At 40.4% G+C, this 72089-nt stretch overlaps 1 protein-coding gene across 1 annotated transcript; it reads right to left on the reverse strand.

The window, feature by feature from the left end:
• Positions 1–4013: 4013 nt before the first annotated feature.
• Positions 4014–47804, reverse strand: Btc (betacellulin). The gene is made up of 6 exons (XM_059275227.1): positions 47520–47804; positions 23539–23637; positions 13404–13521; positions 9443–9589; positions 7344–7451; positions 4014–5982 (listed from the first exon to the last, which is right to left on the reverse strand). The coding sequence occupies exons 1-5, from the start codon at positions 47581–47583 to the stop codon at positions 7346–7348; spliced, it is 534 nt and encodes a 177-aa protein (XP_059131210.1). The 5' UTR covers positions 47584–47804; the 3' UTR covers positions 4014–5982; positions 7344–7345.
• Positions 47805–72089: the final 24285 nt, after the last annotated feature.

Genomic DNA, 72089 nt, shown 5'->3' on the forward strand with positions numbered 1-72089 from the left:
CAGTTGGTCAACTTTCCTTGTAGAAGATAGGTACTGACTATAATGTTGACCAACCGTACCTCAAGACCCACATCTTGAAACGTCCAGCAACAACCTCAGTTATCACTAGACATAATTAATGATACAGTTTTCAGAGTTATATAACTTCATAGTTTCCTAATAAAGAATTCCAGACTCCATAAATGTCAGTAGCTGACGAGGTCTTGGGAAGAATGGACTTGCTTGCAGATGTGCCAACTAGATGTTATGATAAGACACACATTCCTGGGTCCAGTAACGTTAGCAAAGAGGCAAGAGTGGACTAATTGCACCTTACGTTCTGGCATTAACGCTTGGCTGCCAAAGAGAGTCACGTGGGAACTGGTTCTTTTGAGGGAAAAAAAATGTATTGACGCATTAGCGACTCTGACGAACAGCAAGTGCCCAAGTGCAGCACCAGGGTTCCTCAAGCGCAACAAACTGAAGGATGAAAAGCCAGTTTTAGACCAAGGAACTACAGTTATCATGGGTGCTCTTGGCAGTCATTAGGAAATATGTCAGTTAATGAGAGTCAGGGAAATCCCCCAACCGCCCTATATGCTGGGCTCGTCCGTGAATATTCACCCTGCCTTTAAGATTCTTAAAATGTTTTTTTTTTCTTCTTTTCTTTCTTTGTTTCTTTGTTTCTTTGTTTCTTTGTTTCTTTGTTTCTTTCTTTCCTTCTTCCTTCCTTCCTTCCTTTTATTTCTTTCATTCTTCCCTTCTTTCTTACTTTCTCTCTTTATTACTAGAACACTTGGAAATAACTAAAAATACCAGGTTTAAAGTCTGATAACAATATGGCTCCTGGTAACATAGTATTTTGGATAAGTCTCACTTAAATTCTACACTGTGAAAGACCCCAAATCACTAAAAAAAAAGCCATGGGGTCAAAGATTTTGTTGTTGTTGTTGTTGTTTTGTTTTGTTTTGTATTAATATTTTAATTGTTTTATGTAATGGGTATAAATATAGCAGTGGCAGTATTTGGCACCTACTGGATACTTAAAAAATACTTTTAGATGGATAAAGAAATGATTGGGCCACTGAAACAGTTATGTGCAAATTACTGTAAAATAAGGGTTTCTTTAAGGAAATGTCCTGGTCTCAAAACCATGGACACTAAGTATGTCCTTAATTTCCTTCATGAAATTTTGCTCAAACTGGCTCTTTTTGTCATAAGTATTTTATATGTTTTTTAAAATTCTTCCATATAATATATTTTGGTTATGTTGTTCCCCTTCCCTAACTCCTCCCGGTTCCTCCCCACCTCCTATCCAGTCAACTTCATGTTCTCTCTCGCTTTCTTTCTCTCTCTCTCCCTCCCTCTCCCTCTCAAAGTCAAACAAAAGCAAACAAACAAAACCAAAAAGATGCCAAAAAAAAGAGTTAACATAAGGCCCATAAAAACATGGGGTTTGTTTTGTGTTGGCCAACTATTCCTGGGCATGGGGCCTGGCCTGAAGTGTAGTTGATATAACCAGTGACACTCCACTGGAGAAAAATGATTTTCTCTTTGCCAGTAAGTATCAGTTGCAAATAGCTTCTTGGTAGCAGGTGGGACCCTATATCTACTTTCTCCTCTCAATGCTGAGACCTCCGTCTGGCTTAAACTTCTGAAGATCCTAAGCATGCTGCTACAGTCTCTGAGAGCTCATCAGGCCTGATGTGTCTGGGAGACACTTTCCTTGGAGTCCTCCACTACCTCTGGCTCTTACACTCTTTCTTCCTCCTCTTCTGAATAGCTCCCTGAGCCATGAGGGCTTTGATGGAAACATCCTATTTAGGACTCAGTGCTTCAAAGCCTCTCATATTGTCCAGTTGTGAGTCTTTGTGTCTTCTTATCTAAATATATCTCAGTGGCATAGCACTTGACTAGCATGTGCAAGACTCTGGGCTTAGTTTCAAGTACTGCCAATAAATGAATGAATGTATGCTACAACTACTAAAGTATACAAATAATAAATAGTATGTAAACAGTAATATTATTTCTGGGAGTGCTGGTATGGGTTTCCAATGCCAAGAACTGAGGCAGAAAGAGAGTGTTTTAGGCTTGTCTTGCCTGCATAGACAGATCCTGTAAAACCAAACAAAATAGAGAACAATTACAGGTTATGTGACTCAAAACTTCTTTGTGCATGCTAGAGAAGTGCCCTGCCATCCACCTTCTTCAGACCTTGGCCCAGAACATTTCATTGTAATTTTCATACAACTTGCTCACGCCAGGGGTAATGATATGAGTGGAAACTATAAAGGGCCCACATATTTCACTGCAGAGAGAAAATAAATTCTCTCCTCAAGCAGAGGAACATCTCACCTTCCAAAGTGTGTGCCGCATATGTGACCTGAAAATGCCCAGAGCAGTGTAGGATGAGGCATGAAACCTTTGGTTTCTTCTCTTCTCTTGTTCTCTCCTAGCAAGACCCACTGGTGCTGTAACTCACAAAGCTTTCTGGGGACATCTGTAGAACTTGAAAAGGGCTCAAGAAATAACTGAGCTTGTCCAGGATTTGAGACAGAGACTTTTATTTTCGAAAAACATATTATCAACTAGGTGTAACTTCCTCTAGAACCATTGCTGGGCTCTCTAAGCTATCAAGTCACCCCCTTTTAGAAGGCATGCCTTATGACTCTTAGAGCACCTGTCTTTAGGCACTCTAGAGCCAGAACCAATAGAATATGCCTACAGTTGTATGAGTGGGAAGATTAAGGTAACCGGTTCATGTGATTACGGTGGCTGATGAGTTACACAACAGTTTTTTTAACAATCTGGAGACCCTGAAATAGCAGCAATGTAGCTCAGTTCAAACCCAAGTCTCTTGATACAGAAAAGTCAGTGCTGCAAGTTTTGGTGGGAGGCTAAGAGTCTGAGAGCCCAGGAGGATGCTGGTCTAAGATTCAGAGTCCCATGGCTGAACAGCATTGAGTTCTAATGTCCAAGGCAGCAGAAAATTGTCCATCTCATGTCTCAAAGCAGAGCTCAGCTCCACATTTGTTCTCTCCGGGCACCTGACTGAGTGGGTATATCCACCTATACTGAGGATGGAGCTTTCCCACCAAGTCCTTTCAGAATCACATGCTAATTTCCTCTGGGAACATGCTCAGAGCCAAGTCCAAAGTAATGCTTTACCAAGTTTTTAGGTATTCCATTATCCAGTGAAGTTGACACTTATATTAACAGCATCAAATTACACTGACATTATCAGTGCACAGCTCAATCCCCTACTCGGCGGTGTGTTTCTAATGAGACCATGCCTTGGGGTTTTCACCAGGGTTGGCACAGTACCTGCAGTTCAGTGGCGCTCGGTCAATGTTCTCTGAGTGCACTGTTCCCTCTCTGTACCGCCTTGAATAGCTGGATAGTAAAGACAGTGACTCTCCTCTTGCATATTAACACATACTATTTGGAAATGACATTTTAACGAAAGACACCTTTGGTTTTCTCATTGTGAAACTCTTGTCTGTAATCTCAGAATGCACCTGAGTCACTCAGGCCCTTAGCTCCAGGTTAAAGAGACTCCAAAAGAACTATCTTAAGCCAAATGAGGAATTTGTTATGGAGATACTAACGAATCTCATGGAACTCACAGACAGGAATGAACCTAAGTGGTGACAGTGAATGCAGCCAGGCCTACAATGGTGCTCACTGACCACTTGCTAGAAGCATCTCTCTGTCTCTCTGTCTCTCTGTCTCTCTCTCTGTGTGTGTGTGTGTGTGTGTGTGTGTGTGTGTGTGTGTGTGTGTCCGAGACCTGGACAGATGGTCCCAGAGGTGTCCCCATGCTTCCAAATGCTTCCATTTATAAAAGAAAACACATGAGTCAAGTAGAATATTTCTCATGCTTCAATGAATGGTTTCTATAAAGATAAACTTTGAAAAGCAAATGTTTGAATTTATTTCTACTAATAACTCATGGTACCAGTAGAAAGTTCTCAAGAAAAAATATGGCTGCTTTGTTTAAAAATAAATTTATTTTATTCCATTATAACCTCAACAGTCTATATAAACAAAAACATAGTATATGCAAAAACAATTACAAAATACACTCTGAAAAGACATGAAAATTCTTGAAATTCTTTCTAGATATCAGAATTTCAACAGACACCATTAAAAGTTTCAGATACAAATGAGTTTCCCAGCACTGACTTCTTTAAAGAGATTGCATTGGTCAGCCAACCAGGGACCAGGAGAGCAGAGACACTTAACAGGATTGGTGGTATTTTTAAATGTTCTAATGGCCATTTATTTCAGGCCTGTTTAGCGGCAAAGAAGACCAGAAAGAGAAGGCACACTTGAGCCCATGGAAACATTAGAAAATAAAGCACAAATCTGAGTCCAGTTGGGTAGTCTTGTTTCAAGGATGGCCATTCAGTCACAAGGAAGAAAATCCATTTTGAGACATGACAGTACTTTCGCTTAGCTATTATTGGCAGGTGAGCTATTCCTTCATGAGTGAAACCCCAGCCTACTTCCAAACACTGTGCTAAAAGAACATATGGAACCCAGGCTTTTGTTTAAATCTATGGAATCTCTTTTGTAAAGTAAAATTTACAAGGATCCTGATAGGCAGGAAGTGCCCCTGTCTGAGGACATCTTCCCATTGGCTTTTGTAAGTGATCCAGCTAGTCAATATGGAAAATTCCATGTTCTGTAGAATACTGACTAAATATAAATTTCATTTTTTATGCTTAATATATTTTCTACTAGATAGATCACATAGTCAAAGGAACATGTGGCAAAATAGTTCAAATAATAGATGCTATGGTCAGCATGCCATGGCACCAAAAGTCACCTGAAAGCAATCGTACATGCATTGGAATTGAGGCTGTGGTCACATATGGCCACATATGGTCAGCCGCACCATCACTGATACTAACAGTTTATACTTTTATTGCTGTTTATACTTTACTGAGCATAAATACCTATCAGGGGTTTAAAGAACACCAGTCACTTACTTTTTTGTTGTTTTGTTTGTTTGTTTTGAGACAGGGTTTCTCTGTGTAGTTTTGGTGCCTGTCCTAAATTTCGCTCTGTAGACCTGGCTGGCCTTGAACTCACAGAGATCCTCCTGGCTCTGCCTCCCGGGTGATGGGATTAAAGACGTGCACCACCACCACCACCGCCTGGCCAGTCATTTACTTTTTCATCTATATTTATTACTATAAGTATGGGACAAATCTGTTTGTTTTGAAAATATAAGAATTTACTCATGCCACTGAGACTTTATGGAAAAGCAAAATAATAATAATAATAATAATAATAATAATAATAATAATAATAGTCAACTTTGCAAAAATCATGATGATGACATCAGCACTGGCCATGATTCTACTTTCTGTGTTAATGTGGGAAAACTGCCCTACCGCCTTAGAATCACACAGCAAAGCACAGTCCAGAAAGAAATCGTGGGTTACATTATTACAGGAGCCCAAATTAACAATGATAAGAACGCCAGCTCTGAATCTGGGTCCATCTCAGTTCTGACTCCGTCAATTCCTCCATCTCTAAGTCTAAGTGAGATTATTTAACTTTTGCATATATGTGAATGAGAACAGAAATATGCTCTCTCACAGACTGTTGGAGGATAAAAGTAAATAATATATTCCAAGTTCAGCATACTATAAGTGTGTAAAGCTGGTGAGCCTTATTATTGACTCAGTTCTTAAAAATCTAACCTCTTTCCCCCTTCTCTTTTATTTGACTAATAATCCTGGCAACAAGGCTTATTTTGAAATGTCCCTCCTTTTTAATGCTACCTAGCCAGGTCCTCAATTATTAGACTGTAATAAAAAAATATTACTAAAAACAATAACAAACAACACAAAGTTACAAATAAAAATAAAAAGGTAAATACAATATTTAAACATTCATTTCTGCTAGCTGTTTTCCTGAGACACCTCCTGTCCATCTGCAAATGAGCAAGGTGTTTTGTAGCTCACCACCAGCTCGCGGTAACTTTGTAACCTATGAGAATGAAGAAAATAAGAGCAATGACTTTAAAATAAAGTACTATACAATAATTACAATAAAATAGCTAATCTAGACTCGGCATTTGTGCTTGGAGTCATTAGTGTTATCTTTGTAATAAATGAGAAGAACACTGTAATTCCTCATCGAGTGTTACTGTTCGCCATTGGCGACTATGACATTTGTGGAAAGGAGTATCACTGTCACAGAGTGTTATGGAAGGTGACTGCTTTCCTATGCTGAGAGTGAACAAGGGAACACCAGGCCTGTTTGCTCCCAACCCCTCCTCTAACCTAGAGGAACTGGCCAGGAATTTAGCCAGCCCTGTGAACAGTTTAGCAGAAAGGGAGAAATTGTATTTCCTAGAGGTGCCACCAACTATGGAGCTACCATTCATGTGGGTCAACACACTACTTTCGTTTTAAAATAGTCTTGGTTGGATTTCCTGCCATCATAACCCAAATCACCCTCACTTGCTTCTGCTGGCTGTGCTCTCTGAGCCCCTACAGGGCTAGGGCTCCACCTCACTGTCGATTTGTTTTGGGTGCCAGGCTTGGGCTGAAGATTTGAAGCAGGGACACTTTGGGGTATTTGTTTATTTTTTCCCATTGTTTAGGTTTCAGCAGTGGCTCTTTCTGCCACAGCAACTGCTCCCACCTTGAGGGATGCCAGCTAATTCTCGCCATGGCTCCACCACGTATAGGGCATTCATGTGACTTCTTGCTGCAACCAGAGTCGAGTGTCATGGTGGTCTTCCTAGACTCTTAGGAGAGTGACCTGGTAGTACTCTTATTAGAGTATCTGCTTGAATAAGCCGAGAGGACCTGTGACTACGGTTGGGATCCTGACTCACAAACACTTCAAGAGTTGAGAACTATGCTTCATGTATACTAAATTCTCCATCACCATCATCATCTTCTTCACATTGCTGTTGTTGTTGTTGTATTTCCTCTCTTGATAATGATATGTCTAAATTAAAATACTTGTTCTTTTACTCAAAAGTGTGGAAGAAAAAAATATACAAAAGAAGCATGGCAACTGTGTAGCACTGGAATGCCTATTTCTGTGGTAACACACTCAAGAGAAGGGAAAGAATGGGATTGTCCTTTGAGAATAAAACTGGAATTAATTATTTTAGTCTGATTTAACAAAGCCTAGCTATTTGCTTCTATTTTCCTGTGTTATTATGTCATGATACAGTTATGACAAAACCTTTAGGTTTCATAAAGAAAATGAATTTATCTTTAGATGTTTGTATACATAATCCAATTCCAACCAATGATTATTAGACATAAATAAACCTCAATGTACCATTTACAGTCACCGGGCTTCCCATCTACTATGCTCAGCATACTTACCATTAAGCAATATTGGTCTCTTGAATATCTTCACTTATGGGAGTTTTATCTTTACCCAGAGTTTCCATGTTCTCTTCCTTCCTTTTTTTACGGTGTTTCCGAAGGGGACTTCAAAAATAATATGTTAGAAATTAGTCCAAATATGTGAGTCCATGTCAATATATAAATATTCAGTAAGAGAGCCTGTGACCTTCTTTCTATACTATTCAGGATGTGTAAGTTCCTTTTTATCTTACATCCACTGGCTTCTCTTTTGTTATATATCTTTTTGTAAGTTCAAGTGCTAGCTACCACAGACCATATACATATTGATGTTAAGTAGGAAGAATCTCCTACCTGATTATTGAGAGAGCTTAGTAGGCAAAAGAAAATTTTCCATGCCAAGTTATTTCACAGGGTACAACAATTAGCTCTACTCAATGTAAAGAAGCAATGGGGGCTGGAACAGGCATAAGAAACTGGGGGAGTGATAGTAGCCCCCAGAAACATTACTAAAGTTCTAGGCACAATAATGAAGAAATTGATTTAATATTCTAGGCTGTACTCTAGTTTCCTGAACGTGTGGTTCAAAATTAATATAAAAGGATCATTTCTCAGCTGTGCTCAACTCATCCTCTGCCCTAAATGTGACATTAAAAACATTCCGGGAGGTGGTGGCACATGCCTTTAACCCCAGCACTTGGGAGGCAGAGGCAGGCAGATCTCTGTGAGTTCGAGGCCAGCCTGGACTGCAGAGGGAGTTCCAGGAAAGGTGCGAAGCTACACAGAGAACCCTGTCTTGAAAAACCAAAAAAAAAAAAAAAAAAAATTCCTTTCTACCATAAAGTACAAAAACTCAAAACAATCTCTCAATTTAATAGCTAGGATTCCTGTAAATCATCTTGTTTAATACTTGTATTTTATAGAAAATGCAATCCAGTTCAGAGACATTAAAAAATTTGTCCAAAGTCTCAAAACTACATAATGGTGGAGCTGGTTAAATTTAGTTTTTGTAATTTGTTTGGGAGTTTTGTGTTTTTGTTTGGTTGGTTTTTTTTCTTTGTTTTATCTCAAGAACAGGAATTGTGAGGCATCTCTTTTTGGCATAGTCCATAGCACAGAAGTGGATGCAATGTTTTAGGAAGGGACACTCCTCAAGATGAGAAAATATGAAACTTAATGATAGGTCTCCAAGAGAAGCTGCCCATGGTTAATAATTGTCCCAACCCATTTTCTTTCAAAGAAAAAGAACGGTATCTCTGATTCCAAATGCATAATGAAAACTCATGATAATGAAAACAGAGAAATTGCCCATGCACGTAAAAGTCGATATTTTAACATGGTCACACATAAATGTTTTAGTTTGTTTCTTTTCTTAAATGTCACTAAGTAATTAGGCAGTTTTGGAAAATGAAAATTTTATTTAACTTCCTAACAAGCACAAAATACATCTGCCCTCAGGGCTAAATGACTGGAACTTTTAGCCCAAAGATATCTGTAGCCAGAAGGTTTCTCCAGTCTTAACCAGCCCCAAGGTCCCACAGCCACTCATAAAATAATCATTCACAGGCTTAATATAAATTACCAATTTTCTGGCCTATGGCAGGCTTCTCACTAGCTAGCTCTTACAAGTTAACCCATTTCTATTTATCTATAAGTTGCCACGTGGCTTCGTGGCTGACTGGTACTTTTACATCTTGCTTCTCCTGCGACTGGTGTTTCTCTCCCCTCTGCCTTTCTTCTTCCTGTCTCTCTCTTGGATTTCCTGCCTGGCTATAATCTGACTCACCATAGGCCAGAGCAGCTTCTTTATTAAACAATCATTGCAACACATATTCAAAGGATACAGAAAGACATCCCATAGCAGATATCTACAAATTTTGTTTCAACTTATAATAATTATTCCCAGTAAACTGATAAAAATTATCTACAATGTGTTTCACTACTAATATAAACTTTATATCAAAAAGCATGTGCCTCAAAAAGTTTACTTCTTTAAAACAAAGCAAAGGGGAAGATATGGTGGGAAAAAAGAAGAGAAAGAAGAAAGGGGAAGAGAAGAAAAGCAAAATGTAATTTCTCGGGTTTACTTAAAGTTGAGTGCAAACAAATACACTTACTGACAGCAGGTGCAGACACAGATGACCAGAATGATGAATACCACCATGACCACAATCAAGCAGATCACCAGGATCTGCCCTCGGTCTTGCTGGAGGTAAAACAAATCCACTCTCTCACACCGTGCCCCGAAGTAGCCTTTCTCACAGCTGTACAAGAAAAACACTTTTATGAGTCTCTGCTTCTTTTCGGAAGAAATTAGCACTGTTTTCATTGCTTAATGAAGAACATGGTTCCTTAAGAAGGAGAAAATAAAAGAAGGCAAGGTCTCCTCCACCGTGTTCACAAGCAACAGCACCTTGCTCCGCTGAAACCTACCACCGGCAGAACGTTACTAACTTGTCTCATAGGAGCAGACCATGTGGCAACCTATTGAGATGCTTTGCAATTTTAATCTTTCAGTTTGTGCATAAGGGGATGCTAAAATTCCCTCCACAACATTCCCAGATCATTAAAACTTCAGGACCAGGATGACAAAGCTGTACAAAGTCTTATTTCATCGTAGGGTAAGATATACATTTCACTGCATCAAAGCACCACCTTAAAATAACATGATTTCATATTGTCAAACCGAGTGGTGATGGCACATGCCTTTAATACCCAGCAAAGGCAGGCAGATCTCTGTGAGTTCAAAGCCAGCCTGGTCTACAGAGCAAGTTCCAGTCAAGGCTACACAGAGAAACCCTGTCTCAATAAAACAAACAAACAAAAAGTTACATAATTTCATATAGTTAAACATGGTATTGTGTATGAAATACCATGACTCCATGTCCAAAATCAGAAAGTTCTATAAAGATTATTTCCACAGATTCTCCCAACACACACACACACACACACACACACACACACACACACACACACACACACACTGGGTTCTAATTCTATCACTAGGGAGACCACAGGTCAGGAAACAGTCTTTTATTGCTCTTGCATCCACATCTCACAGCTGTATAATAAGTCCTGTCCCAGGCTGCTCTGTTAGATGAGTAAGGGTACATTTACAGGTGTGTTCATCACTGCCTCCACTTCCCTCTAGGCAGTGACCTTTGATGCCATGGCCCTCTTGAAGAAAATCAACCAGAATTAGTCAGGAATCTCAATGGGACTATGTCTTCCCCCAGTCTCTCACATGTCTATCAGTATAATTTCTTTTTTGTTTTTGTTTTTCAAGACAGGGTTTCTCTATATAACAGTAGTGGCTGTCCTGGAACTCACTCTGTAGACCAAGCTGGCTTCTGAGATCTGCCTGCCTCTGCTTCCCAAGCGCTGGGATTAAAGGCATGTGCCACCACGGCCCTGCTCAATATAATCTCAAGATAAACTTCAACTCAGCAGATTCCCTAAGTCTGTGATTATAGTTAGGGAAACTTTTGACCAAACTGGGAATTATTCCTGCAAGTCTCCCTGAGCTAATGGCTCCATGATATAGGGACTCTGCATAGAATTCTGAGTTGTAGAACCTTAAAGGAAACAAAAATCAAGTACATTTTAACCCAATTTATCTCTTGCAACACTAGCATCTTTGCATATTTCCCTTTATTCTTCACAGATAAACCCAAACACAAAGAAATACTGGCCACATGCACAGTTATTTAAATATTAAAATGATCAAATTCTGCACCTTGAAAAGATTTCTGTGTGACGTCATTTCTTTACAAACCTCAGGATTTATTGCCAGGCTGTTCCACAGCTGATGCTCAACAAGAACCAAGGCAGATAATTCCCACAAAGCCAGTTATTTCTCCAGTAAGGAGATCTCAGCTGCCAACATTGTAGCTGACAAAATGCTTCAAAAGCCAACAGAAACAAACTCAGAAACAGTCTCAGTGGAAAGGTGAACCGTTATATAGAGAAAGGAGAAGCACACCTAAGGGTACCACAAGAGGATGGGTCTCAGGATAAGTGAGGAAGAACTGCTTCATTCAAGAACACTGCGTATCTTCATTCTACGGTCAAAATGGGCTAAAGAGCTGGAGCCATGGCTCACTGGTTAAGAGCATTTGCTACTCTTCCACAGGACCCAGGTTCAATTCCCAGCACCCACATGGAAGCTCACAGCCATTTGTATTTTCATTTCCATGTGATTCAATGCCCTCTTCTGGCCGCTATGGGCTCCTATGTACATGTGATGCATGAATATACATTCAGGTGCGCACTCGCACACACATAAAATAAAATAAGTAAATATTTAATTTGTTAAAAACCACAGGCTGAGAACCTAGAAATGCATTAAAATATCAAAATGCTCTTAAAATTAGGATTGAAAAATATCACCTTTAATTGGACATGACAGGGAATGTTTTTAAGAGTCTGTAAAGAATGTAATTAAATCTTACAAACATGCACACTCTCTTTTAATTAGCTTAACTATTTCTTTAACAAGCCCAACACACTTTTTTTTAAACAACTGTTTTGCCTATAAATGGCCAGCCATTACATGCTGCTCTTTAGGAATTTTTTCTAACTACAAACTCTGGGTTCAGTAGCTTTAACTGAGTGTCTCAGCAAGCAGAACTTCCTGTAGGTTGTCACCCAATGAAGTCATGCTAGAAGGTCAAATTTCAACATGGCTAGAGCACCTCTCCTGTCATTTTGCCCTCAACATACCAATTACACATCAGCTGATGATTATTTTCACTAAGGGTCTCCCACATGGAAAGTAAGAGGAGTGGGGAGAGATGCTTAAGCTGCCTTACATCACCAGCAGGAGTAAGCTCTCTAGGCTAAGAGAAGGATTTGTATACCAAACCCTGAGAAGGAATGTGGGATCGCGGGATCATGCAGGACATTTGCAAACGCACTGAAAACTAAGACAAGGAAGTTAAGCCAGGATCTAAGGACTTTTGGAGGCTGAGGAAGCGAGTATTAACCTCACGGTGAATGGGATCGCCGTGACTTGATCTCAGGCAGGGAGATTCTACAATCTGGGTTTCATCTCAGAAGACAGCACAGTTAAAGAACAATAAATCTGCAGACATGGGAACCAGTTAGAAGAAAATGTACCGGGTCAAGGGGCACTCATCATTTTAAAATTTAGTATATGTCTCCAAGCCAGTAAAAAACTAAGTAAAAAATAAAAACTCAGGTCTACACACACACACACACACACACACACACATCTTGTTTTTTACACTACCAATTCTTATCCTACCTCTAAGTATTATCTATGTATATTTCTTTGTAGAATTGAACTGAGTTAAATTTTTAGGAAATCCATAACCCTTAATATTCAAGCAAAATACACTTGAGAGATACTTATGAGAAATTATATATATTAGGCAAGCTGTACAGATCGTACATATTCTGTGAACTTGAGGTCAGAATTATGCTTAAGGAATCACTTGATCCCTCTATGAAGTAAAATCCTAGAATTCTCCTTAAAGGGACATCCCTTTAGAAGAAAATTAATATTAAAAATACACACAAAAAAATGAAACTTGGACTCTTGATCTGAAGTCTGCCCCTCTCCCCACTCCCCAGTGGGCTAAGTAGGCCTTGATCATCTCTACTTACAAATACTCTGATTTCCTCACACTTTACTGACACCTGCAGAAGGACGGCATCTAGTTTGGCAGGAATTCCTTCGCATTGACATCAACTACGGAACCGCCTCACACATGCCAAAGAATCTGTTTTCATTTGAACCACCCAGGAGATGATTGGGACTGACGAGATCCTAACACAGACAGAATCAGCTTTTCTTGCACAAGGGAGCAGAGGACAGACACCAGCGGTGCAAATTGGTTCTGGGTTCTCACACTCGTATTTCAGGAGGAAAGTCTGCGTCAGTTTCTCCACAAGTAGATGCTGAGCCGGGCCCTAAAAAAAGTGGCTGAAGGCAGGACACGACGGAACTGGGTCCGGACAGATGGCAGGCTTAGCTCAGACTTTCCAAAGCTGTCAAGCCCCAGGCTGGGAGCATGCTGCACCCCTTTGCTCATGGGCATAGAGCCTTCTACTTACATGCAGGAGGGAGTTTGCTCGTCCGCCACGAAGCGGCATCTCCCATGGATGCAGTAATGCTTGTACTGCTTGGGGCACCGGGAGAAGTGGGTTTTCAGTTTCTGTCTAGGGGTTGTGCCTGGAAAAGAAGAAAACAGTATTAAAATACTAACTCCCCATTTTATTCGTTGATTCACAACTAATATATGCCAGCTACATGAGAAAAAAAAAAGCCACAAGCCAGCTCTCATCTAGAGCTAAACTTCTATGTACATGGTATAGCCAACAGTTTGCAGGATTGAGAAACAGGGAGAGGAGAGGCAAAAGAAAGACATACAGCACTCACTGCATGGACTGTTTCCCATGTGCCAATGATATTAAGTTATGACTTTGTTGTCAGCGATAACCATTAAACACCTTGATAGAAACTGAACACAGAACAACTCTGTGGGGCAGACAGAAGAATCTTGAAGACTTTTGGATAATTAATACACTGCAGATTTCTGTGATGCTAAGATGTAATGCAGATCTCTTGAGATCCATGGGAGATGGTTTCCAGGACCTTTACAGATGCCTTAACCCCAAGAAATCTGAATTTCTTATATAATATTGTATAATGTTATATGTAATGTGCATACATCCTCTATAAAGTCTAAATTACTTATGGTACCTAACAGAACATGGAAATCAAATAAGTTGTTATGCTGTACTGTTAGTAAATAATAGCTCGCCTCTCTCTACTATGGACTTGAGCCACCACTGAATGAGATGCAGATCTCATGGGCTCTGGGGGCTACTCTACAATCTCCGAGGATGCCAGATTGCTTGCTGCTCAGGAGCTGGCTGACCTGGTTTTCGTTGAATCACTGGACTCCCAGGCTGAATGCCTGTGCATGCCAGATACATTGCTCTCATGCACATCAGTTAGTGGGACTCTTCAAAGGGACTGAAATTCTCCTAAAAATAACTACACCTCCTATAAAAGCAAGAACGTGAATTTTGCCAAACCACTTGATAAGTCAGCTCCCACCAACAGTGTTTTCTAACCCTTTAAGTATAGGTACTGAAGCATCAACGAATAAAGTCCCCTTGTTGTGTTTTAACTGGCACAATAGCACAAATTAAAAATAATAACAGACAGACAGGAAAACAGCTATAGTAACCATAGAAACAATTGCAGTGTGCTGGAAGCAGTGGACGGGACATGGAATTAGGGGAAAAGAGCAGTGTGTGGTTTTGAAGTCATCACTAGATGAGTCCAGATATGCTAATTAAGCTGTCTGAGCCTCAGTTTCCACATCTATAAAGTGAATATGATAAGGTCTATCTTAACTGGCTGTTGAGAAGTATAAGAAAAGATGTGAAAGTGCCCAGCAGAGTGCCAAAAAAAAAAGTTAAATTCCCAGCTAATAAGCCAATGTTCGATCCTTGAAGACCTTAGCCATTTCAAAGGAAATCTTGTGTAAGTGTAGAAAAGGCTTCCTTAATAAGTAAGGATTTTAAAAATAAATAAATAAATAAATAAATAAATAAATAAATAAATAAATAAATAAGGATTTTTGGAGAATGTAGCTTTTAGGTGTCAGTCAGTAAACAATTTAACACTGGGGAACCCTGAGAGCAGAAGCACTCAGAGCTAACAGGAGGGGGAACATGGGAGGCAGATGTAAGGAAGTGGGAGAATCTTGTCAAGAGCAGCTAATGATGCAGGGGATAGCATTAGGGAATGTGAGCCTATGGTGGTATTTTATTTGTACTGAAATGTGATTTTAATTGTATGTTAATAAATAAAGTTGCCCGGGGGTCAGAGCTATTAGAGCCATAGCAAGAGCGTGGCGGTGGTGGCACACACCTTTAATCCCAGCACTTGGTAGACAGAGCTAGGTAGATCTCTGTGTGTTCAAGGATACAGCCAGCATTGGAGACACACGCCTTTAATCTCAATACCAACCATAGAAGACCTGGAGGTCTCTACAGACAGGCAGTGACGAGGCAGTCATGTGTTTGGGTTTACAACCAATGAGAAGGCAGAAAAGAAAGACTATATAAAGACAAAGACACAGGAAGTAGGTCTCTTTTGGAGAGGTCTCTTGGCTTAAGAGGCTAGCTGCAGGGTAAGGCTCTTAACTCTGATCTCTTGGCTTTCTTCTTTGCATTGGTTCTGTGTTTCTTATTTAATAAGACGGTTGGTTACATCTACATGAGCCTCAGCAGACTGCAGTGACATGTAGACCAAGAGAGTAAAGGGCTGTTTGTACAATGAGGTTACATGGTATCTGTAAGGAAAACACTCTGCACAGGGAAGCAGTCTTCCAACCATCAGGTAAGGTAGTGCAGACTACCTTAGCACAGGGAGATGCTAGGTGCTAGGAGAAAGCCAAGGAATACAGGGGCATGCCAACAAGTGTGATGTGGGCTTGGACTAGGGAATGAAAAGCAAAGAGATACATTCAAGAGATAGCAAGGCAGAGATTTTCTATGCTCCAGAAGAGTTTTCTTGACTTGCAAAGCATCCTAGCCTTTAAGTCTAAGCCATGGGGTTTTGTATCTGAAACTTTACTAATTCCTCTCTTTGCTGGGTTCCTTTATATGCATCCAGACTTCCAATAAACACCACGTAGAATATCATTCCAAAATACAAATTAACTAGCAGCTGCTGGATGCAGCAATTTAAGCAGCCTCTGTCCATCCAAGCAGCACAAATCCATGCCAGCCAAGCAGTTGCCAGGCCCTGTTTTGATCACTCAGCTTGGCTCACCAAAGAAGCATGCTTTTAAATATTCCCAGAGTTATTTGGATTTAAACCCCTTTTCTTGCCAGCAGGCAGAAAAACGCCTGGTGATTTCTCTATGGAACTTTCAGAGCTGAAACAGAAATAAATCACACATTTGATATTTAACACCAACCAAACAAAACCAAACAAAAACCTGTCTTGCATTGTCTTTGAAATGACAACGTTTGTCAGCATTCTCTCTGCAAATGGCAGAGTAATGTTTACTCCTCATCCAGCATCCCCCTGAGTCACATTGTCCGAAATTGAACTGGGAAGCCGTGTTCTGACTATCATGAGACCTGACAGTAGAGGTGGGTGAGTGGAGCCAGGGGGGAGCTCATTCCACTCTTCTGGTGCCCAGATGTTTATCAAGAAGGAGTTAAAGGAGTTAATCTTATGACAAAAGTATCACCAGCCCCAACTATTATGTTTCTTTCTTGAAAATTGAACAGCATCTTCCTAAAAGTGGAACAACAAGACAACCTCCATGATGTTAGAGGTAAGTGAGCTTCGTTGGTCTTCTCCCTCTCATCTGAACCTGGGTCAATGAGTGCATGCAAACAGGTATTTTTCAGTAAGATGCATTTCAGAATTTCACAGAGCAACTGCACCTGCCTGTTGGCCAGGCTGCAAGCATAACCTCAGACTTGGAGGGCTGCCACAGATACTGTCTCAATCTGTTGTGGGACACTGGCTTCTCAAGATTCTGATGGTCAACTGAGTCAGAAACCGTGAGAGCTATGGCAGATGACTGTGCGCAACAACAACAAAAAATAGTTTAAAGACTTTGCAGTAGGGCTCGGAAACAAAGACGCCTTGCTTGGCTCCTATGGACCGTTCGATGAGAAGCACTTGCTCTTATTGGTCATAAGGCTAGTTAGATTAGATGTGACAGATTCCTGTGGGCTAAGCCAATGGAGAGAAATCTGAAAAGCAACCAAATAATTTAGTTCTTATATGGAATTTTCCTGATTCTGACATATTTACAATATTAATACATAATTAATACATAACAGAGTTTTGTAATACAAAGAGTTTTTCTAACAGTTGTGACTGAAGCTCTTCAGAATGGACACTGTCTTAGTTAGGGTTTCTATTGCTGCAATGAAACACCATGACCAAAAAGCAAGTAGGGGAGGAAAGGGTTTCTTTGGCTTACACTTCTACATTGCTGTTCATCACTGAAGGAAGTCAGGACAGGAAACTCAAATAGAACAGAATCTCGGTTGCAGGAGCTGATGCAGATGCCATGGAGAGGAGTTGCTTACTGGCTTGCTCTCCATGGCTTGCTCAGCCCCTCTTCTTATAGAACCCAGGACCAACAGCCCAGGGATGGCACCACCCACAGTGGTCTGGGCCCTTCCCCATTGATCACTAAATGAGAAAATGCCTTACAGCTGGATCTCATGAAGGCATTTCCTCAACTGAGGGTTCTTCCTCTCTAATGACTCTAGCTTGTGTCAAGTTGACACACAAAACCAGCAAGTACAGATACATTAGGTCTGCTTTTCATAAAATCTCCACTGACTATTCCAATAGTGCATGTTATGAATGTATTTAGTAATTCTGTAAATGGCATGCTACCCATAACTCACCTCAGCAGGCTGCTTACTCTAAGGGTCACTTATACTATAATTATCCTGACATTTAAACATTGTGTTACGTTAATTATTTAACTAACTTGTGTGTGTACATAGGTGGGTGCATGCATGACAGTGTGGGTGACTAAATGCACAGCATGGCAGGACATGGCAGGACATGGCATGACAACATGAAGAAGTTGGTTATCTCCTTCTACCATGTGGGTTCCAGGAATCAAACCCGGGTCCTCAGGTTTGGGCAGCAAGTGTCTTTACCTACTGAGCCATCCCATTGGCCCAATAACGCTTTTTGTAATACTTACTGCAGTGATTATTAGTTCACGTTATTTCTAGCACCTTAATTACACATGTAATGGAACTAACTACAGGAGGATCCTAAGCATTGAAATAGAAACCTCTCGGGGATAAAGAAAGAGAGGGGGGGGAGGGCAAATGACTACATATTCATCCTCCCACGCATATCTGACCTCTAAAATGAAGAAGCATGCTCAGAAAAGGATACACAGGGCCCCAGAGAACTTAGGGATGGGTTTCCTTCTAGCCTGTGAAGTGTTGTCAAAGGCTTTCATAACCCACTTCTGAGCTGCTGGGGGAAGAAACCTCTTCCCAGCAGAGGTTTCCTCAGTTTAAAATCTTCTTGTGCCAAAATTTTATATTTTAAAGCTGTCTTATCTTACCTTCTTATGTTACCAGCTGTCTTCTTGAATCAAAAGCAGGGATAATTCACAATGTCCTTGAAGCAATGAAAAAGTTGGAATTTGGGGAATACCCATATGTCTTACAGCTAAACGGCATTTCCCATAGAAAAGGAGAAGGGGAAGGTGCCCCATTCTGAGCAACTGGGATCTATGGTTGAAACTGGGGAGAGGTGGGAATCATGGGATGGTGTTAAAGCTGGATTAGACTGTATTTTGACCAAGGTAGCCAGGCTGGCCATTACAGAACTGAAGTCTATGCAGAAAGCTGACCTGCTTTAGTCTACCAAAGGAAAAAAAAAATGACCAAAAGCTTATGTGTTAAAGGCTTGGTCACCTGCCCACGACCTTTGGGGACTGTGGAACCTTTAGAAAGACAGGTATAGTGGGAGTGCATGGCTCACTCAAGGTGTGCCTGAACAGGTGACTGTAGAACGTTGGTTTCTTTCTCTCCTGGCTTCCCAAGTGTCATGAAGTGATTGCCTCTGACACACATACCCACCATGAAGTGTTGCCTCACCACAGGCACCAAAGCAACAAGGTCTGGTGTCCATACAGTGGAACTATTAAAACTGAGAACAAAATTAAATATTTTTTCCATAATTACTTGATTTTCTTGTGTATTCATTGCTAAATACCAGGAATGTTGAAGTGTGCTATGTTTATATACATTCAAAGTTCTTCATGGCTGGAGCAAATGACCAATGGTCAAGAAGAAAATGTGTTTTATTTTGGTTTTAAAGCAAACATACTATAAAATTCTGAATGAAATCATAGTTTCTATGTTCAGCCTCCTGGCCTTGTATGCAGGGTCTTTCTCATCTCCCTTAGCTTCTAAAGCTTATCAACCTCTCAGAGCCCAGGATGGCCTCCTTTCTCTATACTCAGTCTAGGAGTGAGTCCACGAGGTCCTATTTTCATGGCAACAATTCCCAGGTTGATGTCCCATCTAAGATGTCTTCACATTATAGGAATTGTCCAACTAACCATGCAGTTGGATATCTAAACCGGCATTTTAACTTTTCCTTACTTCAGTAAACTGTATTCATTCTGACTGTTTATTTAGACCAAATATCTCAGCATTACTTGGACTTCTTTGACTCTTATTCTACATCTAATTGATCAGCAAATCCTATTGGCTGTCTTCAAAATACATGCAAAATCACCACATCACACCCTCCACTGGGCTTCAGTCCCACATCAGCTCTAGGCTGGAGGCTGTCTCCTTCCTCGTGACACCTCAAATTCTTCTGCTTTTCTATGTGACATCTCAGCTATCTAATTGGCAACACAGATGCCAGAGAGATGCTCACAAAAATGGACTAATTAACCTGAGTAGTTCTACAAGTCACTCCCACTACTTTCTTGACCTTATCTTTTCCCCTTTTGCTCATTGTTTATTCCTGTCATCATAGAAGGCCCATTGTATCCTAGATGCTTGTAAGGATGAGTGAATGCACTCCTTACTCATCAGAAAATGACAAACTGAAAATGAAATTCTTAGACACTGAGTTTAATAAAAGTGAAAATAAAAGAATCATTTAGACACAGAAAATCTGTCTCAATATCATCTAATCTGCTTCTTGGTGCTGCTGGCTCCAGACTCAGGTTCTGAACGCTTAAGTGACTTGCCAATGTGAGAGTCAGTCATTAAAGTTCTGCTCTTGATATCAGCTATTCTTCCAGAGCCATCTGGACCCCACCTGGTCTTTGCTTTCAGGCAATTTGCCTTGTAAGTAGTTCCCTCACATCATCCTCATTTTGACATCCTCATATGACTTTCAGGTGGTTAATAATAAGCCTCTTATAGATGGGATGGAGGAAGAGTATAAGAACCAGAGGATCAGGAAGTTTGCTGTATGATTGTGTCTGCCAGAAATGTCAGAGGCTACATCCGTGAAGTATCACCAAAATGTGAGGTCAAGTCTGACTAAACATGACCTGACCAAGGATAACATCAATAAACATGCTAACATGGAAGGGGGAAAGTTCAAGAGACTTCAACTCTAAGACAAAGACCTACAAGTAACTAGGAAATTCTGAGAGAGGGGTATAGTCTTTCCAGGGAAGAACACAATGATTAGTTATCCAGTACCAAATGGTCAGCCCTGAAATACACATACAAGTAACTTTGTACAGAGTGAGCAGGTCATACTTTAGTATTTAGTAACACACATATATAGAGAGAACACATATGTTCTCTTTATGTATGTGTTATATACATATGCATGTAACAGCAATTAAAGAAAAAAGAAGCCATGAATTTTAAAGAGATGGGGGCTGTGGATACATGGGAAGGGTCAGAGAAAGAAGAGGAAAGGGGGAAATGATGTAATTGTATTCTAATCTTAAATAACAAAATAAATAAAGTTTGAAAATGAGTATCATACAGAAAAGAATGAGATTTGATTCCTTTCTTACACTATTCACAATAGTATGTTCAAAATGGATTTGAGATTTAAATGTAAGACATGAAGCTTTAACACTTGTATGAGATATCACATGGGAAAACTTTCTGATGGATATGGCACCAAAAGTACAGGCACCAAAAACCAGAATGAAAGCACAGCACAGAAAGGAATGATCAGAGTCAAGGCACCTATAGGATAGGAGTAAACATTTTCAAATTATACGTGAAATAAGTTATTGAGATCTAAAATAAGAAACTCTTAAACTAGATAGTTAATAATCTAATCTTTGAAATGGGACTGTGGAATTAAACAGGTATTTTTCCAGAGAAGACTTACAAATGGTCAAAACACACACACACACACACACAAACACACACCTGCTTAATACCATGTGTCATTCAGAGAAATGTGAATCAAATCCAGGATAAAAGATTGCCTCATTCTCACCAGAATTAGAGGAAGAGAGAGATTTTGTGGTGAATTTGGAACCTTATAACATGTTGGTGAGCATTTAATCTTCCAGGCTGGCTGTGAAAAAGGGTGGATGTTCCTCAAATAAAATTAAAATAGAGCAACCACATGATGCAGAATACCTCACTTCTGGGTATTAATCCTAAAGAGCTGAAATTAGGAAATCAAAGAGATATTTTCATTCCATGTCCATTGTAGCATCCCTCACAAGATTCAATTGTTGATATAACCCAAGTGTCTATTGACAAATGAATGGATAAAGAAAATATAGCACATACAATGAGGCAATAGTCAGCCATGTAAAAGAAGAAAACCCTGGAATACATGGTAACTTGAATTCACCTGGAGAACATCATACTAAACTAAACAGGATAGTCACTATGGATTAATCCTGTATGACCCCACTTCTCTGAGCTATCTAAATCAGCAACATTCACAGAAGCAGACAATAGAATCATGGTTACCAGCATCTTGAGGAAGAAAGATATGGGAATTGCTATATAGTAGGCATAAAGTTATTTAAACATGAATAAATTCAAAATATCTGTTATATAACATCATACTTTTAATAACAACTATATAACACACTTCAAAATTCGCTTTAAAAGTAGAGGTGTTAAATGTACTTACTTTGACAGAAATAAAATCAGAAAAAATCTTTAGGATTATGTCAGGGAAGATTTTTGAATATTGTCAATCATAAGATTATGGAATAATTTTTCAGAGTGATTATGTTGAAAATGTCATCATTTAATGATATTTGAAACTAAACTGAAGAAAAACAATCAACCATATAAAGTTGACCTTGTTATCTTAACAAGAGTAACAAAACCAGGCCCCCATAAGCATGAACTAAGACACCAGTGGATTCCATGGCCTATGCACATCCTGCAGCCCACCCGCTGCTCTGGAGGATAAAATAGGAAGATCAGGCCAGAACTGATGACTCAGCTGAGGAAGACTTACTCAGCATGTTCCTGGCCTGTGCACTGTTCCCAGGGTACTAGTCAAAGCGTACTCACATCCAGTGACCATGATCCTAGCTCAATAAATCTCCCAGGGAATGCACCAGGCACTTCCCCAACTATACCCAAATATTTAAAGTGGCCTGTAGCTTTTAAATTTTTTTTTCTAAAATTAGAAATAATCCTTGTAGAGGACCAGACCACAAAAATCTATGTAGAACCAAAAGCAACTTGGATCAGCCAACAATAGCAAGTGGTGGGTCTAAGGACCAAATGTGTGCAGCATAAAACCTCTGAGAATATTAATTCAAGCATCTGCAAGATAAAGTGTGCAAAAGTCCTTTCCTTCTTCCCTTTTTTAGGGTATGGAATAGAGAAAGCAGAAAAGTGTGGAATACACCAAGAATTCATGAATCCAAGCCAATACATCACATAATGGAGTCTGGAGCACCATGAATTGGTGACACAGGGTGAAATGGTTAATCTTGATTGTTGACTTGACAGAACTCAGAATCACCTAGGAGACACACCTCTGGGCATGTCTAAGAGGATGCTTTCACAGAGAGTTAACTAAGGTGGGAAGACCCATCTTGAATGTTCACGGCGGCTTTGGTTGAGCTACTGTATCTGCACAAATATGAAGGAGAAACATAGAGGGCTCCAGTGTTCACCTCTCAATACTTCTTGACTGTGTATATGATGTGACCAGCTGCCTCAGGCTCCCAGGACCACAGCCATAGCCATGCTAAATTGTACCCTCAAACTGGGAGCCAAAATAAATCCTTCCTTCCTGGAGCTATTTTTAATCAAGGATTTTGTCAAAGCAATCGGAAAAAGTAACTAAGACCCTAAGTATATGGTGGCTAAGCATGGAGGCACTAAAATCAGGGAGACTGGAGTTCAAACCACAGAATTGCAATTTACGGGCTTGTGACCTTCAGTGGGGTAACCTTAAGGGAGCTTTTTAAACTGAAAATTTCCCATCTTTTCTCTTTAAAACTATATCAAATCATTCTTACAGTATTATTTAAATGCATAAAATACAGTGTATTGTTTTTAAAATTTTATCTCACTTAGAAAACTCTTCAAGTAATGAATAAATTACTGCATACAAACTACTTAATATAGTACCTAGTATACTACTATATGCCCAAAGAATCACCTAGTATAATGAATATTTTTTTTAAATTAAGTCTAGGGGTGTAGCTTTCCAGGATTAATTCTGAAGCATAAGCATTACCTGTGCAGTTTTCTCCAGGAGCTCCACAGAGAGAGCCATTGGTTTCAGGTGTTCTGGTTGTGTTCCCATCTGCCACCACACAGTGGAGAATTGCAAGACCTTCAAATTAAAAGACAGAATCAGAAAATAAATTTGAAACTTTACTCAATGTAAAATATCCTTTAAATGTCATGACCCGCTATGGAAAACAGCAACCCTGTGGCTTCTGTTGCATGCTACCCTCTCCCAATCCAGGAGACCAGGGATCAGCATGCCTTAACGTGTTCAGCTCAGTGTAAAGACAGAATTTTCAAGCCAGTACCACTTCCTGTAACTACACATCTTTAGGGAGGAGACTTGGCTATAACCTACAGTAGAAGCTCATCACAAAAACAAAAGTAATGGGATGGGGTCCCAGTAACCAGATAAATATATGAATGAAGATGCAGAGAGAGTAAGTGATGAGCCCCATGGCAAAGGAACTATTTCATCCACAGCCACAAGCTCTGCTGTTTCTCAGAGGTTAACTTCCAAGTGTACTTACATTGGTGAAGCAGTCAAATAGATACTCAGTCCATGGGGAATTTTTTTTATTGTTGGTATTAAACCCAGGCTTCATGTATATACTAAGCAAGCCCTCTGCCATCAACCCACACCTCCCATGATGATTCTTTCAGAATTTTACATTCTTCAACTTAATAAGCTCTAAGAGGGACCTTATATTTTTCCCAGGAAAAAGAAATGTGTTGTTGTTGGAATAGCTGAGAAAACGATAAGTGGTACTTGTATTAATCCTGATTCAAGTATGAGAAGTCATATATTAGACCACCAAGGAAATTAGTACTGACTGGATATTAGATCCCACTAGAGAATTGCTGTAAACATTTCAAATTGCCGTAATGACATTGTGCTTTATATTAAGAATGTGTATATCATAAATATTTTTAAATAGTCATTAGTTAAAGAAGGTACCTAAAATTCACTTTATTATTATCATAATCGTTATTATTTTGTGATACTGACAATCATACCCATGTTCTTTGAATTGCTGGTCAAGTGCTATACTACTGAGCCACACCTGCCTTGAGTCTTATTTTAAGATAACATTATGGGAATGTGGTACAAGATGGAAAAGAAAGGCAAAGATGAAGCTGAATGTTGGATAGGTCAAGGTTTATTATTCCAGTCTTTCTAGTTCACACATGTGAAAAATGTCTGTGATGAAAAGGGGAGAGAATAGGAAATGGTAGCAGAGATAAGAAGAGGAAGAAAAAGATGGCTTGGGAATTGGCTGCTCCTTAGTTCAAGACCTTGTTGACAGTGTTGAGTATGTGAAGTATGTGTTAAGGATACAGATCACTAAACACATCCTGACATATAATCAGTGCTCAGTAAATTGCCTCATTGCTATGCAGCTGACAGAAATAACAAGCATTCCTATTGGTTGTTGGAAATTATACATCTGGCCAGCAGTTGCTAGGCAACATGTTCTCCAATTCCATTTAATTCAACAAACAATCATGAGCCTTTGGAAACACCCAGGTGATTAGGATACACTTGACCCTCAAGAAGCTCTGAAGCCACGAGGCAGATAAGGAGCCAGCCAATTAACTACGATACAAAATGATAGCAGTGTGCCAGGAAACAATGGCTAGCAAATTATAAGGTCAAGACTTCCCAAAAACTGTCTTTATAATGTCAGCTTTACTGGTTATCGGATTGTAAAACACTGTTTTAAAGAAAGAGAAAGTACCAAAGGTTGGAGAAACTGAACAGAAATGGAAACTTAAAACACTGGTGATGGGCAAATTTACCCTTGTTTTCTGCAGCACAATTTAACACAAAACACAAAAACAAAAGTAATTAAACACTTGCAATTCTTCATGCCCAGTACTTATAAACTGGTAAGTTCTCCTCTGGAAATAATGCAGGATATGCACAGAATAAGTTACCTACAAAGGTCTCTGTGTGACCTAAGTTACAAAGCATTAAAAGTTCTTAAATAGGAGATAGGAGATGGTTCAGTGGGTAAGAGCATTTGCTATGCAGTCATGAGAAACTGAGTTCATATCAGTGGAACCATATGACAAACCCAGGCTGAAAGCCCTACTCCAGGTTCAGTCAAGGAAAAGGATGTTGAATGATAGAGTGGATACCCAACATCTTCTGTCCTTTATAAGGTTGTACACACACACACACACACACACACACACACACACACACACACACACACACACACGTCCACATACACCACACATACACATACATACAAACATCATTTACCTTAGTGTCTAGCAACACATGATTAATTAAACACATTTGACCTACCTTTATGCACAAAAATGGTGTTAAAACATTAGTAGTACATTTTAGTGTGTTTCCAAATAAGCAAACAGATTATGGAATAGTGATTTAATGTGGTTGATTTGTGTGTGTGTGTGTGTGTGTGTGTGTGTGTGTGTGTGTGTGTGTAAAGCACATTTCTTCATTTATCTAAATAATCAAAAGGTAGACAAACAGAAAAATGATCCGGCTCTTTGGGAACACTTTTCTTTAATTTTATTTTTATTTTTTTAACTTTTCTACAAGCACATTTTGTTTGTTGCAACGGGGAAAAAAAAGGAGTGAATCTTTTTTTAGAAAAAATCACAATTTGGCCACCAAACTTCCATTATTTATACTTTTTTCTCTAGCACTTCCCACTTAAAACAATCAGACGCCAACAATTGCTGTGGACTCCTGAAGCACAGGAATTATAGACCACTCATCTTTGAAATCTCAGTACCTAACACAAAATATGATACATGAAGAATCAGTAAATAAATGGTCTATTTTCAAAAAGTTTTCAAATCCAAAAACTCTCCACAGCAAATTCTGCTGGGAAACAATAAAACACAGTTAAGTCATTTCTAAAATCCAATTCACAAGTTGGTTTTCCCCCGAGACAAAATGAGGAAGCCTGAACTCTATAGTTCATGTACTCTAATAGCTCAGAGAGAGAGAGAGAGGGAGAGAGAGAGAGAGAGAGAGAGAGAGAGAGAGAGAGAGAGAGAGAGAGAGAGAGAGAGAGAGAGAGGAAGGGAGGGAGGGAAGGAGGGAAGAAGGGGAAGGGAGGGGAGAGGAGGGGAAGGGAGGGGAGGAGGGGAGGAGTGAGGGAGGGAAGCTAAGGAAAGGATGGACTGAGGAGATGGCTCAGTCGATAAGGGGCAAGCCACACAAGCATAAAGACCTCAGTTCAGATCCCCTGGCACCCACTTAAAAAGTCAGCATGGTGGCACACATTTGAAACACTGGTGCTGGGGGAGAGGAAAGAGACAGGTATCCATGGAGCTTGCTGCCCAGCCAGTATAGCCAATTGGTAAACTCTAGCCAACTGGACCTCCACATGCAGGTCCACACTTATATGCACACACACAAATATGTACATACATGGAATTTGTATAAAGAAAGGAAAGAAAGAAGGGGGAGGGAGGGAGGGAGGAAAGGAGGAAGGGAAGAAAGGAGAGAGGAAGGGAAGAAGGGAGGGAGGAAGGGAAGAAGGGAGGGAATTCTAAATCTAATAGAGATTCAATATCTACAAGCTAAAAGTGAAAATATTTACTTCTCAGGATTATTATAAAGGTTAAGTTTTATCAGAAAAATAGCTTAGAATACTATCCAATTTTTGTTTAGCTACTTTTATTCCTAATATTACTTATAATTTAACACATTATTCTCCACTTGTATCTAATGGAGGGAACACTGGTTCCACTGAAACAATTACTTAAATATTCCATCAAACCAAGGCCCATGGCCAGGCTCCTTCTGCTAATCCCTACTCCACGTTCTGGCATCAGTTGAGAAAAAGAGGCCACCAGCTCAGAGGTTAGAGACAGGGCCAAGAGGGGAGGTGTTTTCAGATAAACTAGTACCCAGTTCAAGAAAAGGTTCTGAAAAACATACACTCTACCTCCTACTGCCCTACAAACCATCTTCAGCTAGCAACTGGTGGTCATAAACCTATCTGGAAAAACAAAAGCATTTTTGGCGTGAGCAGATTCTAATAATTGAGCCAAGACAGTTCCTCTCAAATCTAAATTTAGTCCTTCCATCTTTATAATGGAAGATAATACCTTTCCCCCACAGGACCTGGCTGAAATGAAGAAACAGGAGATCTTTAAGTACCCACAGACCCCATGAGGTTTGCTCTGTTCATTTTAACTACTCAGGTCTTCACGGGACTTTACAATCTGTAAGGAGAGACTGAGAAATCAGTGAAACATTCACCAAGCCTGTGACCAAATACTACAGGCTACTTTACAAAGAACATTCTTGTTCCATCCATTAGTCAACAAATACTCATTACACACTGTGTTCTTGCTACTGATGCGAGACTCTGAAGGCTCAAAGATAAAGATATTAAGGCTAACATCAAAGATCTCATATTCTGGTTCAAGAGATGCACATATCATCAAGGTATTGCATGTTAACAAAGTGAGAGACAGCACATAAGGAAGGCTGAGAGAGATTCAGCTCTTCCTGGTGGCAAAGGTTTCATATAGAGGCTGAGGTTTATGATGAACTTCTAATGGGAAATAAATGACTTTTAAAGTGTCAATCGTTTTCTAAAAATGTGCAAGCAAAATAATCACAGTGTTTTATCTGCTGTGGGAGTGGTTAGCATCCATGTGGTCATAACAATGCAAATATTGATCATTTCACACAAAGTTATCACAAAATTGGAGACAATAATCACCCAATATCCACTCTCCGGGGAGCATGGTAGTGATTAGTCAGTTCCTAACACTTTGAGTAGCTGCTGTCAAGGTAGCCATGCTGGCAAACGGAGCATTACCTTGAGAAAACTAGAGAAGAATCTTAGGAAAATCAGACCTTACATCTATCCTATGTAAGACATCGTGTTTAAGGAAGCTAAAGTTGTAGCTTCACATAAGTAGGAAGCGTCCCTGGAGTCTTTCCCAGGTCCCACTGTTGGCATCTGGGGCTGGATGTATCCTTGCCGTGGGAGGTTGTACATTGTAAAATGGTTAAGTGACTTGGGCCTTTACCTGCTACATGTCAATAGTGTCTAGTGCCCCTCTGCACATCACACTTGAACTATCACTATGAAAAATGTATAGACGTCACCGAACGCTCCAAGGCCAGGGGAACTCCTCCATGTGAGAACCAATGCAAATCTCTGCAACCCATTTTATGTATTTTAATCTAAAGTACAGCCTGCATTTTTACCATATCCCTTTAAGGTAGACCAACTGCACACTGCACAGCCTTTAAAGGCTTATACTGGGACTTCTTAAAGTCCTTGAGTATCACCATCACATGGAAAGGTTCCAGTTCACTATGTGTCTTTGAGATGACAAATTATCTTTTTCCTCAAGAAAACCTTGTATTGTAGATTTTCTGTTCATCCCATAATCTAGTTCATGAAAAATAAGAATTTTTTAAGAAGCACATATGATTAAAGTTATCAATGTATTTATGAGATGGAGAATGCATTGTGTTTAGGGAAAGACATGGCAAAATAATTGGGATAAGTATGTGGGAAGCATAAAACCTCCCATCAAAAGCATCGCAAATTATGTTAAATTACTAAGAATTCTGAAGGTTTTTAAATATCCTACCAACTTTGAACTCAGAAACTATCCTTTCAAAGCACCCATCAAAGTCCTAAAGTTTCAGTGGAAGGGATTCAGTCTGCTCTAAGCAGGCCAATCTCGAGACCACCCATGCATGCTTTCAGTCCCAGGCATTCATTCATTCAAACCTGCCTCCATCTGTGCAGCTCACTTTTCTTGCTTGTTATCTTTGGAATCACCTAAAATCAGTATAACCTCTCTTCCCCACAGAACACTCTGAAATATTTGTAGCTGGCTATCAAGTTTCCCTATGGAGCTTTCTCTTACCAAGCTAAGCATCCTGGCTCCTTCAACCATATTTTATTAGTTAATGTCAAAAAGCTTTGTCATCTTCCTGTAAATGCAAAGTACCATCCAACATGGTCTTTTAAAAGACAGAGAGGAGTAGGGATCTCAGCCCCACAACTTCTAGTAAGGCAAGCCCATAATCTATGAGCCCCTCTGGGCTGTCATAATAAATGTTGAGGTTTTATTCTGCCTAACATAGAACATACCTACTAAATTCTTATGTTGCTGAGAAACAGTGTCATGTTGGGCATGTTTCTCCTCTGTGTTTTTTTTCCCCTTTACTTTCCTTCATCTTTTGTATTTCTTCTAAGTAGACAGTTTTTTACACTTACTCCTTTTTAACTGTATCATGTGAAGCTTTAACTGTCAAAGAATTCACAACTTTTTCTCTTGCTTTTGGATTCCTTTATTAGCCTATCAAATATTCCACTTCACATGACCTATAGAATTTCTCAGGTATACAAAAATAAGACAATAAAAACAAAGGTACAATGTTAGCTCTACTTGCTAAGTGACTAGAACTTGAGTTCTCATTTCTGGAGTTAGTTCTTAAAATATCAACCTTATTCATAAACTCAAAGAAAAGGGGAAAGAAATCCAGCACTGCTTCAGTTGAGTCCAAGCCCATCTACGTTAATGCATTTTGAGATCGTCAAGTTAAAAATTACAGACTGTATTAAATTATTATCCCCATCCGTCAGCGTGGGGAATGAAGTCAGTAGGAACAATACCGGCATTCAAAAGGAGGCAGCTTGACAAGGCCCATGGCACAGTCTCACAGTCACTGCTAACGCTGAGGTAAGAAATAAGCCAGCTGGATCAACTATTTAAAAAGATCATATGTGACCATACAGTCTGTACGACGCATTTGCCTCATCTCTGAGCTGAATTTTCCATGTATAAAGCCAAGAACATTTTGGATTTTAAAAACAAATATATTATCAGGAAATGTTCATTTATCTCTATTTTAATGATTAGAAACTTCTTAGATACCTTGCAGACCTCTGCTTACCTACTGTCTTCTATCAGACCAGATTTAAGATGCGAACCGCACTCCATGTTCCACGATAAACAGGAAGACTGTTTCATCCTCAGGCCCCCCAAGACTTCATTTACATTAAAGGGAAACAGTATTGAGCAGCACGAAAACAACAGCTTTGCCATCAGCAAGACTTGGATTCTAGATCTGAATTTTAATTGGCTGATTCGTGATTATGATTCTTACTAACCACTGAGCTTCGGAGTTCTTTCTGTAAACCCAACTCCCGTGTCGCGGTGAAAATTTAGCTAGGTACGTAAACACAGAGGGGAAAAGAAGTTATAAACTGTAACCATGGTTAATGCCTTTGCGTGTATAGAAAGCCATATTCTCACTCTCATAAATGGTAAACGGATACTGACTAATTTCTACATCTAGATTGTAATTTCACTTGTACATAAAATGTCTGAAACAATGACAACAAAATGTCAATGCATACATACATACACACACCACATTCCCGAAGTGTGTTTTGTAGTTATGGGACAAACTGTGTAGGGGTATCTCCAAGTGTTGTCTCTTCCTGGTGTGTTTTGTTTTGTTTTGTTTTGTTTTTAAGATCTCTGAAGTGAATAAATAGGTCTTTGCTGATTAATAGCAGTATGGGGTCTTTCTCATGTGTTGGGTCTTTGTGTTCTGTGACTCAGCACACCATTTATGGGAGCTGGGATTTCTGACTCGGTTGGTTGAGTCAATGGCACAAATATAGTTGATAAGGTCAGATATGAGACAGTACAATTCAGTAACAACTGACTGAGCTATAATCATTTCTCTAGACTTCAAAAAGGGCATATTTGATAGAGTTTTTATGCAGTTTAAATCAATACAAGGAGAAAAATTATAAGCATTTGAGGACTTTTCCTGTAGCATCTTTGCTGCCAAGAAGAGAAACAGAATGTGGACTGTGTGAACTATGAGTGGTTCCCACGTCCAGAAAGACGCCGTATCTAACATGGAACTGGAAATAACGACAGGGTGGGGCTGCTGATTAACGCTGGGCTCACGCTGGACTAAGATAAAAATTGTGAAGTGAATGAAATTTAGTATTTGTGCTCTCCTTAAAAACAAAATCAACTCTTTTTCTGCCTTTCCTGTTGCTGTCTTTCACGATGTATTAACTATTGCACTCACAAATACTGCCCCGAGTATAATGTTATCATTTAGCTTGTTTTCCAAGCAAACCCATACGAAGAGAAATTACTTAGCTCAGAAGAACTTTCCTAGAGCCTAGAATGTCTCAATCCATGTCCTCCAGGAGCCAGATCCTGAGATATGGATTAAAGAGTTATAATCCCAAGGCCATGAAAATGATGGAAAAGGAAATGAAAGAGAGAAGGGAGGTACTTAAAAATTGGTCTTCATTGTCTCACACAAGGACATAGGAACTCCCCCCAATAGCATATTTACCCACACACAGACCACACAAGCGGTCCAAACAGTAACTGAATCTAAGGTGTGCTTCCAGAAAATGGAAGGAAGGAGAAATGTATTGGCCCAGTCATGCTCATCACCAGTTCCCCACTGACAAAACTCTTCTGCTGGGTACTAATGTCCTTAGTTCTGATGAATAAGAGGCCAGGACTTATGGCATGGGGTGTGACATCTTAATCAAGGTCCAAAGTGGGGCAACCTGTGTGGGAGGCAGCAGAAGAGCTCTTGGATTAGCCCACTGGGTTCCAGCACAGGAACCTGGGTAGCAGGACACCTCTTAGGAAACAGAGAAACAGTGTGCCAAGCTAAAGTGGAGTTCTCAAGTTCTTTCCAGTGATTTCACCTGGGAAACTTCCTGTTCGATCAAACTGAAAGATGGGCTTCTGGATTTTCAGGGCCTGAGGGGGAAGCATGGAGAAAGAGAAACAATACATAGGGTCTTCACAAAGATGTCCCTGTCATTCCAAATCAGGAAAGTAAAATACAATTATTTCTCCTCTAATATGAAACTCTATTCTAAATGAAAGATATAATATCTTGGTGTCTAATAAAGACTAAGAATGATAGATAGTAACATTTTTACCACAGAGTGTAATAGCCACACTTCAAGACATATCCCATTCTCAAGAGTCATCAGCCAGCATGAATTGGACTCAATTGAGAGAGAGGTTAGGATGGAGGGGGAGGAGTTAGGAGAGGAGAAAAATATGATCAAAATATATTGTATGAAATTACCAAGGAATAAATAAAAACATTGTTTTAAAAAGAAAACAAGGCACCAAAGTTTAACAATAGTAAATAAAAGACAAAAGGTTTCAGAGTGGAGACTTACCCAACCTTCAAAAGTCCCAGAGTTCTTTAAATGAGTTTGAGTAAGCCAATTTCCCTTAGTATTCATCTATTATTATCTTTATCAGTAAAACTGTTCATAAGGACTAAAAATATAAAGAAAGAAAAGCACATGATATTAGGATTATCTTCCAAGTGTAAGAAATATAGAAAATAAATTATACTGGGATCCCAAAGAGAGACAATGTGGTAAGCTGGTGAGATATTATAGAAAAACTTCATTAAGAAGCAGGAAACTGAAATGAATCAGAGGCAATGGTGTAGCAATGAGCTCTGTGTGTGTTAGAGACTGTGGGCAAAGCCATGTGGCTGGAGAAGAAATGATAAAAAGAAAATGTCTCATGAATCAAGGGCCCTCTTGATGTGTGTGCTGTGACTGTAAAATAATTCAATTGATTTTCCCATGTGATTTAGAAAAATAAGACTCATTAAGAAACAGTCACACCACATATTTTCAGTTGACTCTTTGCAATGCCTGCTCACCACATCCTGAAAGACAGATTCACAGTTATGAAGCTGATTAGTCTAGAAAACCACCCAATACATGTATAATAGTGATGACTATTGTTGGGTAGAAATCAATAAGAAAGAACAAGGGGTTGTCATTTAGTAGACTTTAAAAAAAAGGTGGGGGGAGGGAAGTGAGGCTTATAATTATGTAATCAACCTCATCTCTTGTGCCTCTCCATTACAGACTGACTGTAAGTTATCTAAAAACGAGTGCAGAGTTTTCTCCCCATTTTCTATCACAAGGGAAAAGGTGGCCTCTGACATAGCAGCAGTTGAAATTTTCATCAATATATTTTAGTAAGTGTAGCTATGATTTGCATTTCCTTCACACTAAGGCACAGTTGAGTTATTCAGCTATCAAATCTGCAGAGTCTTCAAGGTAGAAACATCCTCCGGCATAAGATTGCTGCTATATTCCAAGATGAGGCCCATGAGAAGAGAAGAGTCATGGAACTCAAGTTTGGATGGGAAAAGAATCAAATCATTTTCTTCTCCAATGCTGGCTTCCAATCCTGATGGCTCTGCCTCTTATGTTCATCTCAGGGGAGACTGGCAGCTTCTTCCTTTGAGGATCTCCTAACCTTCAAAGCATCCTCAAAGTGAACTAGCATCATTCTGTATTCATAAAAACACAATATATCCTGAAAGTCACTTGGTCCATCTGCCTTTATGCCTGGAGATCACCTCTGCATGCTTCCCATAAGAGCTAAGAATAACCCCCAACGTGCCCAGGTGTGGGAAACTCACCACATCCTAGAGCATTTGCTTCCATTTTTGTTTTCAAAGCTTCATATGGGAAAAGAATTCATCCTGGATTAATGTGAAAGTTATCTTCCTTAGGCCTTGAGTTCATTGGTCTAACTTGTACTCTGATCCATACGGAGGGGACCTTTGTTGAAACTGCTTTTCAAATATGTTAAATTGTGTAGATGGATTTTTGAGGGGAGAGGGTACAAGCTCACACACAAAAAAAGTGACACAGAGACTTATTATTAATTGTGACAGCTCAGCCTTAGCATAGCCTTAGCTTGTTCCTAACTAGTTCTTATAACTTAAATTAACACATATCTTCTCATCTTTGTTCTTTTACGTGGCTTGGTTATCTTTACTCTGCACTGTTCATCTTTTTTTTTTCTGTCTGTCTGGCAACTCTGCCTTCCTCTTCTCAGTGCCCTCTCTCTGCCAGAAAGTCTTACCCATCTCTCCTGACTAGCTATTGACTGCTCAGCCCTTCACCACACCAATCACAGCGATACACCTTCATGCAGTGCAAAGTTGCTTCTGCTAGACCAAGATTCACGCTTCCCAGTCAGCACCCCATTTCCTCAGTGGCTTAAAGTAATACCTCCTCATGTACATTCATGTTCGGGTTCCTCAGTTATCAGTCTCTGGATCCTGGGCTCACACAGCTCACACACAGCTAGCAGCCTCATTCTCTTCATCCCCAGCATTCCATAGGGCTGATCCTCAAACCTTTCAGCAATACACTCTTGCTCTCTACTTCCTGACTTTCCCACAGCACTTTTTCTGACTTCTCTACCATGAGTTCAATGCCACCAACACTGCTTCAGGTCTCTCATTTCCCCTGCTCTTCTTTACTGCGATAAAATAAATGTAAAGGTTAGAATCTTGCCTTTTTAAAGTATAATTTGGTGGCATAAAATTAATTCAAATTATCGTGGAAACCTCACCATCACCTCTAGAATTCTCTTCAGCTTGCAAAATTGAAATTTTTAAACTCATCAAACAAAATCTCCTCACCCTACCCCTGACTCTACCATTGGGAATGTCCATTCTCTTTCTGTCTCTATGAATTTTTTGTCTCTGTCTTGTTTCCTGCAGTGTCATCTGGTGTCACAAAACACTCATGGACTCGGTTACTGGACAGATAGTTACCAGGACATATTGTGTGCCCAGCATAGTGCTAGAGAAATCATAGTCAATGAAAAAAAATCATTTATATTTCCAGCCCTATTTTCTAAACAGGTAGTTGTTCCAAAAGGAGTCTCTTTTTCAAGAGAACATTTTATGCGAGAATTTCATATTTATTGAAAACTTCCAAGGCATTAAGCATTAAGAATATATCCCTTCCTCGCTTTTAGCTGCCTCTAATGTGACCTTGTCACATTGCTGTGACACATGACCAGAACTATTCCAGATGCATCACTGTTGTTGTTCATATCTTTCTTTGTCAAGATTTTTAGTCTCCTTTGCTCTTTAACAGACCTATCTTTCCTTGGTGTTCATAACCTTATTGACACATTGAGTATCCCATAGATTGTCCCTCATTTTTTCATTTGTCTGATGTTTTTACATAGCTCAGCTGTGATTGTAATTACTGGAGAGACTATTACATTGTTGACTCATTCTTCACATTATAATGTATTAGAGAAGGCATAACATCTAAATGACAGTTGGTTGTGTTAACCTGGATTACTTGGTTAAGGCGGTCACACCAGACCTCTGACCTATACAGTCACTACATTCCCCTTGCACACTCTGTTACATGTTAGGAATTCAGCAAATGTTTTAAGTACATGGTGCAGTATGTCAAGCTCAGCACTCTGGCGGATCTCAGGATTAACATATTGCAAAACTGAATCCTAGCATCCTTAGAGTCATACCTCCTCATTTCTCAAGCACCTCCATCCCTGAAAACACCAGTCTACCCTCTGCTTCTATGGTTTTTCATTTTTAGTTTTGTTTTTATTTTGTTGTGCTTGAGACAGAGTCTTACTAGTAGCACTGGTTGGCCTTAAACTGAAAGTAATCCCCTTATCTCAGCTTCTAAGTTGATGAACCATCATTTCTGGTTCTGATTTTGACTGCTTCACAACACTCACAAAAACATAGCAATCCCTTATGGTGATATTTTATTTGTGCTGAAATGTAATTTTATTTGTATATTAATAAATAAAGTTGCCTGGGGGTCAGAGCTAATATCAAGCCATAGCAGAAGTCTGGCAGTGGTAGCACACGCCCTTAATCTGATCACATGGCAGAGAGAGTCTGTGTGTTCAAGGACATAGCCAGCATGGAGACACACACCTTTAATCTCAATACCAACCATACAAGACCTGGAGGTCTGTATAGAAAGGCAGTGATGAGGAGGTCATGTGGTTGGGTTTACAACCAATGAGAAGGCAGAAAAGAAAGTCAATAAAAAGACAGATACACAAGAAGTAGGTCTCTTTCTCAGGGGGAGGTCGGCAAGGGCAGCGAGGGGTAAGAAGGAGGTTTTAGACTCAGCTCTTAGCTACTGCTCTGACCTCTTGGGCTTTTAACTCTGCGTTTGGCTCTGTGTTTCTTATTTAATAAGACCATTACATCCACAATCTCTTTCTTGGGTATATATACAAGTACATTGAAATCAAGAGTTTTGTGAGTTATCTGTAGCCACGTGATCACTACAGCATTAGTATTAGCCAAAACATGAATACAATGTCAAAGTCCATCAAATTATAAATTAATTATAATTAAATAAATTATAAGTAAAGATAGTATGATAGATACATGCAATAGGATATCATTCATCCTTGAAAACAAAAGAAACCACTCCACATGGGATGTTATACTATTCTTCGAAAGCAAGCCACTGAATCAGTTTTCCATTGAAAGGTGTCAAGGAATTAAGTTTCATCTCCTGAGGGGAAGAGTATCTACATATATATTTATAATTACTCTATAAGGGAACATTGTTCTTCTCCTAGAAAACAGACTCCTAAAAGTGTATTAAGGAAGACTTCAATAGGTCTGGGATGAGGAGACATGATGATGTGTACTTTTCACGTTCCCTGGGAAACAGCCCAGGTTGGGTTCCACCACTCTAACTTCTGTTGGTCTCCATAGTTTTAGTTCCTGATCAGGCATCTAGTGTCCCAAAAGCAGCCCCACAGAAAAACCATCCTCTCCCAAATATGGTACTGTCATCTTCAGAGCGAGCTGTGATCCTTGTTTCTTCTTCCTTGTGGATCTGTGATCTGTCAATATAGATGAAGAATTCTTATGCTGAAATATTTACAAGTTTTTCTCTCTTCTCTCAGCCAAGCTGTGCGTCAGTAGAGTTTTCCCTTGCCTTTGACTAGTTTCTCATCTGTTCTTCTATACACTAAGGTCACTCTTAAATCACCGTGTTCACCATGTTACTACCCTATTGAGAACACCAAGGTAGTACTTTTATCCATTATTATTGCATCCCAGTGAAGGTCCTCTTGCTAATATGAGTTAGAGAATAAAATGGTGTTCCTGGATGTTATAAAGCTTCCACACAATAAGAAGAACTTTAAAGAAAAAAGAATAAAGCACACTCCATTTGGGTTTCCACTCCTTCAGGGTCATGAATCAATTCTCTTAAACATGTCACTACATCATAATCATTAAACTTTTTAATCATATTAATTATTAAAACATTAATAAGTCTTAAAAGATGCTATTGTTACCACAAGATGAACCTGATGCTACCTCCAAACTTATAGAGCCTAGCAGCGAGTGATTAGGGACCACAAAGTTGGGCATGGTGGTGTATACCTGTAACTTCAGCATTCAGGAATCTGAAGTAGAAAGATTAGGAGTTCAAGGCCAGCCTGAGTTCTGTAATGAGACCTTGTCTAAAAAACATAAAACAAGGAAAAGAACCATGGGGCAGACCACTGGTCCAGACCTTTGATTAAGATGAGGTAGCCCGTCGTCACTAAACAGTAGGGAACCAGGAGAAAGGCAGATTGAATTTTTCCTCAGCATCTAAACAAACTCCCTCCAACTAAGAAACCATAAAATATTTTAAAGTTTGTTTCACTTGTCATTAAAAACTTGGCTTTATCTGAATTACAAAATTACTTGGCTCCTGTCCCTGGGAACCCCACCGAGAGAGCACTGCATCAAGAATTCAGTGTCCTGATTAAAGGCTTCATTTTAGAAAGCCCCTCCTTCTGGAGTCAGTATTTCCCTCCGTAGACCACAAAATCAACTTCGTGCTCTAGGTGTTTGAGCATTCTCACTATTTTGTTGCACACATAAAAAATAGCAGCTATTCATCTACCAGCCTCTAAGTCTTTCCTAGGTAACCCCCCATCACTGTCATGGAAGAATTGCCTCCAGTCTCTACTCCATCAGTGGGTTCCCTCAATCACTCAGCCCTTCAATTCCCCTCCTATGAGGATCCTATTTAACCTGTACTGTAGAATTAAGTAAGTCTATACTCTTTCATTTGTGATGAACATTTTAACACAACATATTATAAACTCCTGTTAGAAGATAATTGTTTATAAGTAAATGGTTCTTATTCATTCATTGATGCCTAAAGGTCATAGACATTTAGATCTTTCTCATTATTATAAGCTTTATAAATCACAATAGTGTTTTCTTTTGACCCCAAACATTGTGTCATGTACAAGAGAGCCCTACTTTGGGGTAAATTGACATGTTGCTAATGGTAGTTATCAACACTAAAGTCCATGAATAAATCCAATTATGCTAGGTCATCTCACTCAGAAACATCTTGGTAAGGAACTATATAATGAAAAAAAGTCATTTTTTAGCAAATCTTCAGACAAATACCAAGAGTTGTGAGAGAGAGTAGAGAGTTCCTAAATTTCGGTTATCAAAGAGTTTCTCTCTCTCTATTTCTCTCTCTCACTTTCTCCCTCTGTGTGTGTGTGTCTGTGTATGTGTGTCTGTGTCTGTGTCTGTGTGTCTGTGTGAGTGTGTTTGTGTGTGTATGTGTGTTATAGTGTAAAGTTTATGCCAAATACTCTGTGGCATACTATGAGAATATACTGGTCTAGGAATACTTCCTGGGCTATCTCACCTTCATTTGCTCAGCAAGTGCTTACTGAATACTTCCTATATAAAAACATTATTCTAGGCACTCAGATATACGTAAGCAATCTGACAAGACCTCTGTCATAGTTATGGACAAAAACTTACTTTCTTTTCCTCCAGAGGTGAAAAGTGTGATAATTTCCTTCTCCTTTACTCAAAACAAAACTCCATCACTTCACTTGGATTAATGGATGAAGTTATTCTATTACTAATTTATAAATTATATCTATAAAATATTTTGAAAGTTATTCACACAGTTATTCACAAAGTTGAGAGTAGTAGTACTGTTCTAGACATTTGTTTCCCAATTATTCTGGTAAAATCTTTTCCTGTATTATTCTATGTTGTCCTCAAAATGATCCTGTGTCCCTAAGTGATGATGAGGATATTTTTGAGTGGGTCAGAGAATGAGATGTGGAAAAGCTAAGTAATTATCTCACTGTTATAAGATAGAAATGGAACAATTTAATATCATGAATGGCTATCTAAAGAGTCAGAAATTTTTCTCCTAAAATTTATGAAATTTTTTTTCCATTTTTCTGATATTTAGAATGAATTTTGACATTGCATCGCCACCTACTCTTCCAAAATGACAGATCTATTCCTTTTAAATTGAGGCAATTATTTCTGTAATTCAAAGAAATGAGACAATCTCATTTTGATGAGATGACTTCAAATATCAAAAATCACCTCTTAAATACACTCAACTACTACAGAATGACTTTGTATCTATATCAATGTCACACAGTGCTGTGAAGCTCTTAACTACATAAAATCAGGATCAGAATTGGCAGGTGAAAAAGAATCTATGAGGGCATTTCGTATTCAGAGAATAGATATTCATTTCACTTTTGAAAATTTATAGTGCACATTCTCCTTTCAAAATCAGTCAAAGTAAAGTTCTTTGGGGGATTTTTATCTGATGCCTATTTCATAACTTGCAGATCATAAACCTGACAAACAAAGGCCCAAAAAAGGATTTTTTTCATTAATTAATACATTCCGATTATAATCAGGAAGTCAGACTCAAAATTGCAACAAAAAGTATTAAGAAGGTATTGGTCATTATGATTTCTCCTGTGATTTCATATAATAGATTATGCATATCTAAAATTTACTCTTTGGACTCAATGTAGGTGTTTTACAGAGTAATGAGGGTCATATATGCAATAACCTTGGTTCCATTCCTATCAGCATTTGTAAATGAGGATATTAAGGCTGAGAAGGTTTAAGGGACTGAGGTTTCAGAGTCAGTAATTCAGAGCACCAGAGATTACAGCCAATGTTCTAGCTGAGTCTGCCTCCTAATTCCTATATTAGTCCAGGTCAGAGTAGACCCTGTTACCTATTCTCAGTAATAGGCAAGTGGATCTAATCTAGAATAATAAAAACGATGTCATCCCCCAATTTCCCACAAGAGCATATGGGTGTCATATGGCTGAAAAAAGACCTGGGAAGGCATAGGAATCCTTCCAAATGTTCATATTTATTTCAGTGTAAGATCAGTCTACGACGTCCAGAGTAATACTAGTCACAGACCAAAGTAAACACCTGTTCCAAAGATCTTTATCAAATTAACTCTATCAACCAGGGAAGTCCAGCCCAGGATCATGGCAGGCAGGTTATCTGGGGGGATTGAAGAGCCAGACCCTCCCAAATACATGAAAGAGCCGAAGATGACAGAGATGTATAGAGAGGCAACATGACTGATGGTGAGAAGGCAGCTATGATGAACTTCAATGTTTTAAAAAAAATAATAATAATAAGCCAAGAATATGTGATTCCAGTGTCAATTTTTCTACTTTAGTGCAGCATGACATCCCGGGCTTTTAGCATCCTGTCTGTTCCAATCTCTCACATTCACCAATGGATGCTTATTGACTAGGACTCAGGCACTCACTTCGCACTTTAAAATTCATATTCAATAAAGCCAGAAACCTGGATTTATTACATGATCCCTGTATCTATATTTCTCCTATATAATGGGGATATAATGGCACTAGGTGGATGTGTTTTATAGATCAAATAAGTCATCAGTCTTTTAGACCAGTGCCTGCCCTGTACAATACTACTGGTTGCCTGCTACTTTTGTGCTGAAGACCAAATGGGATAATAGGTACAGAAATAATTTTATAAAGATCCCCAAAGTCTGAAGAGTAGCAATGCTGGGATTCCAAACTAAAGATCAAGACAAGATCTAAGTACACAACAGCACCCTGTGTCCATCAGAAGCCCAGAGGGCAGACCACTAAGAAGATACTCAGGAGGAAGTCAAGTCCAAGTCCACCAAACTTTCATTCAGCTCTTCAGACGGTCCCTTGGCCCTTGCTCCTGGCTGTTCTATCCTGGGCCCTTTCCTGCTCTGGCTTAAGCTCTGATCATGCCGCTCACTCCAAAGAAGAGAGGATAAATGTTCACGAGCCACGAGTTTAAAACGAGGCGACTGGTAGCTCTACCATCTTCTTGTGTGATTTAGAATAAGTGACAAATTCTCCAGCACTACCAAGTCCAAGAACAGCAGCTTCTAAAGCAAATCTATTTCAGTGTTCACAGAGACTACCAAATGTGTGTTTTATTGTTTTTTTCCTATATAATATCACCCAGAAATCTATAACATAACAACTTTATTACTCACTGTTGGTGAAAAACATTGTTCTAATCCAAAGAGGTAAATCATTTTTGATGAACCACAGGAGACTGCTTCAAGTCCACTGCCTTTCCCTTTTTCACATAATCACTTCTTTTTCTTTCCTTGGTGTTAGATATTAAACCCAGGGCCTCCAACATGCTGGACACTGAGGTATACCCCAAATCTCCAAAGACTTATTTTGAAAAGTTCTTTTGACCAATCACATCTTTCCTAGAACTCAACCTTTGAGACAGGTATAGTAAGTTTGAATCTTCAACAAAGAACAGAAGAAATAATCTTACTTCTTGCAAAATAAGAACATTTTTGTAGAAGGCTCATTCGCCCCTCCAGCACCAGGACCACATAGTAAGAGATGAAGAAACATGTTCTTCAGCATCTTTGAGCTATGGCCTCCATTTTGCAACACGAAATCAAAAGATTTACTTGACCTTGCTGCATTTTTTAGTATTAATTAATTTATTTATTTATTTATTTATTTATTTATGTATGTATTTATTTATTTATTTTACAGCCTGGACAAAGTTTCCTCTCTCTCCTCTTTTCCAAGTCCCTCCCCCCGACCCTCCCTCTGTTCTCACCCCCCATTTCTGTTTAGGAAAGGGCAGGTCTCCCGTGAGTATCAACAAAACATGGCTTATCAAGCTGCAGTAAAACTAAACATCTCTCCATGTATTAAGGTTGGGCAAGGACACCCAGTATGAGGAATAGGGTCCCAAAAGCCTGTTAAAGAGTAAGAGACAGCCCCTGTTCCCACAAGAGGACCAAGCTATACAACTATAACACATATGGAGAGAGCTAAGGGACTTGCTGCATTTTCAATGGGGGCATGCTCACTGACAGTCATGTTCACTTACCTTTTCATTTAACTAATTATTTTGAATTCTTATATTATGTCAGGCATTCTTTAAGCAACCCTTCATGAGCAAGTAAGGCCAAATAATAAGCTCATAATTTTGGAAAGATGAAAATGTTCTATTAGTAACCCATTTCTTTATACAACCCATGCCACACTTTCAAACAAGAAAACTGAATATGAACACTTCTGTACTTTCCAAACTCATTCTGTAATTCATGCCACTAACCCATGGGTCAGTAAATAACAATCTACATATCCTTCAAAAATGTAAAGAATGAATGAAACTATTTCATGGTCAGTTGACTTGAACAGCTGATAATCAAAATAGGCAACTACTTAATTGATATGGATTCAGATTAAATACCCCAACTCTCTCTATCCATCTAAAAAATTCTCTCTTATTTCTTTAAATTCTCACCACTAAAGACTCACCTAAGCTACTGAGATTTTTTTTTTTAAGATACACTCATTAGCCTTAGAAAGCATATTCATTGTGAGCATTCTGTGACGTAAAGGGCAAGGCTATCTGTATGAGCAGCATAAAGAACTAGGAAATCAACTCACTGTGTGATGAGTGAGTCCCTGGACACTTTTAACAACTCCACATGGTTAATTGTGTATCAAGTTCTCCATATAAATAGTGAACGTAGAGCATCTTGACAGGAGGCTGGGAACTACTTCACCTGAAGAATTTTTATGCTTGTTTTATTAGATGACTTAAGAATGGTTTTTGCTTTATAACTGGGCGATGATATTACATACTTGACAGATCAGACAGCATTTGATGTGCAAACCTTAGAGGCGTAAGTCAAAACCTATTCTCTTCCTTACAGTTTTTTGTCTCCTATCTGAGGAACAAGCACTCTGCATTGGAAAGTGTTATGCAAATAACTTTCAAGCGTGGCCATCAATTACGTAGGCCTTTTCCATAAAAAGTCGTCAATCTATATCTGTTGAATGCATGACAGATACAGGATATTACCTCATTCCCACCTTCCAAAGTTTTCACTCATGAAAAACAACACATCATTATCAAGGTGTAATGGGGAAAGCAAACATGTTATCTGCAACCTGACATTTACTTACAGACTTAGATGTAATATTATTATCATTAGTTCTGTCCTTTCATTAGTACATTGTAAATTCATGAGTTTTTTGTGGCTTGAGGGGGAATGTCAACCACAGTCATTGTTGACAGAGGATACTTTGTGTATCTGTTCAGAGTATCTGTCAGGAATGCTAGCTTTTGAAATGCAAGCCATTGGGAAGTCAAAAGTAGCACTCACTAAAATTTAACAAAACCAAGGATCACCCAAACCAGACTTAGTTCTCATGGCCTGCCTCTACACAGCAAGCAAATGCAAACAGAGCCTGGAGTGACATCACTATAGGCTGTTCCCTTCTTTTGGCAAGTAAGAACTCAGGAATGGACTTTTTTGTCATTTAAAGAATCATACAGATCCCAATCCCCCTGCCAGTGACTGTGGTATGACACCTTGCACAGTCTTGGTGCAGTGGGAAGGGGCTTGAACCTGCCTAGGCTCAGTGTGCTGGGATCTGCTGACTCCCCATGGGAGACCTCCATCTGGGGGATGTGGGGATGCGGGGTGGCTTGGGGAAGAGGGCTGGGGGTGGGAGGAGGGAAGAGGGGGGATCTATGGATAGTATGTGGAGTGAGTAGAAGATTTCTTAATAAAGAAAAATGAAAGAAAAAAAGAATCATACAGGACTACATCCTAACACCTATAATTCTAAGAGATAGGACCAATTCCACTGGGTTCATTTCTCAAACACAATGACAAGGCTAAAAAGGCAGTATTCAATATCTCTCCTTGAATGATGCCCTCTCAACCACTGGAATTAGATTTCTATCAGTAGCTGAATTTGATTAACAGTTAAGAGAATACAGATGAGGAATCAAAGTCAAGATTTCCACTGGCTCTATAAAAATGATTTGGGGCAGCTTTAGTAAAATAACACCAAAATGATGTGTATAAAAGATATTAAGTACACATATAAATATATATTTGCACATATAGATCTATAATATATGTTAAATTCATTTGTATTATATGAAACTAATTGTTTTGTGCTATACTTCTTTTTTTCTATCTCCAACTCACTTTTTCTTTCATAAAATCCCTAAAGGGAGTGTCATCTGATTTTCATATATATTAGAATGGTAATTACCCTGTATAGATCAATCTTCCAATAGCTTTAGATGCATCTATACTTAAAACACATTCCTATTAAGCTATTCCTAACTCATCATATATTATTTTGTGTATTTTTTGTGTGAAGAATGTGATGATGGAAACATAACACCTCATCGTTTTACAAATGAAGCAAATGATGTTGAGAAATGTGTAACTTACAGGTGTCCTAGAGTCACAGAAGAGCAGAGGTGGAACCAGGCCTCCCACCTGCTCAGCGACGGTGTGCAGTGTTCTTCCCACTGTCCCACAGGTCATGTTACACATCACAACCCACTGCTCCCAGTCTTTGCAAAAGTAAAAGGACATATGGTTTAAATTAGGAATGGGACTTGGAGGGCATGTGTGATAGAAGTAAGAATGCTTAATGGAAACAGTGATGCCAACAAATTACATCCCTTGGCACTTTGCAAGCGTGTAGGGGATCTAGAGACAGAATCCAAGCTCCTAAACCATCAGTCATCTAGGAGGTTTCCCTAGATGTACTGTGCATTTAGGTTTCCCTGGGTGTACTGGGTTAGAGGATTTCTTTTTTCATTTTTGTCTTTTGACAGGTTGGGGGTATGAAATAGACTGTGACGGTAAAAGGGGAAATAAATGCCCATCAGCCCTGAAAGATCATGTCTTTCCTCACTCTCCTGGTCCAGCCACATAGCTCATGCTTAACTCATACTCTCAAGACAGTCAAGCTATTTAGCCCATTGCCCAGTCTCCTCCCACACTGCACCCTAATGCCAGCTTTATCTCCTCTGATTCATTGTTTACATCCTCCATTCATGCGTTGTAATTGAGTTTGTTTAACTGCCTATTGATTTCTGATCAAATAGTTTAATTTGACTTGTCTTTTTGGTTCTTCATAATCTGTTTACATTTTCTCCCAACTCAATTGCTTCTTTTTCCAGTAGAGAATTACCACCAAACCAACATCCCTTTACTAAATGCTCTTGCCTTGCCCACTCCTACCCCGAGTTCCTCTCTTTCTTCAGATTCTCCCAGTACCCACACATATCTTCCATGCAGCTTCTTGTCACCATTCCACATACAGTGTGGAGCTCTCCCTTCCCTGCGTATCTGAACTTTCCCCTAATTGTTCTGTATTGTCAGACTGGCCTTTCCCGACTCAACAGAAGCACTGTAAGTTCAAGAACCACATCTAAGAGTCTCTTGAACAGTCTTCTACCCACTTCTCATATGCTTTAGCATCTTGTTCACGCTAACAAGATGAAGACCTTGTCTACGGGATAGTCCAGACAAGAGAGGATGAGAGAACCAGTTGCATCCAAGTGATGCTGATAATAGAACCAGAGCTTCCTCTGGACCTCCTTCTCAGGTGGATCACTCTTCTTGTTCAACATCACTCTACACTGGGTTAGTATGAACTGCTTCTGCTGCAGGATAAGCCAGTCCATTCTCTCTAACCTGGGTACCACATCCAATCCCCCTGCCACCAGGTTGACAACCATTTTACCTTCCTTCCCCACGCTGGAGACACAGCCAAATGAAATTTCCACTTAGAACCCATCCGTTTGTCCACCTTGGGAGACAGTCTCATCCCTTTTCACAGGTGGTAGGTAGCCTTTTTCCAGGCTTGAGAGAAGGTTTAATAACATGATGACACTTGGCAGGCCCCTCCCAATGTCTCAATCTTCCTTAGACTCCACCTAAGGCTAGAAAATATCACTAGCATCCCTTCCCTTCCAGCAACCTCAGGGACCTCGAATCAGAGGTCTTAAGACGGCTAGACTTTCCCATCAGACTGTCTTCTTGTCCCCTACTCAGAGAGCAGAGGGCAGGGTCCCACCTGAAGCTCCTGCTGTCCTTCCTGAGTTCTGGCTCCCAGGCACCAGCCTCTCCTCTCTTCCCCACAGCAGAAATCACAGCCGTGGGTTCTCAACCAACTGGCCTTAATTTTCCAAATGAAGAGAAACATCTCCTCTTGTGACTTCTTAAAATGGAAAACAACAGGTCCTAAGTGAGGCAGGTTCTTTTTTTTTTTTTTTCTTTATTTATCTTTGCTTAATTGTTGTGAATGGAAGAGTCACAGAAATGTCTCAGAAGAGAGCACTTTTCCCTCCCAGCTCCAGCTACTCCCTAATTGAACAAGTAAAAGAAGAAAGAGGAAAAGGGGTGTGTGTGTGTGTGTGTATGTGTGTGTGCGTGTGTGTGTGTGTGTGTGTGTGTGTGCCTGTCTGTCTCTCATGCGTGCGTGCGATGATTCCTCCTAGGCCACTGCTAGTCTCAACAGCGGTCCTGTCTCTCACACATTCCTGGAAAACACACACACATACACACACACACCACACACACACACACACACACACACACACACACACACACAGAGCGGCATGTTGCTCTCTCGCCCTTGCATGAAAGAAGTTCCCTCCTCTGCCTCCTGCTGGTATCCTTCTGAGTGCAAACTCCCTTGCTCCTGCCTCACCCACCGGCTATGCGCCTCCCGGGTCCCCGCAGAGACCTCCTCCAGGCTCTGCTCCTGGCACACCGCCCTGGCAGTGCCACCTGAGCGCAGCCCAGCAGCGGCCCGCAGGGTCCCTTCCGCCCTCAGGCCTCGCGCACAGCCCGGGAAGCCTCCAGCAGGTGCAAGCCAGAGGCGGGATCTTAGCTTAGCTGTCTCCCTCTTCAGATCAAGGTTCGCACGACGCCAGCACTCTGTCTTTCCTCCTGATCTGCAGCTCCCAGAAGGGACACTTACCCAGGGCAAGAACCAGGAGCAGCGGCAGGGAGCTGACGCCACTGCCCGGGGCGGCCGGGTCCATCAACCGTGCTGTGCGGGGCAGGGCAGCCCCTGGAAGAGTCTCCCTGCTCCTTCTTCGTGCCCTTCCCGGGCCCTGGCACCGAGAGGGTGCTTGGAAACTAATCCCTGAGCCAGGAGGAAACGAAACTACGCAGCAGGCAGCCTGGCTACAGGGCAGGGAAACACCCGGGGCGGGCAGCCAGCGGGTTCCAGTGTCGCCCAGCGCTGGGAGCCTCCTATTTATCCTGGAGCCTTCTGCACACACCCCCGAGAGGCGCACCACTTGGTGCTGGTAGCCTGCACGCTGCTCCCACCCAGCTGCCCCACACCCATACCCACACCCAAGGACATACTCAGATGGCCATAGGGCCAGCTCACCCACTCCCCCTGCTGGGTCTCACCTGACTGTTCATTTATCTCCCCCCTGGGGGAGTAAGCAAGGTAAAGTGGGCCCAGAGCAATGGCAGAAGATGACCCTGCAGCCAGCTTGTGGCCTCAACTCATGGAGCCCTCTGAGGGAAAATCAGAGCCAAACACTTGCGGAACTCTCCATCTGGCTATGGCTCGAGTTAAAGAGACCAGAGCCAAGTTCACTGAAAAAAACTCAGGAGTTAAAAGAGAGCAGAGCCAAGTTCACTGAAAAAACTCAGGAGTTAAAAGAGAGCAGAGCCAAGTTCACTGAAAAAACTCAGGAGTTAAACAGAGCAGAGGCAAGTTCACTGAAAAAAAACTCAGGCATTTGACAGATGACAGAAAGTCAGTTTCTCAAGACTCATAGCGGTCTATAAAATTCTTAAAGGTGACAGCTCAGTTTTCAGTGTCTTCTATTAATTTATTAGCTTCTACTAATTGATTAACGAACTCTTTGGTAAGATTTTTAGCTTACCCAAATCTCCTTCAGAAATTTCATGTAGCCACTGCTTGTGGTGGTGCATACCTGTAATCCTAGAACTTAGGGCTGAAGCAGGAGAGCAGCAAGTCCTCAGGGTCACCCTGGCCCACATAGCACAATTTTAGCTCAGAAACTAACGAACGAATCAACTATGTACACAGATAGATGAAAGGACTTCATTTATGTTTTATTTATCCATTAGATTTCATTTACCCATCCTCTTAATTCTAGTTGGATCTTTCCAAATAAGACTTTTTTTTTTGTCTTGTGTCTTGCCCAACCTTGTCCCTACTTCATAACGCTTGTTATGGGAAGTTGTTATGCACTGAGCAGCTTCTGGAACTCCAAAACGCACTCAACAGTCTTCAAAGAGGGAAAAGAGCTTCCAGTTTTACCTTATATTATAAACATATTTGCCTCTGAAATGGCCCAAGGGCTTGGGTCGTGGGTACTGACTTACTGATCTTGCAAAAGCAGTACATCAAAGTCACCCATCTTCAGAAGCTGCATTTCTGACATCCAAGAGAGCAATAAACATCTCTTACATGTGAAATGTAAGTCAAGCATCTGCCCCTTCTTTCCCATCCCATTGTATAAATTAAGCAAGTGACATTTTGTTTCTAGACCAATCCTAATTATCTTAGTGCTTTAGGCAACTAACGTATCTGGAAGAATGAAAATCGGCTCTTCGGTTTTTAGATCCATCCATTCTGGTTTCCCCCTTAGAGCCCTGGGAAAGAGGGCTTTCTGCGGGAGAGGGTGGGGTCTAGAGCATCTCAAGACTGGGATAGAAGGTCATGCTCCACAGATGCAAAGGGCAGAGAAGAGGAAGCCAGTGGGTCTCAGAGTCACTGTCACGGGCTCAGCACTTCTCTGTCCTCTCTTCTTCCTGGCATCATCTCCCTCTCTTATATCATGGCATTCTCTGAGATGCACCATAGTCAGCATCTGTGGTCTTACTGCCAGCAGACTCCTTCAGTCCTCTTATCACATCCCATTAACTGTAATATAAATTTAAAAAAAAAAGAAAGCACACCTAAGCATAGCATATTGTATATTTGTTGAGAATTATAAAGGGCCAAGACATGATATATGTATTTAGCATTCCAGACATTCAAATGGTAAATTAACTTTTTCAAGCCACTAGAGGATGAAATAGTGTAATTTAATATACTAACTAGGCCAGATAAATTAGTATCTTTCCATAAGAGCTTTATTCACTGACAGAAATAAAATAAATGCTCCCAAGAATATGTCCTCTAGAATTCCCAGTCTCTTCAAGGTCAAGAGAATTTCCCTTCCTCTTTTCCACTCTCTTCCTTCTCCTTCTTCTTCCCTTCCCTCCTTCCTTCTCTTCCTCCCCCTCCACCTCCCCCTCTTCTTCTCCACCGCCCCTCCCAACTCTCTACTTGTTTATGGAGGAATTTAAATCTGAAATCCAAGCTTTAGTTTCAGAAAGCTGGAGGTTTAACTTTGGTCTTCCTGTGTCCTTATTCTTCTAACTAAGGTGAGTCTCGAGTCTTCAGATCCCATGCTGGGCTGTAACCAAAGAGGAATAGCTCAGTGTGGCACAGGAGTCACAAAATAGAACTTGCATTCACCACGCTAGACATTGTTTGGATGAGCTCATCCCTGTGGCAGGCTTAGTCAGGCACAACCAGCTCTCCCAAATCTGGTATGAGGCTCAAGAAGATTCCTGTGAAGGGCCTTAAGCACCAACCTTTTCCTCTTCCCACACAAGGGTAGCCTCCATCAAGAACATTCCTCCCCCTCCTCTGGTCAAGACAAAATAAGCCACAACACATAAACAGACACACATGATGATGCAAGGAAGATTCCAGAATGTGTTTATTCTGGTCAACATAGTCTCCAGATTTTGACTATAGACCATAGATTCAGCAGTCTGGGGAGGTTTTTTAGTAACAATCAGTATGGCTTAATTCAATAAGAGTAGCATCTTTTTAAAATATATTGTTTTGATATAAGGATTAAATAAATTTTATAAAGTATTGAGTTACTATCTAATAAAATACTGATTTAAAAAAAATCACTGCTCAAATTTGCTATTCCCTTGGTTGTGTTTTATGTTGAAGTATTCTGTGGAGGATTCCCTTCTGCTTTGCTTTGCCTGTCTTTTTCTTGACCACTTTAGAATACCTTCCTGCTCAGTGTTTTGGGGAATCTACCTTTTTATACAATGCTTGTTTGGCTCACTATCCTTTCTAAAGAGCAGTTTAATCAGACTTCAACGGATCTCAAACATACTCACCCATGGGATGTTAAATCTGATAGTTTTGGTTCACTGTTATTCTTTCCTTTAATCAAAGTATTAATGCTATAGAAAGAAAAATCTTCTGTTAAAAGGGGGAAGGGTAAATTAAGCAAGCACCTGAGGAACACATCTTTCAATTCTCTCTGTGACAAGGCCCTAGCATCCCTCACTAATATGCTTGCTACCATGGTTTGTTTTCATGTCCTCCCATACAGTGCCAGACTCCCACCAGTGCAGATACTCCTGTGGGTGGGATAACAGGGGTGGAACTTTAGGAACCACTGGTTTACGACTCTGTTCAAACTGGAGCCAGGTCACCAAATGGATGAGTCACAAATTATTCACTTCTCCAAGCCTCCGTTTCCTCATCTATAGAATGTAACAGTAATGACTGGCATAGTTTTCATGGCACACATTGATAGATACCTCTAAGGCCAAAAGCTAATTATTAGAAAATATCCAGTGAATTATGATTGTTATGTAATTAAACTTTAGAAGGGTCATGGAGAAAGCAAAGAGAAGTTGGTTGTCTCACTAATAGTTGAGCTGGAGTGAAGGAAATAACAGAGTGAAGGTTGTGCCAAGATAGTACACCGAGTTAAGATTCTTTGGATCTGGGTACCATTGTGCCTCCTCACACTCCCTTGGCCCTCTGGCCCTCTTCTCCATCCCTTCCCATTCATCCATCCTTGATTTCAATTCTCCTTATTGGGAAGGTAGCATATGACCTAAAATATAATATTTTACTAAGCAGTGTCTTCGTTAGGTTTCTATTACCATAAGTGAATACCATAGACTTGATGATAAATGAAGAATGCAATTTTATTTATTTAGCTGAGAGTTCTGACAATTGGGGTATCCAAGAGTATAACAGCAGTGGATGATGAAGGTCTTCTTCATAAGATGTTAGGGGGCATCAAGTGACGAGACAGAGAATGCATTGCTTGGACCTCATTTTCTACTTACAAAGCCACAAATACCATCGTGACCTCATGGAACCCTAATCACCACTCAAGAGACCCACCTTAACATAGAATTAGCAAAAATAACTTTCTAACACATGAACTTTTGTTAAAAACACTCAAATCACAGAATTATTCCCTTGGTCCTGCAAATTCATGTCCTTCTGCCTATTCAACACCAGAAGTCCCAAAGTCTTAATTCAATTCAGCACTAATTTAAAAGTCTAAAATCTAGAGTCTCATTTGAATTAGATGTGAGATTCAAGGCTGGGTTAATCCTGTGGCAAATCACACCAGCTCTGAACCTATGAAATCAACAGAAGTTATGTACCTCCAAAATACAGTGGTAAGACATCCTCATTCCAAATAAGAAAAGGCCAAGAACTCCAAAACCAGACAGAGAAAATAACACTGTCTCATGTAAGAGAGCAGTCTCCTTTGACTCCATGCCTTACACATCTATCTCTGTGCCCTTCCTGGGTTTGCCCATGCTTCAGCTCACTCAAGATGGAGCTTCCTGTCTGAAACTCTCCAAAACTCCCATTGTATCTCTATAATCCTGGATTCTCAAAGACACTCCCATGTCCATAGTTCCAGGAGGCATTGCCCTAGAAAGGGTTGTGTGTAGAGGTTCAACCCTTACTTCAGTGTTCTGCCTGAGTCTCTGGGTATCTCTGGGCCATGATGACATCCACTAAAATATGTGCGGAGGAAGGCAGGGCCTCACAGCTCTTGCATTCTTCAGGCCTGCAGAATACATGACATCTACCTGGGGCTCCCTTCCAGAGCAGTAGGTAGGGTCTCACGTTACCAACAATCAGAGCAGGGATGATTTAGAGCAGACTTGGGGTGGCAGAGATTATCTACCAGGGGCTCCCTTCCAGAGCAGTAGGTGGGGTCTCACCTTACCAACAATCAGAGCAGGGATGATTTAGAGCAGACTTGGGGTAGCAGAGATCTGAGGCTCTCATGTGAAGTGAGTTCACGTAGGGTACACTGGGTTAATGCTTTGAAGACATTCTGCCCACCTACTGCTTTGGTCTGTGATGGGAAGGACACACTTGCCGGTCTCTGAAATGCTTAACAAGTCTCCAGTGTTCAATGATCCCTTCTATCCATGCTAATCTCCTAAGCAACAGGTCACCCAGGGTCACCTTTGGCTTTCACTCCTCAAAATGTTCATATCTGCCACTCAGTCAGGCCGGGGACTTTTCAAATCTTTCTTTTCTCTTTTCCTTTTTATTATAAACTCATCTTAGTTATTTCTTTGCCCTCTCATTTTTTTCTTTAAGGCATTAAAAGCAACTACATCATATGGCCTGAATGTTTTGCTGCATAAAATTTCCCCTGTACCAAATATTCTATCTTAACTGCTCTAAAGTCCTGCATTCCACAAAGTCTGAGAGTTCAGACACAGTGCAGTCAAGTTCTTTGAAGCTTTCTAACAAAGTGGACTTTAATCCAATACTTTGTTCCTCAGTTCCATTTGAGATCTCAATCTCATCAGAACCTCATTGATTATCTGTATCGCTGTCCTCTGAGAAGGTCCAGGCTCTCCATGGATCCTGAAGAATCTTACCATAACCCTCCTCAGTTCACAACTGCTTCAGCCTCTACCCATGGCCCAGTTCCAAAGTCAGTATTCAATGAGATTAGAGCAATGTGAAAGGAATACTAAGTTCCCAAAGCTTTACACGGCATCCCCCATGCCCCATCTTTCCACAGCTTCATAGGTAAATGAAAGAGAAGGAGAAAATGGCAGAGATGGGGAGTCTTTAATTTTAAACAACCCTTCAAAAGACATTTCTTAGCCAGGTGGTGGTGGCGCACACCTTTAATCCCAGCACTTGAGAGGCAGAGCCAGGCGGATCTCTGTGAGTTCGAGGCCAACCTGGTCTACAAAGTGAGTTCCAGGAAAGGCACAAAGCTACACAGAGAAACCCTGTCTCAAAAAAACAAAACAACAAAAAAAAGATATTTCTTAGAGGAAGAGAGGAAGAATGGAATTTTTAAAAGTAAAGGAATGGAACAAAATATGATACCTAAATTTGAAACATGGTCATGTCTTAATCTTCCCTTGTTTTTAGGTAAAATCATCAATATTCTTAATCTGATGACTGATCTCAGTTGTGAACCTGATGATATCTGGAATCCCTTAGGAGACAGATCCCAGGGCATGCCAGTGAGGGATTGTCTTGATTAGACTAATTAAGGTGGGATGACTCACCCATGGACGGCACCATTCCCCGGCTGGGGTCTTTGACTGTAGAAAAAAAGAGCATACAAATGTCCACCTGCCCTCTGCTGCTATACTGTGGATGTGATGTGACCAGCAGCCTTAAGAGCCGGCTGGCTTGACTCTCCTGCCATTGTGGGCTGCTTTCTGAACTGTAAGCCAAAACAAACCTTTTCTCCCTTCAGTTGCTGTTGTTGGGGTATTTTATCACAGCAACAGAAGAAACCAAGACACTTATTTCAGCTTCAGTGAAATTATGATTCTCCCAAACAATTTAGTTCTGACTTAATCTAACCATCTTTAGCATTCAAGCTTTTTCCACAGAAGATAACGTGTTCCTTCAATGATATCTTTAAACTGATTTTTTTATTTCCCAAAAATATTTATTTAGCCTCGAACCATATATCTATCATCTGTCTATAGACACAATGTCCTAACTATTAAAACTGATGTAAAATATTCAGAAATTAGTTTGACATGCTATACCTGGGATGGTGCAACGGTTAAGAGAACTGACTAGCCTTCAGAGGGCTAGAGGACCAGGGTTCAATTCCCAGCATCTCCAAGGCAGCTCACAATTGTGTGTAACTCCAGTTCCAGGGAATCTGGCATCCTCTGCTGGCCTCCATGGGGCACTACATGCATGTGGCATACATGCATACATAGTGCAGGCAAAACACTCACAAACATAAAATAAAATCAATAAATTTTTGATTTTATAGAAAATTCTTATATTTTGTCTATATCTTTAAAGCATATTAAAAGTTCCTACTGATGTCCCCACTAATAACTACAAACAACTTTTAATAACTTCATCCTTGGGATTAGCACATACTAATCATTCATATAAAGTTATTGTTAAAATTCAAAGGTATGTAATCCACAATGCAAAGGAAGAACAAACTAGAAAACCAAGAATTAAAAACTATATGAAACAAAGCCACAGTTGTTCTCTGTGCGGATTGGATCTAGACTCGATTAAGAGACCCTCTGGGTTGTCTGCGAAGGCATTTCCAGGAAGGACTGAGTAAAGGGAGAGGAGTCATTTAAAGAGCCTGCCCCACAGTGGGTGGCACCTTCCAGCTGTGGTCCAGATCTAAAGAGTCACAGGACAAGCCAGGCCACCTGCTTCCCCTCCTTTGCTTTTGGATGGTAGCCATTGCCATCAGAGCCCATCTTCAGCCTCACAATGTGAACTTCCAGCTGCTCCAGGAATCCCCCATGCCTTCAAGCCAGAATGGGATTGCTGAGACATCCAGCGTCCTAGACGGAGAACGACCTGGTTCTTAGCAACTTCAGTGTGCAGTAGCCATTGCTGGGTTACCCAGTGTGTAGCATGAAAGCCAACCTAATAAATTTCCTTTCATAGCATATAGCCATCCCGTTGGTCTGTTTTTCTGGAGAATCTTAGCTAATACCTCCCCTAAATGTGTTTTGTAGAGTTTGAAGCCCCCTTTCCCTATTCAGGAATCCCATCAAGATTCCACAAAGCATATCATTGTGATGTCACCCCACAGTAACTTCTTGGTAATAACAGGTTCTCATATTATGTTTTTCATGGTCTTTATAGTTTTGAAGAGCACTTATAAGAAAGTAATTTTCATTCGCTTGCTAACTAGCCATCTACATTTGCACATGTTATTTGATTCCAAAATTGCCATTGACGGGAAATAAAAGCAAAACTAGACAGCTGGGATCATAAATAACTAACGAACTTCTTACCACAAAGGAAACAATCAGCAATACGAGGAGACAACCAACAAAATGGGAAAAATATTTCACGGCCATTCACCTGGCAAAGGACTGACACCCAGATATATGCAAGCAGCTCAGAAAATGTAACAAGAAAGTCACTAGTCCAATTAAAGCATGAGCAAATGACTTGAGTAGACATTTCCCCCAAAATGAAATACAAATAGTTAATAATATATGAAAATGTTCAATATTATTAGCTATCAAAGCAATATAAAGCAAAACCACAACTGGGTATCATCTTACCCTAGCTAGAATGGTTATTAAAAAATATGCAAATTAAAAAATTACAAATGCTGGTGAGGCTGAGGAACAAAAGAAAGCATCATAGTCACTAGTGAGGATAGACATTAGTCCAACCACCATAGTTGGACTTTTCCCACCTCTAAATACTCCACATATAGTCCCATCAGTGACTAAGAGATGTTCTAACAGAGGAAACTGAGGGGAGGGGCTACAGGCATCTAGCCCACAGATGGTATTTTGGAATTTTGAATTATACACACATAACTTGGTCACTTTTTTTCTTTTTGGTAGACTTTTTTAAAAAAAACAGTTTAGATTTACCCAGAAATTACAAAAACATCAAAGAAAATTTCTACATCTCCCAAGTCCAGTTTCTCCTACTAATAATGCCTCACCTTAGTATTGACAGCTTTTCAAACTTGTTAGGTCTTTTATTGAATATTCCTCCAGGTGGCTCTCCTTTGCCCTTCTCATAGTTAGATAAGGCTTATAGACACGGAGGCAGAAGGCTTCAATACTGAGGAATCATATCACACCATAAGATGGCTACAAAATGTGAGCATAACTGATACTGACCTGATCACCCAGATGTGATCATTTTGTCAGGTTTTTCTATTTCCAAGTCACTTGACTCCTGCTTGCTGTCCCAGTGTTGCATTCTGTAGGACATTCTCTAGGTCCAACCTGTCCTTGAGGGGTGCAGACAGTTGTCTCTCTTGTTTGAGGGTGGAGTATCTAGACACATTTGAATTATTTTTGCAAATATATATATATATATATATATATATATATATATATATATATATATATATATTCTTATTGTTCCAGCGTGTATTTGTAATAGAGCACTCATCAATTTATCTTACTCTTAGGTTATAACCTGAGACAGCATGGCTCTCTGTCACCAGCTGCTGAACACCACCTCCTTCCTTGCTCTCGGTTGCAGTCACATGTGGATCACAGGCCTCATTGGAGGGATACTCCAGCTAGAAGCAGCATGTTTGTAAAAAGATAATCAAGGCATGGCTACAAAAAGGCAGCTGAGAGAGTATAGGGGCTGAGAGAAACATCAGTGATTTCTTTTCCGTATAACTGTTTAAGGCGGGGATACCAGGAGTTATGGTGTTGCACACTTAGCATCATGTCCCAGCCTACTGAAACTTAAAAACACAAACAACACAAGAGAGGAAAGGCAGTGAAAGGAAGTCGTTATAAAGACCAAGCAGCTCCAACAACATGACAAGATCCAGAAAATAAAGATGGTAACTCTCATATTTTTCTCTATTGTGTTATGAATGTGTGTGTGTGTGTATGCATGTGTAAAGCAAATCCCTTTGTCTTTTCTTATGTAACATAAAATAGGTTGACTTTATACCATTAGTACTTACTTAATTTTTATTTTATACTCTAGAATTTAAATTACAGGATATTGTAAAATAAAAGAATAATAGCACTTAAGGCCTTTGCATCTTCTGTGGAAGACTGTATTTTCTTTTGTATGCTTAACATTATCATGTTAAGGAAAAGTGTGACCCATTATCACTGTGTGGAAACAATATGGTGATTAAACAGGCTTTCAGAATTGTGTGTAGAGTGTCAGCTTAACAAGGAGTGGAACCGTGATAGCGGATTTCACATGTCAACAGGGTCCAGCAATCACACAAGACAATTTTACGGAAGAAGCTTGAGGGCAATGTACATCAGACATGTTCACATTCAATTCTCAGATGGCAATTCAAGGGAAGTAGGAAACATGATGCAGTTGTGCCGAAGGAATAGGGAAGAAAGGGTTTGGCGAAAACAAAGTCTCTGCCATTGTCAGCAGGAGAAATGAAAAGTATGTGAACACATACCCGCTGGATAATAGCATTGGTTTATCTTAAAAAAAAAAAAAAAAACTGCCTCCAGAGAAAACTATGTTCTTGTTGATGTTTGCTGTAGGCCAGAATTTTAATACACATATCACATAATATGTATAAATTTCTTTGTAAACTATAAAACTGAAATGGTATGCTTATTTCTCATTTTAACTTCTTGCATTAAAAAAGCACCCCACATATCGAAAATGCACTGGTCTTACCAATCACAACTGACTTAGTATTTATCAGTTCTATTATTTTACCTTGACATTAATATACAACTGCCCACTGTTGTCAGGCACAAGTTAGAATGAAGTTGTTACTTAATTTTCATAGCCCCAAGGGTGAGGAGAAATAAGTATAGGTTACAGAACAGCACTAGACAATATAATCTCATGGATGCCTTTAATGGTATAAAGGAGGATCTGTATGGAAAAGCAGGATCATCAGAGTTTAAAATGGAAAGCGCTGAGGAAAACTAGGAGCTGGAATTTTTAAAGTTTTATAAAACATTAATAAGATTATCACTTTTATTCTCTGTTAATATGTACATAATAACTCACATGATAAAATGCATGACTACTTCTAAAATATTTCTTTCAATTACGATAAAAGTAAAACTTTAAGAAATAAACATTAAACAAAATTTATTTTTAATTGAAAAATGTCTCTCTTGACTTCCATTAAAAGTGTTGCATATTCAAAAAAAACAAAAAAGTTACATATTATAAGCTATGAAATATTATAGTTTAAAAAAATCTTGCATTAGGTGCTCAATATTATAAATTCACTGATACCAAATTACTGGGGGTCTTATTGTCCTTTGGTGGAGTAGGCTGCTACCTCAAGTCTATGATTTCAGAGATAAACAAGCTACGCCCTGTAGCTAGAGTTTTCCTGCCTGGCCCACAGTCAGGACAAATCTCTCTCACCTGCCAGTCCCACAGCTGCTCAGACCCGACCAAGTAAACACAGAGATTTATATTGGTTACAAACTGTATGGCCATGGCAGGCTTCTTGCTAACTGTTCTTACAGCTTCAATTAATCCATTTCCATAAATCTATACCTTGCCACATGGCTCATGGCTTACCGGCATCTTCACATGCTGTTTTTCAACGTGGCGGCTGGCAGTGTCTCTTTGACTCAGCCTTCCACTTCCCAGCTTTATTCTCCTCCTTGTCCTGCCTATACTTACTGCCTGGCCACTGGCCAATCAGTGATTTATTTATTGACCAATCAGCAACACACTTGACATACAGACCATCCCACAGCACTTCCTCTTTTCTTTTCTTTTTTTTTTTTTTTCAAAAAAGGAAGGTTTTAACTTTAACAAAGTAAAATTAAATATAATTCAGGAGTTTGGGCGTAACTTCTCTTACTACTTCCTGCTGGAGGGGGGCGCTGTATCTTATGGGGACACAAAGAAAATTTTAGGATTATGGAGCAGTCCATGAGGCTGTATCATCTGAGCCAGATGTCTTCAAACCATTCTGGATGTTGGATCATCTGGGCCATGGTGTCATTGGAGACCTTTCAGGGGGTCTTGGCTGGTCAAACCTGATGTATCTTAATCTGGAACAAATCCATAGCCTCTGGCTTTCTGTGGGAACAAAAGAGACTCTTTTCCAAAGCAACATATCCTTATATCCAAATTTTGAAGTCAAGATATCTTTAAAATATGCATATTGGTTTAACTCAGCTTCCTTTACAATCAAATATCTGTCTGCAGTTAAGAATCCCAAAAACAACACAATCCAGATTCTATGTGTAATATTCATCTTTACGTGGCTTATTTTTTATATTAATTTTACTGTCTCTTTAAAGACTTTATTTTTTAAAACTATGTATTCGTTTATATAACTGTATATATCACCTTTTTTGTCTCTTTCAAGCCTACGTATCTTTTACACACATTGTAAACTATTACATCTGAATCTGTCTTATTGTGAATCTATTGCTTTAAACTGCAGCAGCTGTGGCTGCTGGCTCTGCCCACCTCAGCTTCCCAACATGGCTACGCTTACCATCAGCTCTGGGAGCTATCGTGGGTCTATGCTTTTATCCAAGCAGTGTGTAGCCCAGAAACCTCTTTTTTTGTTTTGTACTAGCAAAGGCTAAATCCACCATGCAGCTTAATGTGCCATTGCAGAGGCCTCATTCCCGCCATACAGCAGGTCGAGGGTGCATGCTAGGAACCCACAAGTAGCTCAAACCAGCAGCTGCCGCTCATTTGAGAGAGACAATTAGGAACTGTTTTTAGCTCTGTTTTAGAATCTTTTTTCTCAGTTTTTAGGTGAAAACTCTTGCCCCACATTGGGCGCCATTTGTAGCTAGAGTTTTCCTGCCTGGCCCACAGTCAGGACAAATCTCTATCACCTGCCAGTCCCACAGCTGCTCAGACCCGACCAAGTAAACACAGAGACTTATATTGGTTACAAACTGTATGGCCGTGGCAGGCTTCTTGCTAACTGTTCTTACAGCTTCACTTAATCCATTTCCATTAATCTATACCTTGCCACATGGCTCGTGGCTTACCGGCATCTTCACATGCTGTTTCTCATCGTGGTGGCTGGCAGTGTCTCTCTGACTCAGCCTTCCACTTCCCAGCTTTATTCTCCTCCTTGTCCCGCCTATACTTCCTGCCTGGCCACTGGCCAATCAGTGATTTATTTATTGACCAATCAGCAACACACTTGACATACAGACCATCCCACAGCAACGCCCCACAAGATTTGCTGAAATCTCCTTTAATTTACCAAGAGTCTTCATTAAGTAAAGAGCCCTAAGACACTGTGCAGACAGTCGTTACCTGAGAGAGCTAACTGGTTATAGCACTGGTACCCTCCAGCATCTCAATGTAGATCGACACACAGTCCAGGGTTGCTGCTGCTCTCTAAAGACTACTTCCTGGCTAGGACAGAAGAACAAGCTTCCCTGTGGGCTGGGTAAGCTATGGAAGCAAACAGCAATGTTTGGAAGCTAACTACAAATGTGGCATGACCAGCCTGCATTCAAGATGGTAACAACATACATTCTAATTATGGAAGCCTCCAGGTACTGATCCACTTTTCTTCCTAGCCTGAGTTGGAATGCAGGATTTCCACACTGGAGATATGATACACTACCAATCTGACTACGATCAAACAGTATTCAATGCTCTTAAAAATACCAGGCCAGGGTAAGTAGGATGGCTCTCTGGGTAAGGGTACTTGTTGCCAAGCCTGAGCACTTGAGTTCAACCACCAGAACTCACATAGTAGCAGGAAAGAACCAACTACAAGTTGGTCTTGGACCTTCATAAGCCCAGCGTGGCTTGCGCACACACAGCCTAAAGGTTAGGAATTTAAATAAATAAATAAATAAATAAATAAATAAATAAATAAATGAAATCCTAGATGAATCTAGGCTAAGGGTATTCTAATGCCAGATAAATGGAATCTAGAAAACTTACTAGCAATGAGCAGAGTGGGTAATTCTTTCTCCAGTGGGAAGCAAGACTTCTGAAAACTTTGTAAGCAAAGTTTGGAAAGTGCACTACACCTCCTAACTTCTAGATTAGCTCTCAAGTAAGAGAAACGTACCTCAGAGGTGTAAATGTAGGAACAAGAGAGACAATGCTACGTCAGCATACTCCTGGCCAATTAAATTGTTGAAGCCATTGTGTCAACATTTGATTATTCAGGAAATTTTCCTAGAAAACATACAATGAGCCCGGCCCAGTGACATGGAATGGGCACTTAACCGTTTCTCTTGCCTCTCCTCTTAGTCATTTGCTAATTTTTAAAAATCTTGTACGTGGGGCACACAGTGACCACATGAATGTAGTGCCCACAGAAGCCGGAGGTGTCAAATCTCTTGGAGGAAGAGTTACACAGGATTGTGAACCACCTGATAGGGGTGCTGGGAACTGGACCTCCTGTCATCCGCGGTCGCGGTACATCCGGTAATCCTTTTCCCCAGGCCCTTCTGACTCACATCCTAATTCTGTCATCTAAACTTTATCACACAGATTTCAGGAGAAAGTAATGGGGCCAACTCCAAGGACATCTGTCACCTAGCTAGGGGTAAAACTGCCCTATCTGGTCTGCCTTCGCCCTGTGTCGTTTCCGCCCTGTGTCTCATCCTGGAACTGTGGTGCTTCAAAGTTCTCCAAATGAGTATGCACTGCCACAAGAAAACAGCCTTGCTGGCACCTCTGGTTCTCCACCTCTTACCAAAGTGACCCAGTTGTGAATCTGAGGGTTCCATTTGCCCTTGGGTCATGGCAGCAATCCTCTTTGCGGATGAAGCATGAAGGAATGTATCAGGAACTGCCTTGTCAGGGTTTAAAGTTCAAATAATCCTCATGAGCTAGTGTGTGTGAACACTTGGTTCCCAGCTTATGGTGCTGTTTGGAACCTTTTGACTTAGGTTTTAGCTGGTTAGTGCAGGCTAGGTTGTTGAGAGCTAAGGGTTATATTCTGGTCCTACTTTGATCCTGAGCTTTCAATTTTCTCTTTGCCATCAGTTGCTGCCTCAATCTCCCATCACCATGTACTGAACCATTTCAGCCACCATGCCTTCCCCACCTTGATGGACTCTATTGTACCGTTGAATTATGAGCTTCCCTTGAATTCCTGCTGCCTGACATCCTGTCACACAACACAAAAGGGAACTAACACACCCCTGCAGGTTAACATACATAACTAGCAATTGGTCCATGAGAATTATAATGAATCTCATGATAAAAACAACTGGGAAGAGGTTTTAGACAATACCATCATATATGCACTAAAGTCCTAACTATGAAAAGCAAGTTATAAAATAAGCATAGAGCAGTCTTAAAACTTAAATATTGAGTAAGGTCACAGGCTTGGTTCAGATCTTTGGGCTGTTTATAATGAGTTATGTGACCTTGGATGAGTTACTTAGCTTTTCCAACCCGAATGCCCACATTTTCAAGTAGAAAATTATAGTGTTCTTGTAAAATTTAAGTGGAACATTCCTAAGGCATGCACCATGGTGCTTGGCTCATTGCATTCAAATTTCAATATGTGGTGACAGTCAAGATAACCTTACAGTTATCCCTAGATCCATCACAACCGTAGCAACCTTTGGAACAGCAGAGAATGAGGAACAAGTTGTTAGAAAAGGGTGAGATGGGCACTCTTTGAGACTCTTGGGCCCCCAAAATAAATTTCACATGAAAGGGGAGACGGAGATTGAAGTGGAATGATTTCAGGAGATGTCTCAGAAGCAAGTGCTCAGATGAGGAGCATCCTCCTGACCTAAGTACTGTCAATGCAAAGTTGTCAGGGTAAGAAAGACTTTACTCCTATCTATGCCCCTATATTCCAGTTTACCAAATACATAGACAAGTGGTGGTGGTGCACGTCTTTAATCCCCGCATTCAGGAGGCAGAGACAGGTGGATCTCTGTGAGTTCATGGCCCAGCCTGGTCTACAGAATGAGTTCCAGGACAGCCAGAGCAGTTACACAGATAAACTCCATCTGTAAAAAAGAAAGCTGTGTTTATTCTAGAAATAGTGTTTTTGTTTATCTTAACTATTTAATAGGTCACTTTCACAGGTTGAGGAAGACTTTCCTCAGATAAGGATACATGAGTGTATTTATTAACTTTAAATCACTATAATGAAACCCTGGAGGTAATTCATTCATAAAGAAATAGAAAGTTCTATTTTAGTTCATAGCTATGGAGATTCCACTCCAAGATCAAATGGCTCCATTGCTTAAGGCCTGTGGTGATCATAGCTTGACATGGAGAGGACACATTGCACAACAAACCACTCACCTCATAAGGCAAGAAACAAAGAAAGAGGAAGAGACGAGGGTATTACAACCTCCTTCAAGGGCATGGTCCCCATAGTCCAAGAATCTTCCTCTAGTCTCTGCTGCCCAGGCTCTACTGCTACCAATAGCACCTCTATGGAGACCAAGAATATAATAATGCATAAGTCTGGGAGATGTTGTGTAGCTAGAGTTTTCCTGCCTGACCCACAGTCAGGACAAATCTCTGTCACCCGCCAGTCCTACAGCCTCTCAGACCTGACCAAGTAAACACAGAGACTTATATTGGTTACAAACTGTATGGCCGTGGCAGGCTTCTTGCTAACTGTTCTTATAGCTTAAATTAATCCATTTCCATTAATCTATACCTTGCCACATGGCTCGTGGCTTACCGGCATCTTCACATGCTGTTTCTCATCGTGGTGGCTGGCAGTGTCTCTCTGACTCAGCCTTCCACTTCCCAGCTTTATTCTCCTCCTTGTCCCGCCTACTCTTCCTGCCTAGCCAATGGCCAATCAGTATTTTATTTATTGACTAAATAGCAACACATTTGCCATACAGAACATCCCACAGCACTTCCCCCCCCCCTTTTTTTTTTCAAAAAGGAAGGTTTTAACCTTAACAAAGTAAAATTACATATAATTTGGGAATTTGGGCATAGCTTCTCTTACTACTTCCTGCTGGAGGGGGGTGCTGTATCTTATGAGGATACAAAGAAAATTTTAGGATTATGGAATAGTCCGTGAGGCTGTATCATCTGAGCCAGTTGCCTTGAAACCATTCTGGATGTTGGATCATCTGGGCCATGGTATCATCAGAGACCTTTCAGGGGGTCTTGGCTGGTCAAACCTGATGTATCTTAATCTGGAACAAATCCATAGCCTTTGGCTTTCTGTGGGAACAAAAGCAGAGTCTCCTTTCCAAAGCAACATATCCTTATATCCAAATTTTGAAGTCAAGGTACCTTTAAAATATACATTTTGGCATAACTCAACAGCTTTTACAATCAAATGTTTTTCTGCAGTTAAAAATCCCAAAGACAACACAATCCAGATTCTCTGTGTAATATCCATTTTTACATGGCTTATTTTTTATACTACCTTTACTGTCTCTTTAAAGACTTTATTTTTTAAAACTATGTATTTGTTTCTATAACTCTATATATCACCTTTTTTGTCTCTTTCAAGCCTACGTATCTTTTACACACATTGTAAACTATTACATCTGAATCTGTCTTATTGTGAATCTACTACTTTAAACTGCAGCAGCTGTGGCTGCTGGCTCTGCCCACCTCAGCTTCCCAACATGGCTACATTTACCACCAGCTCTGGGAGCTATCGTGGGTCTATGCTTTTATCCAAGCAGCATGTAGCCCAGAAACCTCTTTTTTTTTTTTTTTGTTTTGTATTAGCAAAGTCTAAATCCACCATGCAGCTTAGTGTGCCACTTGCAGAGGCCTCATTCCCGCCAAACTGCAGGTCGAGTGCACACGCTAGGAACCAGCCAGTAGCTCAAACCGGCAGCTGCCACTCATTTGAGAGAGACAATTAGGAACTGTTTTTAGCTCCATTTTAGAATCTTTTTTTCTCAGGTTTTAGGTGGAAACTCTTGCCACCACGTTGGATGCCATTTGTAGCTAGAGTTTTCCTGCCTGACCCACAGTCAGGACAAATCTCTGTCACCCGCCAGTCCTACAGCCTCTCAGACCTGACCAAGTAAACACAGAGACATATATTGGTTACAAACTGTATGGCTGTGGCAGGCTTCTTGCTAACTGTTCTTATAGCTTAAATTAATCCATTTCCATTAATCTATACTTTGCCACATGGCTCGTGGCTTACCGGCATCTTCACATGCTGTTTCTCATCGTGGTGGCTGGCAGTGTCTCTCTGACTCAGCCTTCCACTTCCCAGCTTTATTCTCCTCCTTGTCCCGCCTACACTTCCTGCCTAGCCAATGGCCAATCAGTATTTTATTTATTGACTAATTAGCAACACATTTGCCATACAGAACATCCCACAGCAATGTTGATTCAAACCATAGTAATGAAACTCTCATTACTCTGCTAAAATAAGAGCTGGGTGTTTACTGATGCTCACTATGTACCAGAAATCCTTCTACACACTTTATATACATTAACTTTAAAACCCACATTCAGTATTTTGTGAACTATGTTCTCTTGTTATACTCATTTCACATTCTCATTCAAGGCAAGCAGAACACAGAAGTTGAGTGATATGCACAAAGTCACACGTAACAGGTGGCAGAGCTATCATGCTATATTCAAGTTCTGCACTCTCGCTGCACTCTTCAGATCCAATGGAATTTCCAGAAACTGACTTTGAGGAGTTAAACACTAGTGGGGGGAGGGAGTAAGATAAGGTCAGTCTTTTTTTATTTTACTGTTACGTAATTTTTCCCACAGAGTAAAACCAAGTGGGCAAGAAAAACACCTGGAGAGACGTGAAAACGCAGGATGAGAGGGGAGACCTTGAGACTTCTCCATGCCTTTGATGATGCTGAATGCTGTAATTTCATCCTGATTGCATCCCAAGACACCAGGGGCCAGGGGCAGCTCAGGGTGATCTAGTGAAGTCAGGACTGAAGGACTGTAGAACAGGAGATGTATTTTTAATGATCTACAAAGAGAAGAATACATTATCTTGTAGATGATGGACTGTAGAACTTATCAGGCCTGAGAGACTTCTTGTCCCTGAAATACTCCTTTTTATATGTTTAGCTTTCAACAGAGAAGACAGGAGCAAGGAGGGAAGATCTGTCGCATGGAAAATGAATCACACTGTTACCTGTCAGTCCCAAAGGCTGCAGTGACTACCTAAGGGTGAGAGGCAGGAGAATTTTAGATTCACTATAAGAAAGAACAGTCTAAGATGCTAATAACAGAATATGTTTCTGAAGAACACAGTAATTTCTTCGCCCTGGATGTGTACATACTGTGCATTGCAAAGGAAATTCAAATTATTTCATCCCTCTAATCTGGAGACCCCAAAATTCAAAGACTGGATGACCTCAAAAAGCCTCTTCTCAGCACCCAAATGCTCACACAACATAGTAAGATTTGTCCCTTCAGTATCATTTTAAAGTGACCAGATGGTCACTAAAAAGTCATCTACCATAAAATTAGACATTAAGAAATGATATAGGGTTTGCTGGTGTTGCTGGAGAGGGCTGTCCACAGGGAGGATGCTGGGGTAGGTGGGGGTGGGGAGTGGAGTGGGTCTTGTGGGAACAGAGTCCAGTGGGTGGCAGAGGTGGTGATGCGGCCTGCCCATAAGTCTCTCACCTGCTGGCTGGCTACTAGGGTCTGCATCAGAACAGTGGGGTTCCACTAGAGTTGGGGGCAGGGTCCAGCTGCCTTGCTGGGGCTGAGATGGGAGGGGGAGGGGCATAGGATATGCCCTGAGGCTTAGAGCCTGGAGGTTTGGACTGTTCAGCTGGAGGACCAGTCACTTACCTCTTCTTCCAACTGGTGTAAGTGTTAATTGTGCTTATGTTGGAGAGGATGTGGAGCAAGGGGAACACTCCTCCACTGCTGGTGGAAGTGCAAACTGGTACCGCCACTTTGGAAATCAGTATGGCGGTTTCTCAGAAAAAAATGGGAATCTACCAAAATTGGGCATATACCCAAAAGATGCTCAATCATACCATAAGGACACTTACTCAACTATGTTCATAGCAGCATTATTCATAATAGCCAGAACCTGGAAGCAACCTAGATGCCTCTCAACCATAGAATGAATAAGGAAAATGTGGCACATTTACATAATGAAGTCTTACTCAGCTGTAAAAAACAATGGCCTCATGAAATTTGCAGGCAAATGGATGCAACTAGAAAAAAGTCATTCTGAGTGAGATAACCAAGACCCAGAAAGACAAACAGGCCATGTACTCACTCATAGGTGGATATTAGGAGTAAAGTCTGTACAGAATAACCAACCTACAATCCACAGCCCCAGAGAGACTAGATAACAAAGAGGGCCCAAAGAGGGATGCATAGATTTCCCCAGGAAGGAGAAATAGAAGAGATTTCCTGGGTAAACTAGGGGTGAGGTGAGGGGGAAAAGGGGGAATGGGAATTTGAGGGAGCAGGTTGGGTGTGGGAAGCAGGCTGGAGACAGGACTGAGGGGAGAGTAAGTAAAGAGGCATCTTGATGGGGGGCCATTTCAGGGTTAGGGAGAAACCTGGTACCAAGGAAAGTCCCAGGAATCCACAAGGATGGCCCCAGTTAAGACTCCTAGCAATAGTAGAGAGGGTGCCTGAACTGGCCACCTACTGCAATCAGGTTGGTGACTACCCTAATTGTCATCAGAGAGCCTTTACCCAGTAACTACTGGTAGCAGATGCAGAGATCCATAGTCAAACATTGGACTGAAGTCTGGGAGTCTTCTTGAAGAAAGGGAGGAAAGATTGTGGGGGTGGTGCATGCCAACAAGGTCATGACGGAGGAACCCACAGAGACAGCTGACCTGAGCTCATGGGAGCACATGGACTCTGGATCAACGGTTAAGAAGCCTGCATGGGATGGACCTAAGCCCTCTGCATATGTGTGACCCTGTGTTGCTTGGTCTGTTTGTAAGGCTCCTAGCAATGAGATTAGGACCTGTCCCTGGTGCTTAGCTTGCTTTTGGGAACCTGTTCTCCAGCCTTTATGCAGGAAAAGGAGCTCAATCCTACCTCAACTTGATGTGCCACGCTTTGTTCAAGCCCATGGGAGGCCTGCCCCTTTCTGAATAGAGACAGAGGAGGAGTGGATGGGTAGATGGGACTTGGTTGGGGGAGAGAACTGGAGGAGAGAAGGAAGGGGAAACTGTGGTCAGTGTGTAAAATAAATGAAAAAAGTTAATTAAATAAAATAAAATTAAAAAAAGAATATAAATTAATTAAGTAACTTACAAACATCTGAGAATCCCCCCACATTCTAGGCCTCCTCAGATTGCAGCTATAGCACTTTGAGTTCATGGCTCATAATATTTATATGTTCATTTGTTTCCACAGAAATCAAAAAAAAAATCCTAAGTGTATTTATTACAAATCCTGGACTCTTGGTCTCAAAAATGATATGATCTCATAATTTTTGCACTCTGTAGCCTATCAAGAAATTCAAGCTGCTGTCAATTATCAAATCATTCTGATATAATTTGTGTTAAAATTTGACACAGCAGAGATACTATAGATTATCTGGAATATATGTTTAAGTGTGCACCCAAGGGCACAAAATGATTTGACACAGTGATAAGAACATCAGATGGTATCTTCATGGAGCAAATATTCACACAAAAATGAGCTTGGGGGTAGGGTTCCTTTTAGCTATAATCGGTGCCTGGAAAGATGAATGTTGAGCCTGAGATCTCAACTAGACTGGAGAGCTATTGCTGAAAGAGATTTGCAGCTATGATGACAAATGATGTTTACATACCTTCATAACTTTTAAGTGTTGCATCCCTCTTTTAGGGCAAACTATCAAAATGAGCGATCCAACAGCTCTCCTAAAATAATAAATGACCTTCAAATATTCTTAGGTTGAAATTTTAAGTTTTTTCAATCAGTCTTAGAACTGACATAAAGGTCTCAATTTTTTATTTTTTTAATTATTTTGTGTGCACAATTATATGTGTCTGCATGTGGGTGTTCACATGACATGGCACAGGTTTGTAGGTCAGAGGGCAACTTTCAGGAGTAGATTCTCTCTTGTCATTATCAGTCCTGGGGATTGAACTTTGGCCATCAGGCTTGGATGCAAGCAACTTCACCTGCTGTGTCTTTTATGACTGACACACACTAAAAGTATTGACATTTCATTAATAAATACCTTCAGGTCACTCTAGACTTACATGTTGTCATTTCCTGTTACCTCAGGAAAGAGAGAGCAATTATTCCCTCCAAGACAGTATAAGAAACTGAAACATTATTATAAAGAGCTCCCCTCAACCCTCTTGGTCTATGTACTTCCACAATGCCTCTGAGTTTAAGGATGTATTTGCACAGTTGTCGTTCTCAGTCAGCTGCCTTCCGACATCTGAAAGATTTTTCTTCGTGGATCAAAACGAGAGCTCTGCCCGTGATGAGCATCTCCCCTGATTTTACTGAGAAAGTGTTTCCAAATGTGCTAGCATCCGGGAAGAGAATCAAGCTGCCTGCACCAGCTGGAGGGTTGTATGGAATGTCCTGTTAAGAAAGAGGAACAGAAGAAGGCAGGTAAGGATGGAAAGCGTCACCTCTACCCATCCACCTCCTCACAGCCTGGTTTCCTGCTCTATGCTCCACGCCACTGCCTCAGCTTAGATCTTTACATCGCTGCCAGCAATACTCAGCTGACAGACTAGAGATGTGGGAGGATGTCCATGGAGAGGTGATCACATACCAGAGCATGATGGACGCTAGACAAAATGTTGAAACTGGAAAGGGCCAATGGGAGAGAGGGCGAAGAAAAAGGCAGTGGAACAGGGAAAGAAGGAGGGTGGGGAAAAGAAAAAGAAGGAGGAGGTGGAGGAAAGAAAAGGAAAAAATAAAAATGAAGAATAATTGAAAAAATCAAGAACGTCTTTCCTCGTGCCACCTGCCCCTGCGATGTTCTGCGGTGGTCACTCCCTCAATGTGGGATGATCCCTGAGGACCAGCTCCTTCAGCCTTTCTTAGGCCACTGCTCTTTTCCATGGCTTTTGAGATTCCTCCCACTTCCCCCTGATCATAAGCCTTGTCCCCAGTTCAGGCATTTTCCCTTCTTTTGTTGTCTGTTCTCAGGCCAGGGTCACATAACATGCTGACTAGGGTTAATTGCTTCATTAATGCCCTTTACTGATGTGCAGGATTTCCTTTATTACCATCTGTTCAAAGATGAGTTGAATTCATTACTAGGCTTCTGTGCCTGAAGGTCAGCTAGATTTTAAATTATATACCAGGAAATAAAGACTGGAAACAGCCTGTGGCACTGAAGAGAGATTTTCTTTTTCTGAAATGGGGTCAAGATTTATCTCAGTTTATTCCGCTGTGAATATTACAACACACCCTGGATCCAACTTCACCTCCACTCCCCTGATTCTTCCAGCAAAATGCACGTGTGTAACCTGCAGAGACCAGAGTCCTCAGCCCCATGTTCTGGAGTCTCTTCTTTATACTCAAAGACAGTCCAAAGAGGGGTACCCAGTATGTGCTGGGACACATTACATGGCTCTGAACGTATAATGATACTAGCCTCATCTCTCAGATAGTACTGTGTAATTAGAGAGCAGAAAAATAATCAAAGCCTTTTCTAAGTATGATAAATAGAAAGACATTTTAAAAAAGAGAGTAAAAGAACTAAAATTCACTGAATTATTGCTACACTTCATCCATATTACTTTGTCTTAACTAACCTGAGCCCTGATTTGAACCCAGACAACTTTCCACACACACTATGGTATTTGAGTCAGACCAAGTGACCCAGGTAGACTCGTGTATTCCCGTGGCACTCTCTGATTCTGACTTGATGAAAAACACTTCTTACTATATGCAGTTCCCAAAAATCCAGTTTCACTGATGCAGAAAGCCATATGAAGACGGTTTGCTGAAGTGGTTCACTGTACAAATAAGATGTAGAGAGCACATAGTGCAGGGGATAAGAATGGCAGACAAGATCACGTGGACAGTCTTTGCCCAGTCACAACTGGGAAAGGCTTCTGGGGAGACTTTCAGGGCACTGTGACCCCCACTGATTTTTATTTAGGCAATTTTCTCTCCTTAAACCACTTTCCTTAATCTGCACGATGGTTAAATTTTTGTGTCACTTTAACTAAGTCATAGGGTGCCCAGATATTCAGTTAGATATTATCCTGAGTGTGTCTGTGAGACATCTCTGGATTAACAAAGCGTTTGAATCCGTAGGATGTGGCTCCTAATAACTGTGGGCCCCAGCCAACCCAAATCGACCATAGACCTAACAGGACAAAAAGCAAGGGAAGGGAGAATTTGCTGTCTACCTATCTTTGATCAGGGACATTGAACTTGAATGTATAGCATCAAGTCTCTTAGTTCTTGGGCTTTAAGAATCACACTATGCTGCTAAGCTCTTCTGGGTCTCTAGTTAACAAAGGACAGAATTGAGGGCTTCTCAGCCTCTATAATTGTGTGAGCAAATTCCTTATATCCATTTCCCTCCCACTCCATGCCTCTCCATATGCATGTATGTGTACGTCTTCCTATTATTTCTCTAGAGAACCCTGACTGCACTGGTACTACCTTATTCTTATCACCATCTCTTTGTATCTCTTCGGCATGTGTATGTCCTTGGTTAACACTTCTGAACACAGATGGATGCTAGGGTATGGCTTTGTCTCCATAGCAACAAGGCAAATATTCACAGAAAGAACTTATACAACTCAATATCCTTTTCCGTTGCTACACCAAATGCTGCTCTATAGCATGGCTAATTAGCAAAATAGACTAGGATTTATCTATACTTGTCAGCAGCAAAAAACAGACACATCTTATATGTATGTTATCTCTGAAAGCTTGACAGAGAGC

The sequence above is a fragment of the Peromyscus eremicus genome, chromosome 10, assembly GCF_949786415.1.
Source record: "Peromyscus eremicus chromosome 10, PerEre_H2_v1, whole genome shotgun sequence".
NCBI lineage: Eukaryota > Metazoa > Chordata > Mammalia > Rodentia > Cricetidae > Peromyscus > Peromyscus eremicus.

Bases quoted from the DNA above. Each gene is read 5' to 3' on its own strand.
- Btc (XM_059275227.1), bottom strand. From the start codon at position 47,583: ATGGACCCGGCCGCCCCGGGCAGTGGCGTCAGCTCCCTGCCGCTGCTC. The intron at 23,638-47,519 runs GTAAGTGTCCCT...TTTAATTTGAAG, and splicing joins GCTCCTGGTTCTTGCCCTGG to GTCTTGCAATTCTCCACTGT. The intron at 9,590-13,403 runs GTAAGTAGAAGG...TTTCTTGTACAG, and splicing joins GAGCAAACTCCCTCCTGCAT to CTGTGAGAAAGGCTACTTCG.